Source organism: Myxocyprinus asiaticus, chromosome 22, assembly GCF_019703515.2.
Source record: "Myxocyprinus asiaticus isolate MX2 ecotype Aquarium Trade chromosome 22, UBuf_Myxa_2, whole genome shotgun sequence".
Taxonomy (NCBI): domain Eukaryota; kingdom Metazoa; phylum Chordata; class Actinopteri; order Cypriniformes; family Catostomidae; genus Myxocyprinus; species Myxocyprinus asiaticus.
The window spans coordinates 1,578,418-1,640,413 of NC_059365.1; the positions used below are offsets into that span (position 1 = coordinate 1,578,418).

General features: G+C 40.0%; 1 protein-coding gene across 10 annotated transcripts; it reads left to right on the forward strand.

Annotated features, from left to right (window-relative positions):
- The first annotated feature begins 560 nt into the window (after positions 1–560).
- On the forward strand, positions 561–58,364 carry LOC127412760 (hepatocyte cell adhesion molecule-like). Of its 10 annotated transcripts, none has more exons than XM_051649386.1 (9): positions 561–799; positions 2,214–2,309; positions 2,894–2,930; positions 12,199–12,537; positions 51,743–51,976; positions 52,164–52,235; positions 52,452–52,559; positions 52,687–52,770; positions 57,393–58,364. In XM_051649386.1, exons 2-9 carry the CDS (start codon positions 2,220–2,222, stop codon positions 57,467–57,469), a joined length of 1,041 nt encoding a protein of 346 aa, XP_051505346.1. In that variant the 5' UTR covers positions 561–799; positions 2,214–2,219; the 3' UTR covers positions 57,470–58,364. The 10 variants fall into 10 exon arrangements, with proteins under 10 accessions (XP_051505346.1, XP_051505347.1, XP_051505342.1 ...); XM_051649387.1 differs by having other exon boundaries at positions 52,690–52,770; positions 57,393–58,363; XM_051649382.1 differs by lacking the exons at positions 51,743–51,976; positions 52,164–52,235; positions 52,452–52,559; positions 52,687–52,770; positions 57,393–58,364 and adding exons at positions 12,746–12,979; positions 13,170–13,325; positions 27,637–27,747; positions 27,832–28,429.
- Positions 58,365–61,996: the final 3,632 nt, after the last annotated feature.

Consider the following 61,996-nt stretch of genomic DNA (forward strand, 5'->3'; position numbering starts at 1 on the left):
CCCTTCCCACTCAACAACTTTTGGGCATGAAAACCAAAAACCAAACACCCCTCCCATCTGTTACACATTTGCATAGGTGTGGTTTTCAAAGGTTTTTATAGCAATGCACAATTTAGGTTACTATACGTAAATTGTAAAATGGTTAACACTTTACAATGCCAATTTTGTGCATACATACGCAGCATTTTAATATCCTACATCAGGCCCCTGAAGTTTCTTCGTAAGACTTGTTCTCTTGCATCTCGTTTAGGGTTTTGTGGTTTTACATGTCTATTAGCACAAGCACTTTTTAGATGAATGTGGTTAGTGACACTGTTCTTCGCTTCTGCTTATGTACTGTAATACATTTGGCTTTTACAATGAACAAAATACATCTACAAATCATTTATTTATTAATGATTTAATAAATCAACAAAGAAGATATACAGTTTTAGTACAGATACAGACTTTGACTAAGAATATTTTATGAACATTGAAAACAAACATTTGTTACTTCTTCTTTACTTTCTAGAATAATGCAGAGGAAACTGTTAAGTCCCATTGTCTTTCCCGAAATGAGGAAACTTCCTCTTTGCAGAGTGAAACTGTGAGATATTTGCTGATGTGTGAGTCCAGTTTATCAGAGTGAAGACGCTACATGAGACTCAGAACACAGACTGACTGAACTCCACACACTCATTTCACAATCTGAAGCAGCATTCACACTCTTCTGCTGGGATTTGACTCTTCTGGAAACTGGACGTCAGAGAAATGCTGTTCATCTTTGGACTGCTGCTGCTGCTGATACCAACTGATACATGTGAGTCCACTTTCAGATCAAACTTATGATGATTTCTGTTGTAGTTGCAAGTGAGCTAGTAAAAGTGTTTTCTGGTCTTATCTATGTACTGTTTATCAGTGGTGTACTTCAGTAAAATGTGGAAAGGAGAGTTGAGCAACTGTGAATCTTGAACAGGAGATCTGATGTTTCATAATCATCAGATAAAGTGTGATATGTAAAACTTAATTCTGTGAATTGTGTAATACATGACAGAACTGCATGCACATACAGGAAGGGTCCGTCACATAAAATGGCAAAGCACAATAACAGACAACAGGAAATACCCAAGTAGCGTTCTTCTCAAGAAGGGACATTTTTTTAGTAAATTTCACACTACAATCGTCCACTTGAGAAGATACCTGAAGTAAAATGTTTGGCTGTCTGGCTGCACTAAAAATAGACAAACTGTTGACCAAATGCAAAAAAGCTTTGAATGTAATGAGATGTTTTGCAGGGTGTGAGTAGGGTGCAGATTGTAACATTACGCATCTCCCTGTTGAAAATACAACAACCGTGAGCTGGTTTAAGTGGTCTCCCACTGTGCCAAGATGGTCTAGTTTATTTCGTAGTCTGACCCATTGAAACACCCTTCTAAAACAAGCCAACAGACCGGCTAAGACCTAGCCAATCGATGATGGTTTTGTTAACAGGGTTATGAAATCAGCCCTAGAAAATTACTGCATTTTCATCCGCCCATGAGTCACTATTGAAGAAAATAGACATGGGACAAGCATATGCAGTCGGGCTTTCAGAACTTGGCTGCATTTCAAGTTCAAAATCCTTTAAAGGTGTGGCATCCGCAATTGGTCATGGTTTGTTAGAACTGGGATAGACAGTCAGTGTATGCGTACATAATATAGGAATTATCGACATGTGTAGATTTGCCCCAAGTTCCACCATGGCTGTTTCCAATGACAAAGATTGATCTTCTGGCATTGGAATGAAGCTACACAATATAACTATCTACCAGCTAAGGTTAATGCTAAGCAGTACATCCAACAGAATTGCTGCAATACAGCACAACAATGACTGCCCACTTTTTCAGCCGCCTAGGTTCCGGAAGTACTTTCCCCATTCATTTCTTCATAAAAGAGTTGTAAGCCATGAACCAAACCAACCAGCTCCGAGGTGAATCACAACATCACAAACTTTGTTATGAGGCAAAAAAGTATTTGAAAATTTTACATAAAGACAAAGACATACCGTCTTTCATGAGGGCACAAACCACTATCCCATGAAGCATTGCAAATTATGTAATTGAATAAAAAATGATGAGAATATATAAAACTATTGATTTTAGGTTGTTGATATGTTTCTTGCAAAATATCACGATATGTACAAATATATAAGTAGTTTAAGAGTGACGAGACTGACTCGATTACGTCATTCACAGTGCGTCATGGGAGCGTGCGGTCGCTCCAAGGCACGTTTCGCGAGTTTCGTTGGCTGCGGTTCTCTGATTGGTGGATCTTTCTCTGCTGTACCATGGGTAATGTAGTTGTATACGATTTATAAAGGTTTTAGAAGTTATTGTTGAAAATCAATTTGTCTATGGGATAAATGCATGCGATTTTTACTTCCGGAAACAGACTGTTGCGCTCCATGTAGTAGCCAGCTGGGAAAGGGCCCCTGAAAATGTTATTGTTTACTGTTTTAGTAGCTTTACGGAGTAAGGTGGTGTTTCACCCACTTGTCTAAAATCCGACAAAATCAGCATAAAATAATCCATCAGACTCCAATGGTTTAATCAATGTCTTCTGAAGCGACCCAGTTGGTTTTGGGTGAGAACAGACCAAACTCCTTTTTGCAGTCTCTAGGCACGATCATGATTTCAAGCTTAATTACACTTCCTATAGCGCCATCTAGCACTCTGCGCACTAGGAAGTGTAATCGAGCTTGAAATCATGATCGTGCCTAGAGACTGCAGTTAAACCATTGGAGTCTAATGGATTATGTTTATGCTGACTTTGTCTGATTTTTGGAGATTCAAAGGCCTGATCACCATTCACTTGCATTGTAAGGACCTACAGAGAATGAGATATTCTTCTAAAAATCTTCGTTTGTGTTCAACAGAGGAAATATAGTCATACACATCTGGGATGGCATGAGGGTGAGTAAATGATGGGAGAATTTTCATTTTTTGGGTGAACTAACCCTTCAAACAATTTTAAAGCTCAAATAATACACAAGTTATAACAGAAGAATTAATATAAGTGCTTTTATAATATTATAAGCTTTACATATCTGCCTTTAAACCCTCCAAAAATTGGCCCCATTCACTTCCATTGTAAGTGCCTCACTGTAACCTCGAGAAAAAGAGGGATGAGTCGAAATGAATTTGTTGAGGTACTTAGTATTTACAAATGCTGTCGATTGAGCTTAAACTTGTATTGAACCTGGAATATTCCTTTCATTGTTAGAAATGTCATTAGAATTTAAGATCTGCATGTTTATATTGTATATCTTCTCCACGGATGCCCTGAAAACCCTGGATTTAGAGAGGGAGATACTTTGACTCTCTGGCAGCATTGAAAAGCCTTCAGACTTGGTCTTTGACATGTAGCGTGTATGTGTTTGTGTTCTTCAGGTGTGGAGATGTTCTGCAGGTTTAATCAGACAGATCCCTGTTACACAGCTCTGGGACACAAACTCTATCTGCAGATGGTGCTGGACACTCATAATGTTGTACTGGAGTTTAAAAAGGGGACGGACAGTGCGGCAGATCCAGTTTTTACAGTAAAGAAAGACAAGTTGAGGGAAGGAATTAAATATGAATCCTTTAGAAGCAGATCTGAGTTTATCTTTAATAATGGGACTCTGATTATAAACAGTGTGATCAGATCAGATTCAGGGACATACAGATTACAGATTTATAACTCTGTTGGAGCACAAACACATGGAGTAAATCTTCAAGTGATTGTTGAAGGTACAGTAACTCTCTAATCATACCAATTCTTTATTGACTAAAATCATTGTGTAATTTAGTTGCGGTGGTTACTATTCACATTGCTGTTGTACTCTAGTTGTTATGATTGAACTTTTAATGGCAGTTTTTTTGTTCTATAGTTTCAACAGCTGAAATAAATCTGATTGTGTTGGGTTCTCTTGCTGTTATCCTGATTCTTCTGGTCATCATAGCATATCACTTTTACAAGAAAAAGAAACAGCTCAAGCCGACAGCAGGTCAGTTCCTGTTGAGTTCATAAATCTATCTATGTACTATTCTGGTTTAGACTTCACATTCAGTATTGCAGCACTACTACTAATATTGTCTGTTCCTTTATACTGGAATGAATCACTTGTGTTTTACTCATTGTAAGTTAGTGGATAAAAGAGGCTACTAAATTAATACACATTAATGTACACTGAAAACAATACCGTTCTTCATTGTTTTGTTTTCCAGGAAAAGATCTGAATATGCCTAAAACAAACATTGTACAAAATATTAAGACTTGTTTCGAGAATGCATGTTTGTATGTCAATAATATAAGTGTAGGGGAGATCGAGTGAGTTACCTTCATCTCTGCTGACCCGCCATCGTGTCCAAAATGGGGTGCTATGTTGAGAAAAATGTGTACGCTTAAAACGTTAAAGTTTCCGTATACATACATAAGTCAGGCATATGAGGTATCATTTGAAAGCTTAAAATCTGAACTCTTCATAGATAACCATCACTTCTTCATTTATGTTACATAAAATAACAAAATAAGGCCTGAAAATATTCACGTCGCGAATCAGCGCCACCTAGAGGTCATGTGATAGAAAAAATGTAAATTAATATAAAAGTCTTTAAAATAGCACTTCAATAGACAAATCATACTGTATATCAAATGAAAGCTCTCACTCTCAGGAATGTAACTGTACAGTTTATTTTGTTGCCCTAATACCACAGTTTAAAAGATTTTCAAAATAATCACAAAGTAAAATATGATATCTGTAAGATATATAAACGTATCTTTTATGCACTGATCACTGCTGCTGTAAGCCCCACATAGCTAAAAACTTTATATCTGTTTTTACATTAGACAGTTCTCTAAAAAATTAGCCATTGATTACTTGTCTGTGAGCTTTAATTCAACGTTATATCTTGGATGTCCAGAACAAAATATGTAGTCCAGCAGGAAAAGCATGCTAAATATATTTTATTGACAATTGGTGATAAAATGTTTTCTAATGTGTGTTTTCTAATGACACCTAGATTGAGCTTGTAGTCCACTCAGAGGCCGAGATATTCAATGAAATAATGAGGGTGGTGCTTGAACTGAACATTAGACTGAATGTCTATGGACGAGCACATCTGTGAGGGATAAAATGTGTTAGAGCGTCACCTACATTTCAGATTGGCATTTTGTGAGGGAAGGTGATAGAGGAAAAATTATTTTTTTCTAGTATTTACTTCCATTTAGTGGAGTATTTGGAGGGAGACGGGGTGAAAAGGACCAGAATAACATGGTTACAAATTTAAGACAACAAAACAAAAAAATCTGTTCATTATAAGATTGTAAACATATACAATATTATTTATGAATAATTGGAGTCTTTTTTATTTTATTTGGGGGGTTTCTGAAAAAAATAAGACCAATTTTTAGCAATTAGTCCACAGTTTGTGTAAATGGTGAGATTTTAATGTTGAGTGTGAAAAATTCCAGGCGGTATCCCAAAAATACTCCAGATTTGAAGACGGTAACCAATTAGAAATTAGCTACATGGGTGAAATCACCATCGTACATGACCACCACCCTCCTGGGGTTACAATAGCTGTGTAAAAACCTTTAAAGGATTTACACAGGACAAAAACTATTTTATAATTTCATGTCTGGTTTATTATTTGATTTGCGATCATGTTAATGAGTGTTAAATGACAAAACATGTATTGTCTGAATAAGGTTTTGTTGATTAATTTGACATATTACATCCACACAAGCTTTTCATCTACAGTACATGTAAAAAATATACAGTGGCTACCCAAACAGAGATGGCTGTAACACTACTTTCCAATGCACTTCTAATGGAGCCACAAAGAATTTGTCATTAATTTACACAGTTTTGGGATAAGAAGTAGACCTAACTACTTCAATTTGAAGCAGACAAATATGGGAATAGTATATCAATGTGTGAGACACAGCACTAGAAATCTCAGAGTTATAGATGTTGACACAAAATGTTTAATTTAAATGTGGTGGTGGTACAGAACCTGTGGATTCAAAAGTCACTGATAAGAAACTCAACAAAGAGGACGAACAGAAGGGCTTAGGTTAAAAAATGATGCTTGCATCATGAGAACAGTCTAGACCAAAGGATCATAGTCAGGGTCAAACTACTCTAAGTTCGTAATGTGGTAGTAAAAGTAAACTTATCAGTAAAAACTGGCTTCTGGCAGTTTTTGTTTCAGTAACCGAGCATAATGCATTTTTTATTTGTAATCTGTCATGTGTCTTCTTACAACAATAATAATATGAGGAATCATGATGGGTCTTGATATCTTTGTCAGAGGTGATATTTGATTGACAGAATGACTTTATGTAATGCTGGTGTTATAATGACCTGTGCTGACTGTAAATATGCAAAATAATTATATTTAATTTAATTAAATTAAATAGTACAGTTTCATGGCTAGTACAAAAAAACAAACAAAACAAAAAAACATTCTCAATGCATCCGCAGTTTGCAGTTGAGGCAAAATGTACTCTCTGTATCTGTAAACACTAGACATTTACAACATTTTCTCAACTTTAACTTGACCATCTTCTCTCATCCTGTGTGTTTTCTAGTCTAATCTTTTTATCTATTGTTCTTCCTGTAGAGTCGCCCCTAGCTGCGCATGTGGAGTATGATGTGGTCTGTTCTCACTTGATAACGAAGAAGGAGAAGAATGAAGAGGTTCAGTATGGAGAGGTGATGTTCACACCGACCGTCTCAAACAATCAACATCAGTGTAAAAAGAAGGAAGAGTGTGTGTACTCTCAAGTACTGACACACTAGAAAGAAAAGTTGAATAGGTGCTAGTGTAAGATCACACTTGTGTCCACTGAGAACACAACAGCCCAGAATATTCAGCAAGAACACGTCCAGTTGCTAATGATTAACATTTAACGATGGCCTGGATGAATGAAAATATTCATAGAATTAACCCATAGGTTATCAGACACATCTGCTGTTGCATGTTATCATCTGTCTCTTGTTCTGTACATTGCACATGAATCCAGTTTTTAAACTCTGTATGTCACTGTCACATTGCATGTTTTTAAAGTCAGCTTGAAATGCCGTTCACAACTTCCATAATGTGATGCATTTTTGAGTGAAACGGGATATTAAACGAGAAAAAATGTAGACCGTTGGTTAACATTATCCAAGAGTCCGTCAGACCAAGTTACGTCAGTGGTCAAGGAAACTTTTTGAAAGATTACAAAGACATCGTATTTTTTCTTAAAAATAATTCACTAAAGACCAGGAAATTAAAAAGAGTCAATTTTGATTTCACAGTGACTTTAATCCAGTTCTAACGCCCTGGTCGTGTAAAGATTTTGCATGCTTCACTTTAGCTGTGACGCTATAGTGCAAATATACTGTACAAGGAATTGGAGTTCGAAGTTTAATTGCTTTTTTGTGACTTGTTTAATTATCACTACTTGTGTACTTTGTATGCCATTATATACTGTGTGTGTGTGTGTGTGTGTGTGAGAGAGAGAGAGAGAGAGAGAGAGAGATGAATTATAAATACATTTATTTTACACTGGATTGTCTGTGATGTGTCATTTACTGTACATTTTTTCCCCAAGCTGCAATTTTATCCAAAGTGACTTAAAATCTGATTGATGCTGATTTATTTTTCTTTTTTTCCTCCTGCTTGGTAAGTCTGAAAAAGGCCAGAAAACAGTTAAGCGGCAATTAGTATCATCATGGTGCCGCCCAGTGCTTGTTCAGGAAAAATTTAATATCAACTGGCCAGCTGGGGCCAATAGCCTCGGACCTCTAACCGTGAGATCAAAATCGATCCGTGTTCCCACCATCGGGCCAATAGCCCCGAAGTGTTGTCTTAAAACCCGCCCTTAATACACCACCCTATTGCCAACGTCACACACCCTGCCCATTTCACAAGCAAGACTGAAGCTCAAGCTGAGGTATCATGTTATCTAGTTATCTAGAATATTGAGTTTATATCGTATGTAAACATTAGCTAGCTAGCAAGATAAGTTAGGATTGGCAACTCACCGACTGTAACTGCCATGGTGTCCCAAATGGTCTCTCCACTAACAACGGGACGATGACCCAGCACATCGTCTATGATCTCAAAACATGGAAAGTTCTTTCTTTGAGTGCCGCTTTGTGCATTGTGCGTTTTAACAGATTCGTAATGTACCGATGTGCACTGGATACACAACCTGGCAAGCTCGGCAAAACTCCGCCTTTGACATTGACCCCACCTCAATCACCAGTTGGCCTTGTTTGGCGCAAGGGTAATCAGTGGCGAGAAAACCCTGAGGAGGCACAATGAAGCCCTGGAAGTGACAGTGGGAATGCTACTGGCCCTGGCACGCACAAGCATGCCCTCATTTGGCCCGATAGTGGAAATGTGGAAACAAGCGATACTTCTCTAGTTAAAGAATGATGTACTGCAATTGCATGAGCTGAAGAAAACCATATGGTATGAAGCAAAGATGTGGCTACTTGTATGTTTGCCGGTGGCTGTGTTTAGATAACTTGGGTGGCAGAACAATTTGGAATAAGACTTTTAAACTAATAACTGAACAGAGGTTATGTTATATCCAATTATTAAGCAGTAGATTTGCATAAACTATGGCGACAGATTCTTAGGACTGGTGAATGGCGACTTCGTGTGGTCAACTTGAGGACTGACAGTAACAGTTCTCTGAGAAGTGCTGGTTTTAAATAAACTGCCTGTAATGATGTCATTGTAGTAAGTTTCAGTACAATCTAACAGATGCTGGGTTATTTTTTTTTAACCCAACCATTTTTAGAGTGTAATGACACATAAATCAAAGGTTACTTTCAGTACAAGTTAAAATAGAAGTGAACCCCATAGGGTGACCAGATTCCTGCTTGTGGAAAAGGGACAGCCCTCTCCCAGCAAAAATGAGATTGACGTATCCTTACCTAGTTGCAGATCAATGCAAAGTAGAGGGTGCAGCCGCATCTGTAACTGTTGTCACCTTGTACTCATCAAAGAGGGTGGTTTCGTCAATCAAACTGAGAGCGGGGATTCTGGGTGGAAGTGTTTGAGGCTGCTCTGAATGTCTTTCCACTCAGGGATGCCCACTCAAGTTTATCTGTGTTCTCCAATGAATGGCTCCAATTTTGGAGGTAATCCACCAATGCTGAATAAAAGTTTCTCACTGCACAAAAGAAATCATCCACTCACATGTCACCAGCTTCAACCAGGGCATCCAACTGCTTTTTAATGTCAGAGGGTATGAATGATTCCTCCAGCCTGGCCTGCAAGACTTTTCTCAGGTCACGAATGTGCAAAGCTATGGCCGTGCACAAGAGAGTGATAAGCAAAAAGTCCTTCACTTGCATGCACCTTGTCAGATTCTGAAATTTGCTTCACAAAAAAATCGCTAACACTTGTTGTGGCACACTTAATTTTAGCAGCATCCACATGCTTTTTTGTATGAACATGCTGCGCGATGTCGGTGCGGCCTCCATGGGCGATGGAATAGCGAGCTCCACAAATCTCACACCTCACTTTACTCGGCTCTGTCTGCGACTCCTTTTTTAGAAATGTAAACTCTTTTTGAAGATCCTCATTAAATGTGCATGCACACTTCCTTGCCATTTTTCCAGTCACAATTTCATCTGTGCTCTTTCAAACTGAATGAATGAACAAACATTACATTTATATCGTGCTTTTCTGACACTACACTCAAAGTGCTTTACACAGTGAACAGGGGACTCTCCACAAACACCACCTGGGTGACGCAACAGCAGCCATAGTGCACCAGTACGCTCACCACACACCAGCAAAGAGTAGAGAGCCAATTAATGGATGGGGATTATTAGGAGGCCATGATTGATAAGGGCTAATGGGGGGAATTTGGCCAGGACACCAGGGTTACACCCCTACTCTTTTCAAGGGGTGTCTTGGGATTTTTAATGACCACAGAGAGTCAGGACCTCAGTTTAACATCTCATCCAAAGGACAATCCTTCCCCCCCCTTTAACAATATAGTGTCCCCATCACTATACTGGGGCATTAGGGCCTACACAGTCCACAGGGTGGGCACCCCCTGCTGGCCTCCCTAATACCACTTCCAGCAGCAACCTTAGTTCCCAACTCCCTAATACCACTTCCAGGAGCAACCTTAGTTCCCAACTCCCTAATACCACTTCCAGCAGCAACCTTAGTTCCCAACTCCCTAATACCACTTCCAACAGCAACCTTAGTTCCCAACTCCCTAATACCACTTCCAGCAGCAACCTTAGTTCCCAACTCCCTAATACCACTTCCAGCAGCAACCTTCCCAGGAGGTCTCCCATCCAGGTACTGACCAGGCTCAGCCCTGCTTAGCTTCAGTGGGCAACCAGTCTTGAGCTACAGGGTGATATGGCTGCTGGCCATGACTTTTCAATCAGTTCAGTAACTGGACATCTATTGATAGGGTATTGTGATTGGATAGTTTAATCCAGTCATGCACTTCAAATAACATGGTGTGATTTTATTGGTTTTACAAGCCGTGTCCTTGGCAACCTTTGATTAGAATACTCACGTGACTAAGAAAGCCACATATGCGATAGAGACATTTTAGGAGAGGGGAAATATGGGACAAAACACGATTTTTTCAGAATAAGTCGGGTCACTACAAATAGTGCTTAAATACGGGACTGTCCCTGGAAAAACGGGATGTCTAGCCACCCTACCCCAACATCGTTCCAAACTTCATTGCTGTTGAAGTTCTTACCATACAATGGCCGCTCCGTGTCAGGGTTTATTTTGCAATAACCGACTGACTGAACAATTGAACCCTAATAGCACATGGACATGTCTATTTGATGTGTGTGTTTACATATGGAAGATGTATTTCTTAGGTTGTTTACTCATCTGCATTACGTCCATTAGACGTTTCCTCTCGGATGTCAATAAGAAATTCAACAGATATATTTGAGAAATTGAAGATGTAGAATGTTTGTAAACCTGATCTTTTTAAGATGTTGAGCAGATGTTTTCCAGATAAAAATATCTAAAACAGATATCTCTGAGATGTATGTCTGGAGGCGCTTCAGTTTGGTTAGTCGATACACCATTTTTTAAATCTGAACATGAATATAGAATAGACATGAGTACGTGTTTAGTTCGTGACGTTCAGCTTCTTTCACGGTTCACACCTTCCCTTTGCATACATAGTGTGTTTCCTCTTTTCTAACGGAAATATTCAAACAGATATTTATTTTTAAGCTCAGATGACAGTAGTACCCATCTCTCAGATTCAATCTGAAGCAGCATTCACACTCTTCTGTTGGGATTTGACTCTTCTGGAAACTGGATGTCAGAGAAATGCTGTTTATATTTGGACTGCTGCTGCTGCTGATACCAACTGATACATGTGAGTCCACTTTCAGATCAAACTTATGTAATGTTGCCATGTGACAGATGAATTTCTGTATTACAAACATTAGCGCTATGATATTTGTTTTACATAGTTAATAGATTAAACGTTTCATGGATTTCTAAGTCAAGGATAAACAGAGGAGAGCTTTATTCAGTATGATTGCAGCAGGTTGGTTTCAGGTTTGGTTTAAATAGTTTCTTTAAAAATGATGAAATCGTATAAATGTCCATAGAATTAAAATCATATAATAAAAGTCCACAAACACTAAAAGCCACTTGATGTTGATGAGCATCAGTAAGTTTAGGCACTTACAGTACGTTGAGGGATCCCATATGGCAATTTTTTTTTTTTTTTTACAATATACAAAATGGCCAAAAATACTGTATATTAGGAACATATGTTGCTAATATGTAATTACAAATATTTAATCAAAATATATTTTTTTATTTCTGTTGCTTGTGACGTACAGTTGAAGTATGTTTCAAATATATTTTGACCAGAATTTTTTTTTTTTTTTTTCGTTATATGGGATGGGAATATGTACCTGCCTCTCCAACTCATTTGAATACATTAAGATGTGTCCTCACTGGAATTAAGGGGCTTAAGCAAATTAGTTAATTAAAAGGGAGTGGCCATATACTTTTGGCCAGTGCTTTTTACAGTAACTGGACCATGAGAATTTATGTAATGTATTTGACAGTTCAGAGTGACTTTTAAAGTTTGGTGGGGAATCTGACATCTTTATAGCAGATACTATCGACAACATGCAGAAGATGTTGTCATATATGATTGTGTGTTTGTGTTCTTCAGGTGTGGAGATGTTCTGCAGGTTTAATCAGACAGATCCCTGTTACACAGCTCTGGGACACAAACTCTATCTGCAGATGGTGCTGGACACTCATAATGTTGTACTGGAGTTTAAAAAGGGGACGGACAGTGAGGCAGATCCAGTTTTTACAGTAAAGAAAGACAAGTTGAGGGAAGGAATTAAATATGAATCCTTTAGAAGCAGATCTGAGTTTATCTTTAATAATGGGACTCTGATTATAAACAGTGTGATCAGATCAGATTCAGGGACATACAGATTAGAGATTTATAACTCTGTTGGAGAACAAACATACACAAACAATCTTCAAGTGATTGTTGAAGGTACAGTAACTCTCTCATCATCAGACTAATTACAATCTCACTGTTGACCACATAAAATAGTTGCCTGTCTGTGAAAGTTTTTTTGTAGGTCATTGTGGAATGTTTAAGTATTTAGTCATTGTTCAAAATAATGTACTGTGTACTGTATACTGCACAGTGTTCACTATATAACAAAATATAGTATGTGAAACTTTATCCCTCCCTCCAGCTCCTATTGGCTCAGTGAAAGTGTCAATCAATTGCTCGTCCAGTGGGGAGAAGCGAGTGTCCTGCTCCTCTGAGGGGGATCAGCTCATCTTCAACTGGACTCTGAATGGACAAAAACTGGAGGATGGAAATAACACCATTCATCTGGATGAGGAAACTTCTGGAAACATCACCTGCACTGTGAAGAACCATGTCAGTCATGGACAGAACACCACTAGTGTAAACCGATGTCCTGGTGAGATTATAATCTATGAATGTCTACTGATTTATTAAAACACCAACAGAAACAATAATGATGCAAGTTGTTTGTCTTAAGTTTACTACAGTGGATAACATGATGTCAGCAGTAAATTGTGTTGATGTGTTTTGTGTAAATGGGTTCAGAGAGAGAATGCAGCTGATTCTACAGTGATGTGTTATTACAGGAACAACTACTGCAACTGTGACCTCACATCTGACCTCTACAGTGACCAGTAGCACACAGACGTCAGGACATGGTATGAGTTTTACAGATCATACTACAGCTGGTAACACAACAGGGATTCATTCAGACATTCAGAGTGCTGGAGCGTTTCCTCAAGGCATATGTGATTGTTGAACTGAAAAACAGCAAATTACAAAAGTACATGCAATTACTGTTGTATTTTATTTGAATGGACTTTTCAAAGCAGATTTTGCGCTGTGTTGTGTTTCTCTCTTGTGTAGTTTCACCAGTCACTCTGATTATCTTTGGCTCAACTACTTTAATCTTTATTCTGCTGATCATCACAGTGTGTAATATATACAAGAAGAAGAAACAACTCAAACCGACAGCAGGTCAGTTCATTTTGAGTTCATAAATCTGCAGTCAATAATCAGAGTTTATTCTAATATTTCATCATCCGTTCTTCCTGTCTGTAGAGTCAGATGTGGAGTATGCTGTGGTCAGTTGTCACATGACAAAGAGGAAGAAGATGAATGAGGAAGAGGTTCAGTATGGAGAGGTGACGTTCACTCCGACTGTATCAAACAGTCAACAAGAGGATAAAGAGCAGGAAGACTATGTGTACTCTGAAGTACTGATACACTAGTAAGAAAATATTTTGCAAGGTCCCTACGCAGTGTTGACTGTTCCCTACTCACCAAGCACTGCATATCTGTTGAAGCTCATTTGACCAAATTCGTTCTTACGGAATACCCTGAATTGTCTTTGAACACAGACAACGCTTGAATCGTGCAGATTACGGATTTCAATATGATGACATAATATAATCATGTAAATGCATTTAACTGTTATTTAAATTACCTTACCTCCATATACATTTGTATAATACAACCATGTGTATTTTTATAATATATATATTTTTTAGATTTATATATTCCTCTAGAAAAGTAAATGACTGTTGCTTAAAATAAATTTTGTTTGGTTATTTTATAAAATGTGTGTCTTCTTAACTCACTTAATTGTCATGATAATGGCTGTAACAGCATCTGTCTGATGAGTTCATCACAAGTAAAATAAATATTTGACGAAGTTTTAAAGTTGGACAAAAAGGTACAAGATTGTTTCATTGATGCTGATTTATTGTAATGTACCCCTACATTTGTTAGAGCAAAAGTAAAATAGATAGTCATGTATTCAGAACAGAACATATAAAAGATCTTCTTAAAACAAATATTGAATGTCATGACTTGTGCTTTTAAATAACTAAATAGTTTCTTCTTTTAAAAAAGTCTGTTGTTTATTCATAAACTATATATAATATATACAGTACATTATATATATATATATATATATATATATATATATATATATATATATATATATATAAATGGGAACACAGTAAAAAAAAATGTAAATTGGTTAACGAGTAGTTACTGTAAAATATACCTTAAAATGTTTTAATATATTTAATACTGTAATTTTATGGTAAAATTTAAAAAAAAAAAAAAAAAAATTTTTAGATGTAAAAAATATGGTTTTCCTGTATAATTAACAGTAAAAATTTATATTATGTTAAACAAGAGAGTACATGTACCTTTTACGGTAAATTCTTGTTAAAATTACGGTAAAAAAACGGGCGGTCCCAGAATTCCCTACGTGACCCATTACATTTCATTATATTTTATGGGAATAGTTCTGTTTGTTCTTATTTTTAATATCAGTTACATACATTGGGGTGTTCTGTGTTATATTTGATGTCGTTTAGTTCATGTTTATTGCATTATTTTAATTTCACATGTGTTACCCTGATGGTGTTTAGTGTTTGTGTGAGTGATTATTGGTCATTGCTCCACTATTGATGAACTTCATGCCATCATGTGCCCTGCTGTAATTACTACGGTGATTAACGATTAACAAAAAGCAGATTTTTACAGTTTCAGAAGGTTAATATAGTACGTTTATCATTTAATAATAGAAACGACAGTACTGCACTGTAAAATATACAGATTGTTCTGTAAAGTTGTTTACAGTTTTACTGTATTTTTTACATAATTATTCTGGCAACCACAGCTGCCAGGATTTTATTTATTTTTTTGCTGTGAACATGCGCTGAATTCAATGTGCAGTTTAATTATTTAGTATTAGTGGCTGCCAGTGGCAGAAGTAGAGGAAGTAGATTTTTCCATTTAATAAACCTCAGTGATGTTTGCTCTGATTGCCAGGCATTGATATGCGGTTACTTCATGTGTTCAGTAGCATGTTGCTGTATGGTTGGTTTTATACATGTGTATTGCTTCAGAATTTGATCTATTGACTATTTCTGTGGTCAGGTCAAAAGTTGCTGGTCATAAATGAATTAAAGACCATCAGTAGTCTTATTATGAAACTAACTGGACATTTATTTATTGCCTCACTTGTATTGCATATCTTATACATTTTTCTGTCTGATCTGCATGAACTCGCAGTGTATTTCATTGTCTCATCTTTTCATCCATGTTAAAACTCTCGTCAGATGGATTTCTTTGTATCAGGTCTGTGAATTTATTCTACACATATGAAGCAGTTTTACATTAGAGTCTTGATCCTTTTGTTGTAGTCTGTCTGTTGGTTCATATCTGAAGACTTTGTTTTTATTTCCAATCTGTTTTGATGCTTTCTCAGTTTAAACTGCTCTTGTTCTGTGTGTGTCAGTTTTGAAGGGTCTGTTTCCCTGTATGTTCTGTGGTTTTAAACTTAACTTTAGCACAAGAAGTTCTTTCTATATGACTCATGATGTGTAGTTTCTCATATTCTCTTCACCACAAGATCTGTGGTTGATGCTCTTAAACATCTATTTATATGTCTTTGTTTAAACCTCTGTGTGACTTTTTGCTCAGCATAGTGGCTGAACTTTTAATTTAATAGGTTTGCAGAACATTAATAAAACAATTATTATAAATAATGTCTGCCACTTTGTGTTCAAACTGATCTTTGTGTTCAAAATGCTAATAAATAATCTTGTTTTTAATTGTGTCAGATTTGCAAGATTTTTGCCAATAAAACTGATAATCTGCATCTCCAGTTGAACTCTCAAATTAGGACTTTAATTTTACGTTATCTTGAACAAACACTTACAAATAATCCACTTTGTAAGCCTTTGTAAAGGTTCTACGGGTTCGGGTATGGAGAAGGAGGGGACGGGGAGCAGTGACACACTTCAGGTAGCTTTTATTTTCTCTTTCAGTCTCTTTGAGTGCAGCCTTCTCAGGGCTTTTCTTATTTCAGTCAGTTCAGTGTCACAAAACTCTCAGTTAACCAAAACTTCTCAAAAACTTCAGCTTCACAGTAAAACAATAAAATACACAATAAGGCACGCCATCTTCTGCACTCTCATGTCGTTCTCTCTCTCCCTTCCTCTGTTGTTCGGCTGTTTTAAAGCGTCTCTCCGCTATCACTGTAATGAGAAACAGCTGTTAGAAATTATGTCAACCAGCTTGACGAGCCACATGACAGACAGACGCACGACCACACCCACATCACCACATACCCCCACCGCCCGACTCAGGCCAGGGCAACATCTGACCTGCCAACTCTCCCCACCCATTTCTGGAGAGAAAGTCAGCCACAGCCATCTGCGCCCCCGGTCTGTGGATCACCTTGTGGCTAAAGTGCCAGGTACCAACGTGTGATCCACGCATTGGTATCCTTCATGCAGTTGAGCCACTGGAGTGGTGCGTGATCTGAACAGAGGGTGAAGGCCCGCCCCAGCAGGTAGAAGCGGAGAATAATGGCTCCTACACCTGTGGGAACGGACTCGCCAATCTGGGAGGGATAGCGGAGAGAGGCAGAGTTAGCAGGGGAGACAGGCGGGGGGAAGAAGACCTCCCTAAGCGGGGAGGAAGCCTGGACATTGGACCGCCCAGCATCCTGGGGGCAGGAATGGGATGGAAAGAGGAGGGGCAGAAGCGGGGTTTGGGGATAGGAGAGAGAGAGAGAGAAAGAGAGAGAAGAAGACAGAGAGAGAGACTCTGGATCACTGCTTCCCGGAAACACCACCATGTAGTCCTCGGCCAGCTGGATCGCTTCCTCCAGTGATGCTGGACTGTGGCACTGAATACACTCGGCCATCCCACGGGGCAACTGGATGACAAAATGCTCCAGCACCACCTTGTCCACGATGTCCTGGGTGCTGCGGGCTCCCCCTCCAGCAACCATTTCCGGCAGGCATCCTGGAGCTGCTGTGTGAAGGCGAACGGGCACCGTGTTTGCCCAGCTTCAGGGCACAGAAGTGCTGTCGGCTCTGTTCGGGAGTCTGGCCAACCCGTTGCAGAATGGCTTTCTTAAAGTCCACGTAAACGAGGAGGTTGGCTGCAGGGAGCTGTTGGGCCACAAGCTGTGCTTCCTTGGAGAGTGGTGGCAACAGACGGGCTGCCCACTTGTCAGGCGGCCATTTCCACACCTTGGTTGTCTTCTCGAAGAGGTCGAGGTATGCTTCAGGATCATCAGCCAGCCCCATTTTTACATGGGTGAAAGGTTGGACAGCCAGGGTGGGCTCCGGGGCTGCAGCAGCAACCCCCTCGTGTCTGACCAGGCTCCGGAATGCCTCTGCTTGGGCCTGGAGCAGGAGTTGAAAACACTGCTCCTGCTCCAGCCGCAGCTCGATGAAGGCCAGATGTTGGGTCTGCTGGATGCCGGCGAGGATCTTGATCACCTCGCCCATTGGTGAGGACTCCATGACAACTTGTCTCCTCGGTTCCCAGGTTTCGGCACCAGTGTAAAGGTTCTACGGGTTCGTATATGGAGAAGGAGCTGACAGGGAACAGTGACATGCTTCAGGTAGCTTTTATTTTCTCTTTCATTCTCTTTGAGTGCAGCCTTCTCAGGGCTTTTCTTATTTCAGTCAGTTCAATGTCACAAAACTCTCAGTTAACCAAAACTTCTCCAAAACTTCAGCTTCACAGTAAAACAATAAAACACACAATAAGGCACGGCACTCGCTGCACTCTCGTGTCGTTCTCTCTCTCCCTTCCTCTGGCATTTGGCTGTTTTAAAGCGTCTCTCCGCTATCACTGTAATGAGAAACAGCTGTTAGAAATGATGTCAAACAGCTTGACGAGCCACACCACTCCCTTTCTCCCGCAGACACACACACGACCACGCCCCCATCACCACAGCCTTCATTAACGGTCAGTATTTTATCTGCATAACTGTGTTAAGAGCTGCATCTTTAAGATCTGGACACAAAACTAACTCTAATAGCTACATTTGGTATAGTAATAAATTATTTATAAACATGATCACACTGGAACTAGACATCTTGCACAGGACAATAGTAGGAGGTTGTCTGGAAATGGACACGCTTTCTTTTGTTACCCTGATAGCACACATACATCACCCAGACGTCTATTTGATGTGTGTGTTTACATCTGGAAAACATGTTTTTTACGTTGTTACTCATCTGCAGTACGTCTAAAATGCTTCCTCTCGGATGCCTATAAGACATTCAGCTGATGTCTTTGAGACGTTTATGATTTAGAATGTTTGTAACTCTGATCTTTTTAAGATGTTTATCAGATGTTAATTAGATTGTGATGCTTTCCAGATGAAAAGATCTAAAACAGACATCTCGGAGATGTACGTGTGCTATCTGGGAACTGAGCTATCATGTAATATTCTGATCTACACAAATCATTCTGTTTAAAAGTTTAAATCCCCTTGGATCTTAATATAGTGTGTTGCCTTCTTTGAATGTTTGCACCTTTTGTAATAGTGTTTGAGTCCATCATTTGTCACAAGCTGAATCTCAAGATCATATATCCACTGTTGTGAAGAACTCAAATGTGCTGAAAATGCTGGAAAACCAAAGAACGTGCAGAACCTGGATAATTTTACAGTGGACATTGGGCAGCTTCCATGCATTGACTCATGCACTGTCACGCATTCCCTGTTTTTGTGCTTAGACTTTTATTTTGAAATTCTTGTTTAGTTTCCTGTTCCTGTTTCCTGTTAGTTTTATAGTCCTTGGTAGTTTCCTTTCATGATTGGTTTTCCCCTGATTGTTTTCCCCAGGTGTTCCTCGTTCCTGTCATGATTCTCTGTTGTCTGCCCTGTGTTTTGCCCTGTCATCTGTTCCCCCTGGACTACACTTCCCATAATCCCCTGCCCTGATCACTTCCAGCTGTTCCCTATTGTTTTCACCTGTGTTTCATTTAGTCATTAGTCTTTGTGTATATATATGCCCAGTTGTTTGCTTGTGGTTTGTCAGTTGTTGTAGATGTATATGTGTTTTGACCTCCTGTTGACTGACCAGTTCCAATCGTTGATTCTTTGTTCCTGTGTTTTCCCCTCATGGTTGTTTTCTTTGTTCCTGTGTTTACCCCTTTATTTTGTAATTTGTTTATTTATTTATTAGTAAAGTTTTACGCACCTAGATCCAGCCTCCTGTGACCTCCTTCCTATGTTACAGAACAACTGACTGAACTAAAATGGATCTAGCGGCGTACTTTATTTAGTTAAGCCGAGCAAACTTACCCATCAACGAATACTCACATCATTTCAGCATCGTTGCCAGACACACTGGTTTTGCTTATTCCCACCTGAAGTCAAGCCAAGCCTCTCACGACCCCTGTCTCCAAGTTGAATGATCCGCCATTGATATCGGTGTGTTGGGCCACAAGAACCCTTCCTCACAAATTATCAGCACCCACGCCTGCCTCAGCCAACGCCCCCGCCTGCCACGGGCAACGAGCCAATGCCCCCACCTGCCACGGGCAACGAGCCAACGGCCACGCCTGCCACGGGCAACGAGCCAATGGCCACGCCTGCCACAGGCAATGAGCCAATGGCCATGCCTGCCACGGCCAATGAGCCAGAAGTCTCGACAGTCCCAGAGCCAGCGTTATCAGTCTCGACCGTCCCAGAGCCAGCATTGCCTACGTTGGCCGTCCGGAGGAAGAGGAGGAGGAAGAGGAGGAGGAGGAAAGAAGAAGAAGAAAGGCTTCCGTTTCCGAGTCCCTGCCCATGTACATGACCACGGAGGAAGTTTCCGAGTCCCTGCCCATGTACATGACCACGGAGGCCGTTTCCGAGTCCCTGCCCATGCCCGTGACCACAGAGGTCTTTCCCAAGTCTCTGTCCATGCTTATGACCACAGAAGTAGCTCTCGAGTCCCTGCCCATGTTCACGACCACTGAGGTCGTTTCCGAGTCCCTGCCCATGTACATGACCACGGAGGTTGTTTCCGAGTCCCTGCCCATGTACATGACCACGGAGGTCGTTTCCGAATCCCTGCCCATGAACACGACCACGGAGGTCGTTTCCAAGTGCCTGCCCATGCCCACGACCACAGAAGTCTTTCCCAAGTCTCTGTCCATGCTCATGACCACAGAAGTAGCTCTTGAGTCCCTGCCCATGTTCACGACCACTGAGGTCATTTCCGAGTCCCTGCCCATGTTCACGACCACGGAGGTCGTTTCCGAGTCCCTGCCCATGTACACGACCATGGAGGTCGTTTCCGAGTCCCTGCCCATGTACACGACCACTGAGGTCACCTCCCAGTCATCCTGGATTCTTAGCGTCGAGCCTGCCACGGCTCCGCCTTCCACGGCTTCGTCCCTCGAGCCTCTTATGGCTCCGCCTTCCACGGCTTCATTCCCCGAGCCTCCTATGGCTCCGCCATCCACGGCTTCATCCCTTGAGCCTCCTATGGCTCCACCTTCCATGGCTTCACCCCTCGAGCCTCCCTCGGCTCCACCTTCTACGGCTCCGTCCCTCGAGCCTCCTATGTCTCCGCCATCCACGGCTTCATCCCTTGAGCCTCCTACGGCTCCACCTTCCATGGCTTCGCCCCTCGAGCCTGCCATGGCTCCACCTTCTACGGCTTCGTCCCTCGAGCCTCCTATGGCTCCGCCTTCCATGGCTTTGCCCCTCAAGCTTCCTACGGCTCCGCCTGCCACGGCTCTGCCTTCCATGGCTCCACCCCTCGAGCCTCCCACGGCTCCGCCAACCAGGCCTCCTGATCCAGTACCTACTCTGAGGTGATTTCTTGGCCATCCACCTGATCTGCTCTGGTCTCCCTGGTCTCCTGGCCATCCCCCTGATCTGCTCTGGTCTTCTGAGTCTCCTAGCTGTCCTCCTGATCTGCTCTGGTCTCCCTGGTCTTCTGGTCATCCACATGATCTACACTGGTCTTCTGAGTCTCCTGGTCGTCCGCCTGATCTGCTCTGGTCTCATGGCTGCCCGCCTGATCTACCCTGGTCACCTTGGTCTCCTGGCCATCTGCCTGATCTGCCCTGGTCTCCTTGGTCTCTCAGCCGTCTGTCTGATCTGCCCTGGTGTCCTTGGTCTCTCGGCCGTCCGCTTGATCTGCTCTGATCTCCTTGGTCTCTCAGCCATCCGCCTGATCTGCTCTGGTCTCCCTGGTCTTCCGGCCCTTCACCTGGTCTGCTCTGGTCTCTTTGGTCCCCAGCTTCATCTTGGCCCTGCCTCCCTTACCAGCCTTCCTTGGGCATCAGGTGCCGCCCATTAGAAGGGGGGGCTGCTATGTCACGATTCTCTGTCTGCCCTGTGTTTTGCCCTGTCATCTGTTCCTCCTGGACTACACTTCCCATAATCCCCTGCCCTGATCACTTCCAGCTGTTCCCTATTGTTCTCACCTGTGTTTCATTTAGTCATTAGTCTTTTGTGTATATATATGCCCTGTTGTTTGCCTGTGGTTTGTCAGTTGTTGTAGATGTATATGTGTTTTGACCTCCTGTTGATCGACCAGTTCCAATTGTTGATGTTTCCTTTGTTCCTGTGTTTTCCCCTCATGGTTTTTTCTTTGTACCTGTGTTTACCCCGTTATTTTGTACTTTATTTATTAGTAAAGTTAGTCGCACCTAGATGCAGCCTCCCGTGACCTCCTTCCTATGTTACAGTTCCCTTGTTTGCCCTTGTGTATTTAAGCCCTTGTTTCTTTGTCAGTCTTCACATGTTTCCTTTTATCCTGAGTTACCTTGTTTATCTTTTGTTTCATTAAAAGCTGCATTTAGATCCTCTTTCCTTGTCTGCCTCATCACATGCACAACTATCACAAAACATAAGCAGTCATCGGTGAAGCACGATGGTTAAGAACCACGTGGGATACAAACTTATGCACTAAACTGTATATTATACAATTGTATTATGTAATAACGAGATGCAAACATCTCCATCTTCATTTCCCTGCTGAAAAGACCAGCATTGCTGGTCACAAGCTTATGTTGTGATTCGGGTGCATGGTGTGCTGGTGTCCCCACCATGCTTTTAAACTAGCTTAACCAGCTTCACCAGAGAGACCATGCTGGTAAATAAGCTAAACCAGCACTAACCAGCCTAGACCAGCATGGCAATTGCATGCTGGCTAAGATGGTCTTGTCAGCAGTGTTATCATGTGATGGCTTCAACTGGCAACATCCATTAACACTTTTTGTCCAGACATGCACATTTTGAGAAATATTGAGAGATTTTCATATGTTTACTTCACATATAACCATTAAATTCATGTACATTTTCACTTATAATTAATCACTTAATTTTCTGTCTGCTGCAGCTCTCAAACCGACGCAAAAGGTATGAAAGCTCTTATAGCACATCTGCCTTTGAAGTCATGTAGCAGAACTGTTCACACACACACAGAGGGTTTGCACATTTACCATTATAGTTCTATCATCGCTGTCTGAAGGACTGGGCAATTCACAGCTTTTGTAGACATGCAAACCCCCAAAACTACACCAGTGCTCAAAATAAATAAAATGCACTCCTTTCTACAGTACCCTGATAAAAAATACACTGAAATAAAACAAAATAAACAATCAGCCAAAAATTTACAATCAAGGACAAATACAATTGGTGCATGTTAATTTATTGTCTAAATATAAATTTATTTTATATCTGGCTTCTCACTGCTGTGACCTTCACAATAAAGTGTTGAAGAGCTGAAGTTCAAACACAATCACCAGAAATGATTATTTATCTTGTTTTTAGATGAAACTTAGTAGGAAACTGTATGTCAAAAACAAATATTGAATTACCCCAAATAATAGGAAACAAAAATAGTTTGACTGAATATCCAACAAGCACATGAAGCGATGTTTTAATCATGAATATATATCCAAAATAACAACACAAAGAACAGTCTGTGAAAGCAGTACGATTGTGAACTTAAATGAAAATGTGCACGTGTGATTTCAATTTTAAATCGCTAATTTGTCAAGAATAACATTATTATGAAAAGTATTTATTTTTCTTGGAACTGAGGCCCACAGCTACAGTAGGCTACTTGTAAGCTCACCACACCACATGTTTTGTACTTCCTCTCACGGAAACATAGAAATGTGTGACCCAGAAGAACATGTGCAGTATGACAGGTTTTTGTCCTACAGGTTGAGAGCTTGATAGAGTCTGATCTATTCATATTTACATTAACATTTACTCTTAGATGCTCTCATCTATAGAGACTTATAAATGATTAGTCATATATTGATTGCATTGTACATTCAACAACGTTAGAAGTGCTTTAAAACAAAGTTTCATTCCCTGAAAGATACACCAGCATTCATACTCTTCTGCTGGGATTTGACTCTTCTGGAAACTGGATGTCAGAGAAATGCTGTTCATCTTTGGACTGCTGCTGCTGCTGATACCAACTGATACATGTGAGTCCACTTTCAGATCAAACTTATGATATTTTATCTGATTTCAATTGGGCTGTGAGATTGCTGAATACAAGATGCTTTTAATTAAGGCTGGGCGATTTGGCTACAAAAATATATCTTTCAATTATATATATTTTCAGCCTATTCGCGATATTCGATATATATATGTCATGGTTTTTATATGATATGATCATTATGTTTTTGCTGTGAAATGGCTCTAAAGTTATAAAAAAAAAATTTAAAGTGAGGAAGAATTATTTCATCCAAACATACATTATAGCCAAGTTGATTCAATATTTTAAAGGCATTAAATAAAAATATGTATTTGAAAATAATGAAGGCACGTTTTTCAATAAATGAACACAAGGGAGAATGAGATTTAATCATTTTCAATGATATGCACTTTTAGATATATATGTTTTTATTCCATATAAAATTATTATGGAGGATGAAACCTGCAAAAAATAATAAATAAATAAATAAACACATCTGCATATGATGAACCACAAAAAAAATAAATAAATAATAATAATAAAATAAAACATTTTATTTTAATTTTACATTTCCTTTACAATTTTTGCATTTCCTCAATGGATTTATATTGTATTATTTTGCATTAAAGAGTGCATTTATTAATTTATTATGTATTTATTTAATTCTTTGTATATCTCCTCGCACATTTAATTATTTCAATGTTTATTTATGCACATGTATATGGATTTATTTACTTATTTATATATGTATTTGTATATTTATTTATTTATTATTTTTGCAGGTTTTGTCCTCCATAAATGATACATAGCAGCTTGATAAAAAGCAATATTTGCCCTGCCTTCATATATTTTTACTAAAATATTTGTGAATTAACAAGGTGCGCAAAAACTACTTCACTTACTTATTTTTTCAAACCCAGCTGAATATTTCATAAATGATGTGGGAAGCAGTAAAGTTAATTATTATAATATAATACTGAATTATCATTATAATTTTGAGAATTAGATTTGTTTTATACATAAGTAATATATTTCTGATTTACTTCACCGTCATCTTTGTTTTTTCTCAATGTTTCATATCTGGTGAAACACTTTCATTTACTTTTGTGTTATACTATATGCAGTATTTATAGGTTTGTATAATAACTTGTAGCGGTTACTAATGTTTGGAATTGTGCGAATGCTTGAACATGCAGTAGGGTACAACGGGGCTATCGGCTCCTTTGATTTGATTTTCTCCCAAAACACTAAATAGCAACAAAAACTACCGCTGCACTTTCCTAAACACCTGTTTGTCGCTAAATACAGCAAAAGTTTCCTAAACCATGAGATCTTTGCGTGTGATGTCTAAAGGTTGATTTTGAGGCAATTTGATCTAATTTTTTATATTTATATTTTTTAATTTTCAAATGTATGTAGCTAATTAACATTTATTTTGAGGCAAAATAATTATTTATCATTTTCAGTTTTGTTCAAGGTCATTAAATCAAAAGTTTTTTTTTAATAACTGTCTTTCAGGTGAAAGGATATTTGGGGTAAAAAGCCCCCCTGTTACAGGGGCTAAAGGCCACTATAAAACACATTGTTTTTCTAAAGTGAGGCAAATAGATTTGTTCTGAAAAATGTTCATAGTGGGCTCACACTGACTGATCTCCAATCACATTAGAGATTAATTTGTTCATAGAATAGCCTACTTGAGATTCTATAAAATGCCAAATGTGTTTGAAATTAACAGGAAATCATGCACCCTTTTCTGAAGTGGTTATTTTGATTAAACATATCTTAATTTGTTACTCAAAAAAGCATCTTGCTGTCTCAAAATTATTTACATTCGTTTAAAAATGTTGCACTATTACTATTGGCCCCTATATCTACACGATATCAATTTAAACCCCCTAATGGCCTTTTACCCCAAGTATGGGGTAAAAGGCTCCCTCACCACCTTTTATTTAAAACTAAATTTGAATCAAAACAACCTTCCGTTATTATTTCTTTTCACACAAATGATGTTGCTCCATCAGTATTCAATAAAAATAAATCAATATCAATTATTTAAATCTTGATACATTTTCTGAGCAGAAAAAAAGCTAATTCTCCTTAAGGTGTGCCTTTAGCCCTGTTGTACCCTACTTTTTTCACAACGCAAGTAAACTGCTGTAAAGTCTTTCTAGCAAGTCAGTCCACTGTCAGGCATCTTTGGGACGCTCTCAGGAGGTTATTTCCAGTCATGACAGTGCAGCTTCTATCTACATGAATGGGGAATAAAATGGAAAAAAATAGTCTATTGATGCACTTTATGATACTTAATGGCCAAATAAAAAGCGCATTAAAATCATCGCGATATTCACGATATTATCAGCAAAATCATCACGATTATATTGTGAATATTCGATACATCATCCAGCCTTACTCTCAATCTCAATCCGTTTTTAGAATGTCATTGAGAATTGACATTTTGGAAGTTTGTAAAATGTTTTTACTCAAGTGAAGATTTACAGATAAAATGACATTATTTTTGAGTTTCTGTTGGTAGATCTGAGAGCGTGTATGTGTTTGTGTTCTTCAGGTGTGGAGATGTTCTGCAGGTTTAATCAGACAGATCCCTGTTACACAGCTCTGGGACACAAACTCTATCTGCAGATGGTGCTGGATGCTCGAGATCAAGATCTGGTGTTATATAAGGAGATCAACAGCAACAATGAAACAAGAGTTTTTAGAGTAAAGAACAAGAAATATAAACCCATTAAAAACAGATTTGAGTTTATCTTTAATAATGGGACTTTGATTATAAACAGTGTGATCAGATCAGATTCAGGGACATACAGATTAGTGCTCTATGACCCAGATGGCAGAAAAACACATGAAGTAGATCTTCAAGTGAATATCAAAGGTAAAGTTACTGCCTCTCACAATCTTACTTTCTCCAAAAATCTTATCCAAATGTAAAAATGTTGTGTGTTTTATATAGAAAAAAAGTGTCTGAAAAATGATTAATAAAAATGTCAGACATGCAGGTCACTCATCTTTCTTTATTACTCTTTCTCTCAGTGTTATATGTCTAAATATTTGTTACTGCATCTGGGTGGACTACAGTAAGTCAACATAGTTTCTGATATCTGACAAGCATTAGCTGCAATTACGAGTCAGCGAGCACTCTTCTTGCATGCACGCACATACTCATGAACCAGGTTTGAATGCTGACGTTGCATGTGTACTGAAATGTGGCATTATCAATACAGTAGAAAGACCTATCATTAATGTATATGCTGTATAACTTAATATTAAAATCTCTATATTTTAGTATCAACTTGATGCTGAACGCTGGTACTTTTGACATCACTACAAGAAGATAAAAACATTCGGGGCTTTTGGGGTGGGGTGGGGTGGGGTGGGGGGGGTGGGGGTGGGGGGGATGTGGGGGGGGGGGGGTTGGTGTGCTTGATAAATTTACAGTATGCCCTCCTCTTCAGTCCCCACTACACCACTGAATGTCTGGTTTAATTTAGTCTAACTCAAATGCACTTAAAGCAAGATGTGTTTGTGTTATTACAGAAAGAACTACTGCAACTATGTCCTCTACAGTGACCAGTAGCACACAGACGTCAGGACATGGTATGAGTTTTACAGATCATACTACAGCTGGTAACACAACAGGGATTCATTCAGACATTCAGATTGCTGGAGCGTTTCCTCAAGGCAAGTGTGATTGTTGAACTGAAAAACAGCAAATTACAAAAGTACATGCAATTACTGTTGCATTTTATTTGAATGGACTTTTCAAAGCAGATTTTGTGCTGTGTTGTGTTTCTCTCTTGTGTAGTTTCACCAGTCACTCTGATTATCTTTGGCTCAACTACTTTAATCTTTATTCTGCTGATCATCACAGTGTGTAATATATACAACAAGAAGAAACAACTCAAACCGACAGCAGGTCAGTTCATTTTGAGTTCATAAATCTGCAGTCAATAATCAGAGTTTATTCTAATATTTCATCATCCGTTCTTCCTGTCTGTAGAGTCAGATGTGGAGTATGCTGTGGTCAGTTGTCACATGACAAAGAGGAAGAAGATGAATGAGGAAGAGGTTCAGTATGGAGAGGTGACGTTCACTCCGACTGTATCAAACAGTCAACAAGAGGATAAAGAGCAGGAAGACTATATGTACTCTGAAGTACTGAAAAGATAGAAAGACAACAACCTTTAAAAAAAATCCAAGTTATGAACTTAATTTACGTGCAAAATCGTAATACCACAAAAACAATCTGCAAACAAAGAAGCAAGAATCATCTATCAACAAAACCTCTGGACTATCAGACAGGACTGAAGAGTGTGGACTCATTTTCTAATGTTTTTAAACAGCTTCAAGGACTCAGACCGGCTTCAAAGACACCATAACAATATGTGTAATGATCTAGAACAAATTCAAGTGAGCTTCACAGGTAACCAAGCAAATTTTAGTGACTACAATGCTTATTTCTTGGTTAGAATGGATGCATTGAAAAAATAGACAATGGCTATATTAATTCATTTACATGTGTCTACCGCTCCTTCAGATGGAATTTATATTTTTTCCCCATGAAAACTGAATTGCATACACATACAATAAAAAAAACTCTATGTATAAATTGTTTACAAATTAAATAAATGTACTCAATTATTTTTATAACTATTTTCAGAATGTAATTTTGAATATACATTTCGAAATTCAAACCCAAATGTATGGAGGACAAAACCTGCCAAAAAATAAATACATAAATACACCAATAAATAAATTAATAAATCTGCATATTAATGCATAAATAAATATATAAATAATTAAATGTGCGAGGAGATATACAAATAATTAAATGCACCAATCAATGCAAAAATAATATATACATAAAGATAATACAATAAAAATAATACAATATAAAAAATAAATAAATGTATTTATTTTTCCTTTGCGTAACATGCTGATGAGAGGATGTCAACAGCTGTTCAGACATCACAGTCAAACTACAAATACTGTTATGAATCCAGCCTCTGTTGTTCCTCCCACTCACCACCAGAGGGCTCCATCACCTGGAGATTGACTTTAACTCTCTGGACTCCATTTCCCATAATCCCCATACCTGTCAATGATTATCTGTTCACCCAACAATTTAAGTCTCACTCTCACTCATTGTCATTGCGAAGTCTTGTCTTGCCCTGGCTGACATCTCTGAGTGTTCACTGTATTTACTGCCTTTTCTGTGTATGATTCTAGACTGTTTACCCTGTTTTGACCTGTGTATATTACTATTGCTGGTGATTGATCCCTGCCTGTCTACATTACTACGTTTATTGTAAATACAGCTGCACTTGGATCTCTACTCCGATGACTCCTCATTACAGAAGACTTCGCCACAAACCGATCCAGTGGCTTTCTTCAACTAACTACCAAGCTCTCTGATCCTTCATCAAACCCAGCAGCACACCTGGCCTCATCAAGAACAACTGACCGAAAAAAAAAAATGGATCTAGCGACATACAGCTGAGCCAAGCAGACTTATCCATAAGGGAGTACTCTCATTTCTTCTCCACCGTTGCCGTCCACACAGGATTTGATGATGAAAACCTGAAATCCATTTACAGAATCGGACTCCCAACATGCCGGTGGAGGGAATTGCCGGAGACTACACTTGGGAGGAATATGTAATGTTAATCTTAGAGACACTCGCTTCAGAGGATCCTCCTCTCTCAATCCCGGTTCCAGTTTCCGAGTCTTCCACGCCTGAGTCCGCTCCACTCCATGTCACAGCAACGCCTGAGTCTGCTCCATACCATGTCACAGCCATGCCTGAGTCTGCTTCATGCCATGTCACAGTCAATCTTGAATCTACTCCATGCCAGGTCACAGCCAAGCCTCCCACAGCCCCTGTCTCCAAGTTGAATGATCCGCCATTGATATCGGTGCATTGGGCCACAAGAACCCTTCCTCACAAATTGTCAGCACCCATGCCTGCCACAGCCAACGAGCCAATGCCCATGCCTGCCACAGCCAATGAGCCAATGCCCACGCCTGCCACGGCCAACAAGCCAATGCCCACGCCTGCCACGGCCAACAAGCCAATGCCCACGCCTGCCACGGCAAACGAGCCAGAAGTCTCGTACATCCCAGTGCCAGCGTTACCGGTCTCGTCCGTCCCAGAGCCAGCGTTACCAGTCTCGTCCGTCCCAGAGCCAGCATTACCAGTCTTGTCTGTCCCAGAGCCAGCGTTACCAGTCTCATCCATCCCAGAGCCAGAGTTACCAATCTCGTCCATCCTAGAGCCAGAGTTACCAGTCTCATCCGTCCCAGAGCCAGAGTTACCAGTCTCATCCGTCCCAGAGCCAGAGTTACCAGTCTCGTCCGTCTCAGAGCCAGAGTTACCAGTCTTGTCCATCCCAGAGCCAGAGTTACCAGTCTCGTCCGTCCCAGTGCCAGCGTTACCAGTCTCGTCCATCCCAGAGCCAGCGTTAACCAGTCTCGTCTGTTCCAGAGCCAGCGTTGCTGATGTCCTGAGGAGGAGGAGGAGAAGAAAGGCTTCCATTTCCAAGTCCCTGCCCATGTTCTCACCACAGAGGTCATTTCCCAGTCTGCCAGTGTTCTCGACCATAGAGGTCATTTCCCAGTCTCTGCCAGTGTTCACGACCACAGAGGTTGTTTCCCAGTCTCTGCCAGTGTTCACGACCACAGAGGTTGTTTCCCAGTCTCTGCCAGTGTTAATGACCACAGAGGTCATTTCCCAGTCTGCCAGTGTTCTCGACCATAGAGGTCATTTCCCAGTCTCTGCCAGTGTTCACGACCACAGAGGTCATTTCCCAGTCTCGGCCAGTGTTCTCGACCACAGAGGTTGTTTCCCAGTCTCTGCCAGTGTTAATGACCACAGAGGTCATTTCCCAGTCTGCCAGTGTTCTCGACCACAGAGGTCATTTCCCAATCTCTGCCAGTGTTAACGACCACAGAGGTTGTTTCCCAGTCTCTGCCAGTGTTCACGACCACAGAGGTCGTTTCCCAGTCTGCCAGTGTTCTCGACCATAGAGGTCATTTCCCAGTCTCTGCCAGTGTTAACGACCACAGAGGTCGTTTCCCAGTCTCTGCCAGTGTTCACGACCACAGAGGTTGTTTCCCAGTCTCTGCCAGTGTTAACGACCACAGAGGTCATTTCCCAGTCTCTGCCAGTGTTCACGAGCACAGAGGTCATTCCCGAGACTATGTCCATACCTACGGCCACGGCCACTTCGGTTATTCCTGAGTCTCTGTCTATGTCCACGACCACAGAGGTCATACCCGAGTTTCTGTGTATGCCCACAACCACAGAGGTCGTTCCCGAGCCTTCCATGGCTTCATCTCTCGGACCTCCTACAGCTCCGTCTACCACAGCTCCACCCTCAGAGTCTTCCATGGCTCCAGTCTCCAAACTGGGGTCACCACCCAGGCCTCTTGACCCTGTTTCAGCTCTGTGGTTGTCAACCAGGTCTTCTGATCCAGTCCCTACTCTGAGATGGCCTCCTGGGTCTCCTGACCATCTGCCTGATCCACTCTGGTCTTCTGGGTCTCCTGGTCATCCACCCAATCTGCTCTGGTCTTCTGGGTCTCCTGACCATCTGCCTGATCTGCTCTGGTCTTCTGGGTCTCCTGGTTGTCCTCCTGATCTGCTCTGGTCTTCTGGGTTGCCCAACCATCTGCCTGATCTGCTCTGGTCTCCTGGGACTCCTGGTCATCCACCTGACCTGCTCTGGTATCCCTGGTCATCTACCTGATCTGCCTAGTCTGCTCTGGCTCCCTTGGTCTCCTGGCTATCCACCTGACCTACTCTGGTTTCCCTGGTCTCATGGACATCTGCCTGGTCTGCTCTGGCTCCCTTGGTTCCCTGGTCATCTACCTGATCTGCCCTGGTTTCTTTGGACCCTGGTGTCGCCTGCCTCCTCACTTCAGGAGCCGCTCGAGGGGGGTCTCTGTTATGAATCCAGCCTCTGTTGTTCCTCCCACTCACCACCAGAGGGCTCCATCACCTGGAGATTGACTTTAACTCTCTGGACTCCATTTCTCATAATCCCCATACCTGTCAATGATTATCTGTTCACCTGTTTCCAATTCACCCAACTATTTAAGTCTCACTCTCACTCATTGTCATTGCAAAGTCTTGTTTTGCCCTGGCTGATATCTCTGAGCATTTTCTGTATTTACTGCCTTTTCTGTGTATGATTCTGGGCTGTTTACCCTGTTTTGACCCATTGCTGCCTGCCTGCTGTTACTACCCTGTTTTCCCGGATATGACCTGTGATTGCCTGCCGCCTGCCCTGACCTCTTGCCTGTTTAATAACTATCTCTCTGGTTTGCCTTGTATATTACTATTGCTGATGATTGATCCCTGTCTGTCTAATTACTATGTTTATTGTAAATAAAGCCGCACTTGGATCTTTACTCCGATGACTCCTCGTTACAGATACCAAGTGCAACAGTTTTTGGCGGGAGATTGCAGTTTCACCATGGTGAAGAGAATGTTGATAGCAGAGTTGCTCCACGAGGCAATATAGTTTGGGGAATCGTAAAAGCGAGATCCTTTGCTAAACTTTTTTTTATTGATTGATTGTGACAATTTGGTAATGTCCTTATTAATGCCATGTCAAATGAAATACTTTTACAATGATCATCCAATACTGATGTTTGATTGACATCCTCTCATTAGCATGTGTCAGGGAGCAGAAATAAATACGGAACTACATACAGAAATAAATGAATGATTAAGAAATACAGAATTTAAAATCAGCTTTCAATTTTACATTTCCTTTAACATTTTTGTATTTCCCCAACTGTTTTATGTGGTATTATTTTACATTAATGGGTGCATTTATTTATTTATTCACATATTTATTTAATCATTTGTATATCTCCTCGCACATTTAATGTTTTATATATTGATGCATGCACAAATATATGAATTTATTTATGTATTTGTGTTTTTATTTATTTATTATTTTTGCAGGTTTCATCCTCCATAAAGTCCGAAACACACTTGCAAGTATGCAAATGCAGATGCAAGTGCTTGGCCAACGAATAGTCCTGTTGTACATACATTATGTGTGCTCTTGCGTTGCTCTGGTGGTTATAAACCTCAGACCACAAGAGGGCAATAGATTTTTTAGGCGTGACCACGAAACCGGATGGGTCGATAGTTGAAGAGTGGGGAGAGACACGGAGCAAAAAACAAATTCGTTTGAATGGACAGGGGAATAAAAAGTTGTATATATTTTTTGGAAAGACTCAAATTGCTGCTTAAGAATGCCGTTATATATGTGCCACAATTCTGCAAGCGCAAAATTATATACTGCGTGCAAATTAATGTTCTGCACACGTAAGAGATGATATTCTGAGCTCACAAAATTTTTTCTACATGCAATATATTTTGAGTGAACAGAAAATGTTCTGCATGCCAAGATATTTTGAGCACACAAAAAATTATTTGACACGTGCAAGATGATATTTTGAGTGCGCAAAAAATTTTCTGCACGCACAAGATGATATTTTAAGCACACAAAAATGTATTTTGCATGTGCTTGAACTCAGTTTTGTAAAGCAATGTATCTTCTTGCAAAGATGAATTCATTTTGAGCAAATGAAAATCAATTTTGTGCTTGAATAAATTTTATTTGAATGTGAATTTTGCTTTCTCCTCCTACCCACTCTACATGCAAAATACCTTTATAATTTTGTGCACGCAGAATTGTGGCACAGATATAACACCATACTTCAGTCCGCCATGACAGTTTTGATTGACAGAAGAAAATCCGCTCTAGCGTCCCTTGTGTCAATGCTGAGAATGCAGCTCATACTTGCGTTGTGTTATGAATTGAGCACTGACACATTTCACAACACATCCTTGCATAGAGTATGTTTGGGCCTTAACTGTTTGGGTCATACACATAATTTTAATAAGCATGAAGAAAAAAAATAGACTGAAAACTAATAACTGAAAGAAGGTTATATAATATAAATATATCATCTCTGAGGGGTTCGTATGGCAGGCACTGCTCTTTGTAAAACAACTTTTATTGTGAAAAGCTGTATACAAATAAACTGAATTGAGGATCCTTTTAACCAGAGTGTGGAACAGATGAGCTGTAACTGACAGTGTACTTTAGTCACTATGTTTGTAAGAATACTGTAGAGGCCACGTCTTTTATTTAGGTAAAACTTTAATTACTGAATTGAAATGGTAATTATTCAGTAATAATGTAAATTATTATTATTATATATTAAAGAAATGAAAAATCTAAGTGATTCATCAAAAGGAGACAGTTAAATGAGAAGTGCTGCTACACAAATGTTTTAATTTAATGGAAAGGTTAGTGTAAGCTAGTCATAAATTAAATAAGGGTTGATTTTTTCCCATGATTTAAAAATGCATTATCACTTGTTGCTTCTTCCTCTATTTTTTAAAATGTATATAAATGGAAATTGATCACCCAGAGTGTCTGTCTTCACCATATGAGGAAACTTCCTCTTTGCATTGTGAAACTTTGAGATATTTGCTGATGTTCGAGTCCAGTTTATCAGAGTGAAGACGCTACATGAGACTCAGAACACAGACTGACAGAACTCCACACACTCATTTCACAATCTGAAGCAGCATTCACACTCTTCTGCTGGGATTTGACTCTTCTGGAAACTGGACGTCAGAGAAATGCTGTTCATCTTTGGACTGCTGCTGCTGCTGATACCAACTGATACATGTGAGTCCACTTTCAGATCAAACTTATATTAATAGTGATTTTAGACAAAGAAACATTTTATATTTGCAGTGATGTATATACAGTGTATATTGTGGAGTATTTTAGTAATATGTGAGATCATTTAAGTCACAGTGAGAGAGTTGTGTGTTTATGTTGAAGATTATTTGACAGTGTTGAACTGAGATCACATGTTTCAGTGTCATCAGATAAACTGTCTGATACCTTTATTCTGTAGAACTTTAATTCTGTGTATGTTTGTGTAATTTGTGATTGTTTATATGCAGAAAATGTGATTTATTCATTTAAAGGTTTATGAGAGCTATTTATACCAGCAAAGGACATACAAATTGCTCTTACAGTACTTTTAATGTTGAAATAATGTTCAAATGTTGTTATATATGATTGTGTGTTTGTGTTCTTCAGGTGTGGAGATGTTCTGCAGGTTTAATCAGACAGATCCCTGTTACACAGCTCTGGGACACAAACTCTATCTGCAGATGGTGCTGGACACTCATAATGTTGTACTGGTGTTTAAAAAGGGGACGGACAGTGCGGCAGATCCAGTTTTTATAGTAAAGAAAGACAAGTTGAGGGAAGGAATTAAATATGAATCCTTTAGAAGCAGATCTGAGTTTATCTTTAACAATGGGACTCTGATTATAAACAGTGTGATCAGATCAGATTCAGGGACATACAGATTACAGATTTATAACTCTGTTGGAGAACAAACACATGGAGTAAATCTTCAAGTGATTGTTGAAGGTACAGTAACTCTCTCATCATCAGACTGATTACACTCTCTCACTGTTGACCACATAAAATAGTTGCCTGTCTGTGAAAGTTTTCATTCATGTAGGTCATTGTGGAATGTTTAAGTATTTAGTGTAAGAAAAAGTGTTAGATCCAGTCACTTTACTGGATTTCTCTCTGTCAGAAGACATCCAAATATCACGGTTTGTCTGATATCTAAAATAAGTCAAAACCTCATGTTAACTCTTCTACAAGCACAAGAGGCAGTCCACAAAGTGCTGGTAAAATGAGCTATAAACTTGTGATGACAATACAGCACACAACATTAAACATGCAGCAATAGCAAAGCATAGAAAGACAAAGAATCATCATAAAATGAAAATAAATAATAATAATAATAATAATAATAATAATATATATATATATATTTTACTCAATTGGCACTTTAGAGACCCCTTAGATAGGTACGTGATTGATTAGTTGATTGTGTATCTTGTGTTTGTGTAGTTGAGCGTTCAGTATCTGTGGTGTTTGTGGTGGTGTGGAGTTTGGAGATGATGCTTCTGTTGACTCTGTTAGGAGGTTTTCACATCTACATCACATACTGCAGCTCACACGCATCAGGTGAGACACATTTATCATCATCATCATCATGCATATGACAAGTAAATATTAAGAGTGTGAAGATGATGATAATGTGATGTTTTTAGGAAGGAAACAGGAAGAGGAAATCGCTCTATAGATCAAAACTGAGAATGACAAGATTTAGACGATGACATCAATGCACAACAGAAGATTCATGAGAGCAGCAGCAGATTTCATCACAGATATGCAGAGAAAATGTTTGTGTTGATACAACAAAGCAATCAAAAGTTACAGCATTACAAACATAATTTATCCTAGCGTCCAAAAACGTCTCCAAAGAAATAAAACATAATAATTGTACATAAGAACTAATTATACATGCAAACACAACAATGACTAAAGGTTTGCATAGCATGCAGACATGATTTTAGTAATGAGAGTTCACAGAATGAGTTTCATTCTGTGCCATTTGAGTCATCACTGAGTCTATGTCATGTATTTGGCGCCATCTCCTGGTGACCATATGTAACATTGTGCTTTGTGTGTATTATTTAATGATCTATGCATAGATTACTTTGTGTGTGGGCTCATTTGATAATCACCTCCTCTACGCAATGATATTTTATGTTCTGTTTATATTTTGTGACGTTATAAGCGAAAATGCAGCATATAATCAACACCTGTTCACATGAAACATACATGTCAAAGACATATTCTTAGCTATTACTCACTATATTTTTGTCTGTGAGTAAAACAAATAAGCTGGTTGTATTCTACTCTTTGAGAACTTTCCAGCAACATATGACACATGACTATTTGATCAGTTTGATGTTTTTACTGATTGCAATAAGATTTACATTGCAAATTTGTTTCAAAGGGGGGGCGTAACAAAAAATAAAAAAGAAAAAAATAAATAAAAAAAAGAAAGAAGAAGAAAGAAGAAGAAGAAAAAAGAAAACCACTGAGGTACAGACTCTATTTTGATTGTTTCATCTGTCTAAACTGCTCTTGTTGTGTGTGTCAGTTTTAGAGGGTCTTGTGGTTTACTGTCTTTTTTCTGTGGTTTTATACTTCCGCTAAAATGACAAGCTCTTGAGAAATTATTTGTGATATGGTTAATCTCACTCTCATGACAGACTGTTAATTTAACATTTGTTGCATGTGTTCCAATCAGTTTACAAAACAATAATAAGCAAACAATTACTTTTTACTGCTAAATACAGCCCGTTAAAAACATATCTCAAGTAATCTACTTTACTGTTAAAGATTTTTTGGCAATCAAAATTTTCAGATGACTTCGACCAAATTATAAGGATTTTTTGATACATTTATGGTCTTTGACCACAAGGTGTCGCTATTTTACACCCAGGGCACAGTGGCAATAGCAAATTACAGTTTTTTCCCCCAATGTTCCAAAACATTATTATGAGAGAGCCTCACTTCCAACCCCCCTGGTGATTGTTACAACTAAGGTTGTGTTGTCTTCAATATATGTATGTTGTGTTATATGTTTGTTAATGACTCTTTCAATAAAAAAGACAGTTTCACTTCCTGTTTCCTCTTTTGTCACCAACTTCATCAGGGTGCATCCTTCCAAAAAAATGTTTGGTAGGTTTGGTCTAAATGTGGCCTCCAGGAGTCGCTATGCACACACCCTCCCTGTGATTAAGAAAGTAAGTAATATCACATCTAATCTTTAAAACCTAGAGATACAAACAAGGGTCTAGCACAAGCTATCCTAATCAAAGGAAACAGGTGGTGGCTGATGTATCAAAAAAAAGCATTTTATTTATAGTACACTTTTAAAAAAAATACTCCTATATTAAAAGGCATGAAGGAGCCTTTTAAGAAGATGAACACTCAACCTCAAGTGTTACAGATATTTCAGTTCACACCAAATATTTAAATTATCACATAGTAAGATAGTGATCACATCACACAGTTACCCAAGACGAACATGACACACTGCAACCAAAACCAGCCCCACAACACACATAAACACTTGGTTGTCTTGATATAAATTATTGCACTTTGCCCAATAAATATCCTAAAAAATTGACTTGGTTCAGTGAACTCAACATACAGGTATGTGCTGAATTCAGTGTGCTAAATCTGACATTTCACAACTTTAACTGTATGGTAGTAGGGGGTGCCAAAGGCAGTAGAAGGGGAACAAGATTTTAAAAGTTCCTGTGGTTGTGCAAAACTCACTGCCATGTGGGTGGTTGTTGCCAGACCTTTCCATGCAGTTGCTAAGGTGTTAAAGAGTCATAAAACCCCCTTTTTCAGCTCACAAGTTCTCACCTCATTTTTAAAAAAGGCCAGTCAAAGTGGGTGTGATCAGCGGCATAGTGGAGGGGAGAAGGGGGAATGAACACAACAACTGTCTGGTCCAAAACACTCAGCTTTATTTCACTAATGCAGTTAACAGAATTAAAGATTTTCACAATTGCTCATAACAAAACACAAAAATAAATTACAGTATGTTGTAAGCTCACAATACATTATGCAAAATCTCACTGGTCATTTTAAACCTGTAATTTACTGCACAAATCATTACCAAGCCATGTACTCTGTATTCAGGGGCGTAGATTCCGGGGGGAAATGGGGAGAGGTCACCCCCAGTAATCAAAACAAGCAAGAACAACCCCCCCATTATTTATGCCATGATCAATGGAAACATGGGTAAATGCTTCACGCTGCGAACAAAAACAAAAGAAATGTAATTCGTTGATTCAAAAGTATTTAATAAATTAATGTAGCATTAAAAAGTCTCCTAAATGTGAACATGTTGAAATTTAGGTAGGCTACATATTATTTATTATACATGTTGCCTGTACTACAGTGAGCAAATAAATGAGAAAAATACTGTATGCTTGCTCTTGAGTTACTTAGATCAGTGGCGGATTTAGGCATGGGTGATATGGGCAGCTGCCCGGGATGGCATCTTCTCGGGGGTGGCACGGGGCGCTTTCCGGGGGCGGCAAGGGGAGGGGGGTCGCCCAGGGCGCCGCCACTGGCTTAGATAATAATAAATAAATATTTTGCCATACTTTTGATGTTCCATGCTGAAAAAGAAATTAACAAAATCGCTTGGCGAACACTAAATGGGTGTCGTTTTAAAGACTTTACAATGCATATAAGCAATATAACCAACTCTTACCAGGTGCTTTTTAATTTGCTGACAAATTAGAAGTGACAAAAAGAAGTTATAAGTCCATAATGAAATATGGTTACTGTACACAATACTGTCAAATCATAACATATGGTCAAATCATTGTATAGATTGGAAAGTTCATGAGTAGAGTAGAACACACATTATTTAACTCGCATATCAAATTAATATCAAGTAAAAGCCCTGAGAAAAAAGCTTTTATATTTTATAAGCTGTAAACAGATATATTTTGTCGTGTTTCACAGATGCTAACGATTGAGATAATTGCTTTATTGGTCCTCAGTCCAAATAGAATGTGATATAAAGCATAGATATTAAAATAATCTATGATAAAAATGTGACTCTACCTCAGATATCATTGTTATTATCCTGGTGGGTGGTCTCTGGTTACAAAGTGCACCAATCACAGCTGTTGTGGTCTGCGTCGACACGCAGTTACATTTGTGAAGAGATGCACGTCAGCCTATGGGGTTGGTTCAACGCAGAAGTATATAATAGGCATTAAAGGTGCTGTAAGCGATTTTAGCCATTCTACTTCCACGAAACTGAAAGGGCGGTCACACTAGGCTTTGAGAAAGCTGATGTTTGGAGCGCGAAGTGTAGTGAGACCGGTTAGAGTGCCCATGCTGACCCCTGTCCACCGCCGAAAGCGCCTACAATGGGCACGTGAGTGTCAGAACTGGACCATGGAGCAATGGAAGAAGGTGGCCTGGTCTGATGAATCATTTCTTTTAGTTCATGTGGACGGCCGGGTGCATGTGCGTTGTTTACCTGGGGAAGAGATGGCAGCAGGATGCACTATGGGAAGAAGGCAGGCTGGCGGAGGCAGTGTGATGCTCTGGGCAATGATCTACTGGGAAACCTTGGGTTCTGGCATTCATGTGGATGTTACTTTGACATGTACCACCTACCTAAAGATGGTTGCAGACCACGTACACCCCTTCATGGCAATGGTATTCCTTTATATCAGTGGCCTCTTTCAGTGGGACAATGTGCAATGCCACACTGCAAAAAGAATTTCAGGAATGGTTTGAGGAACATGACAAAGAGTTCAATATGTTGACTTGGACTTCAAATTCTCCAGATCTCAATCCGATTGAGCATCAATGGGATGTGCTGGACCAACAAGTCTGATCCATGGAGGCCCCACCTCGCATCTTACAGGACTTAAAGGATCTGCTGCTAACGTCTTGGTGTCAGATACCACAGGACACCTTCAGAGGTCTTGTGGAGTCCATGCCTCGATGGGTCAGAGCTGTTTTGGCAGCACGAGGGGGACACGATATTAGGCAGGTGGTTTTGTGGCTGATCGGTGTATATTATATATAATATATAGGTGGATAGGACTCTTCAGCTGGAGGCATATCAAAAGATGTGTTGATGATGGTGGTAAATGGCCTATGATGCCATTTAATCTTCTCCTTTTCGGTAAGTCTGACATTAACCAGTTCCTCATGCTCCTGTGTCTCCTCAGTCTCTACACTGGCTTCTACCTCAACCTCATCTTCTGTTGTGCAAGGAACCTCTCCACTGTCTCTGTCCCTCTCTAAACCAATGAAAAATAAGTACACCTTACTCACTTTAAAACAATTCTTAATTTTAATATTAACATTAGATATTTACTGCTAACTTCTAAACTTACCATCTATCTCACTCCTTGTCTCATCATCTGCCTCATCTTCTGAATCCAAGCAGACATTATCGGATAGTTCACCATTTACCAGAAGTTCGAGGAAGTCTACCACTGTATGTATACTCTAAAAGTACATTAATAATAATATTATAAATTTTAAATTGATGACTAAAAACATATTGTCAAATCACATTTTAGCTATGAAATATGTCCACAAATGTCCCAACCTTGGCATACTGATACTAAATAATGAGGTTCCTTCTGACGTCTCTTAAGACCTGATGTCCAATGGGATGGACATTAATCTTTTAAAAAAAATCCTGTACTCAAAAACTTTGAATTATCTTCAAATTGACTTTAGTGTTATCACTTGATAGTGTTAATGTTATAACCTGTGCAAATTGATGAAGCTACCACGGACATAAAATAATATTTAAAAGGTGAAAAAGGTGCTTACTCCTCCTCTTGTCTAGTCGGTGAGCCATGGCTGTGTTTTGTGATTCCTGAAGCTCTCTCAGATTAAGTTAGAGGTGATAACTTCATTTTGATTGGTTGATTAGGGACCAATCAGTGACCTGACATTGTTCAAATTATGAAAGCATACATTTTTATTGGTTTACAGAGAAAAACATGTCATGGCCATTCCAATGGACGCAGGGTCTGAAGGGGTTAAGATGTTGGATTAGCCACGCCCCCTCTTTCCAAAACCCTGCACTCAAAAGATACCAAATTAGCTTTATTGAGATCAAAATAGAGCACAAACTGTTGTTAAAAAAAAAAAACATCAGCAAAATAGCACCCTCAAATGACAACTGTTATGAACAACATGACTTAAAAATGGCATCGAGTCTCAATAATTCGCTTCAACTACAACACTATGAGAATGTGAAAAATGATTGACAGGTCAGAAGCGTCATTGACCGTGGTCTGCTGACATATTTTTGTTTGCTGTTTACAGAGTCTAGAGCTGTCACGAGACAGGTGAGATATCTTACAACACTTATTTCAGTAATATCTTTCAGGGAGTAGGAACATTTTTGTATACCTTTCCATGAAAATACAGCACCTTTAAAGCACTTGTCAAATAAGAATGTCACATGGTGTCATGAATAATCATGAGATAGTGCCTTCTCATAGGATAAGGCAGCACAGTCTCATTAACAATTATGAGACACTGAAGATGCAATGATGCACTATAGTGCATGGAAAAGTAACATCGTGAGACGCTGATTTTAAACCTGGAATACGAAAATAACCCCAAAATTCCCTAAATAAACAACTTTTTCCTCAAATTTAAATTAACGGGTGCTTATATTGTCTTCGATCATGTGCAACACATACAAATGTGTTAACATCTCAGAAAATGTAGTTTAGTGTTTCAGTAGTGTCTAGGTGGTTAATTCTTTAAGTGTATGTATTGCTTTATAATTTGATCTATTGACAGTTTCTGCAGTCAGAATGCTGGTCATGAACTGGTAGAATTACAGACCTGTGACAGTTTTATTTGTGTTTTATTAGTTTAAACTGTCTGTGTTCTGTGGTTTTACATGTATATTTAGCACATGAAGTTATTTCCATATGACTCATAATGTTTAGAGTCGTGCCATCTCTTCACCACAAGATCTGTGGTTGATGCTTTCAAGTGTCTTTTTATGTCTTTGTTAAATCTTTGTGTGACTTTTGGCTCTGCATGGTTGCACTTTGTATTCAACAGGTTTGCAGAACATTAATAAAACAACCAGTGAAAAAACTGGCAAATGTTCAAAATGTTCTTAGTGTTCAAATTATTAAGATGAAATTTGATCTTGGGGTTAATGCTAATAAATAATTTTGTTTTTCATTGTCATTTACACAAAACAAAAACTGTTAACCTGCATCTGCAATTTAACTCTGGATTATTATGTTTAGAAAGTAGTTTAGTGTGTAGAAACATCAGCGATAAAAAATACATCAGAATGTTCACTACTTGGAAAAAAGTATATTATTTTATTATTATATATTATTTACTAATATTATAGTATTATTATTAGCCTTTTAAATAAAAGAATTGTACTTTTGTTGCATTTTTTTACTGATCCATAACACATGATATTGTAAATTATGCATTTTTCATAATTATTTGATATTCTGATTTCTTTTGAAGTTCCATCTAACATGCAGATCATACTGTACATTCCTTTAATCACAATTCACTTGATAAAGTCATCTTTAACTAACAGAGAATACAGATTAATATAGGATATACAATATATACTGTACATACCGGTATTATGTAATAACAAGTTATAAACATGCTCCAATTTGAATGGATTTTCATATGTTTGCTGAACATGTCCTAAGAGAGAATTATCATTCATGTACATTTTTTCACTAAATTCAGAATCAGAATCAGAAATGATTTCTCCACTGTCATCTCCACTGTTTTGAACATGTTCAGCTCAAGGTTGTTGTGACTGCACCAGACAGCCAGCTGATCAACCTCCCGTCTGTATGCAGACTCGTCACCATCGCGGATGAGGCTGATGACCGTGGTGTCTTCTGCAAACTTCAGGAGCGTGACAGTGGGGTCTTGCAGGAGGGGAGGAGGGGAGTTGTTGGGAGATGTTGGTGTGCGTGTGAAGTGAAGATCAGAGCAGTGGAGGGGTGTGAGACTGGGCTTTTCAAACATGTAGTACAACACATTCAGTTCATCAGTCATTAGTTGACTCTCTACAGAGCGAGGGGGAGGTGCTATATACTTGATAATGGTTTTTAGGCCTTTCCACACAGATGCAGGATCATTGGCAGAAAACTGTTTTTTCAGCTTTTCAGAGTAGCTTCTTTTAGCCACTCTGATTTCCTTAGTCAGTGTGTTCCAGACCTGGTTGTACAATATTTTATCCCCACTTCTGTAAGCATCCTCCTCTGAGTTTTGCTGTAAACCATGGTTTATCGTTTTTGAATGATAAAAATGTCCTAGTAGTGATGCACATATCCTCACAGAAACTGATATATGATGTCACAGTATCTGTGAGCTCATCCAGATCTGTGGCTGCAGCTTCAGAAACACTCCAATCAGTGCAGTCAAAGCAGGCTTGTAGTTCCAGCACTGCTTCATTGGTCCATCTCTTTACAGTCCTTACTACAGGCTTAGCTGATTTTAGTTTCTGCTTGTGGGTCAGGAGAAGATGAACCAGACAGTGATCAGAGAGTCCTAAAGCTGCATGTGGGACAGAGTGATATGCATCCTTTACAGTGGTGTAACAGTGGTCCAGAATATATCTTTCTCTGGTGGGGCATGTGATGTGTTGTTTGTATTTTGGCAGTTCACATGTGAGGATAGCTTTATTCAAATCTCCCAGAATAATAAGTGAGTCCGGGTGTTGTTGCTCCATGTCTGTGATGTGATCAGCCATCTGTTGCAACGCTGCGTTCACGCACGCTTATGGTGGGATATAAAAACTCACCAGAATGAACGAGGAAAAGTCCCACGGTGAGTAAAAAGGCTACAGTTGATGAAGAACGCTTCTAAATTAGGAAAACACATCTTCTTCAATGCTGTTACATCTGCACACCAACTTTCACTGATGCAAAAGCATGTTTCCCCGCCTCTTGTTTTCCCAACACGATCCATTCTGAGCAGCTGGAAGCCCGGCAGATGTAACGCACTGTCCAGGATGGCTTCACTCAGCCAGGTTTCTGTGAAACACAGAGCAGCGAAGTTAGAAAAGTCCTTATTTGTTTGAGTGAGTAGAAGCAGTTTGTCCATTTTGTTGGCAAAGGAGCGGACATTCACCAGATGAACAATTGGCAGCAGGGTCCTAAAGCCACGTTGACGAAGATTCACAAGCACACCGTCTCTCTTTCCTCACTTGCGTCTTTTGGATCGCTTGTAGAGCACCGCAGTGCCTCCAACTATGATGTCTATTAAAATGTTCAAATAATCAAACACTGGCAAGAAATTATCAGGTATGCCTGCCGAATACTCAGCAGTTCATCTCTGTGAAACTGATCGGGAAAGAGTGACAAAAAACATGACAAACAAACAAAAGTGACAAAAATGCTAGAGAGCTCCACACCGAAGCAGCCATCTTAGAGTTAATCTAAATTGATGAGAATTCAATAATCAAACTGGAAAAGGTAAGACCAGTAATAAGACCAGTGTCATATATTTTTCATAAAAATACTGTATGCAAATAAATTGCTAATCATTTTCCAATACATTTTAGCTTTTCTAACTATTTTTCTTCATGACTATCATTAAAGACTTTTAGATGACAAACTATCAATTTCAAAAGTGTCCACAGTTGAGTCTGTAGTAAAAAGGATTAACGAAAAGGCAACCATTTATTTTATTTTAATGTTTTTTCATGCTTGTCTTTAAAAAAGGAGGCTGAGTTTTAACAGTTAACGTCTTTTTTTTAAACTGATGTTTTCAGCTTCCTTTAGATTTCACACTGGTCATCAGCACATTTCCTGTTTACTGAAGCTGTGAAACGGTGTAAAAAATTATTCAAAGCTAGGTGTGTGAAAGCAATGCTTCTGTCAGAGTGAATATCATATCTGTAAATGGAAACCAGGATTCAGTCCTGAAGATCCAAAGACTCATTTCACAATCTGAAGCAGCATTCACACTCTTCTGCTGGGATTTGACTCTTCTGGAAACTGGACGTCAGAGAAATGCTGTTCATCTTTGGACTGCTGCTGCTGCTGATACCAACTGATACATGTGAGTCCACTTTCAGATCAAACTTATGTTAGGATGCCATGTGTTTAAAACTAAATGTTTTTGAGTTTCTGTTGGTAGATCTGAGAGTGTGTTTGTGTTTGTTTTCTTCAGGTGTGGAGATGTTCTGCAGGTTTAATCAGACAGATCCCTGTTACACAGCTCTGGGACACAAACTCAATCTGCAGATGCTGCTGGACGCTCGAGATCAACAGCTGGAGTTTAGAAAATGGGAACAAAAAGCAGATGCTCTTTTTACAGTAAAGAATAACAAGATAAAGGAACATGGGCGATATGAATTAATTAGAAACAGATCTGAGTTTATCTTTAATAATGGGACTCTGATTATAAACAGTGTGAACAGATCAGATAATGGGACATACAGATTACAGATTTATAACTCTGTTGGAGCACAAACACATGAAGTAGATCTTCAAATGAATGTTGAAGGTACAGTAACAATTTCTTAATATATATATATATATATATAAAGCCACTTTCAGCTCTCTTGGCTGATCAGATATTTTAATTTTGCATATCAAACATTTCCTAAAAAATATATCATGTGCATCAACTGAGTGTAATTCCAGATATTTTTATGGTTTAATGTTTTGCTTGTGCTTGGTTGTCAACAAGTTTTTAATGAAATAACCAAAGTTTATTTTATTCCACAGAAAGTACACTGAAAAAGTGTTCCCCTGTAAATATTTCCTTGATGTGGTAGCATCTAAATGGTTTTATTTAAGTAACAATAGCAGGTTACAACTTGTTACAGTTCGATGTGTGTGAGTGACTGTTTCAGGTTTGTCAGTGTTGCTGAAGCTTCGTATTTTTAAACAGAAGCTTGTTGAGCAACTTATAATCAAAAGTAGTTAAACTACTGAACCACTCTTGAAAAAGTGGCTACTACAATCTACACTGAAGCTATATTTATGAAGCAATATTTAAAATATATATAGAACAATCCTTTCAAATTAATTTATTGCATTAGAGACAACATTTTCTTGCACAAAAAACAATGAGCGTTTTCAAATGAACTCAGTGAAGATGACATCAAACATGAACAGATTAAATACAGTCAAAACAAAACGGTACACCCTTATTTAAATAACGGAGTCAAAATCTCATAATGAACAGCAGCATTTAACTAATTATTATAACATACAAAGAAGACCTTAAATGCCATGAAAAAAAAATCGGGGAATAATTGTTTTAGTCTGTTCATTTACACTAACCATCCGAATGAACCAGTTCACTATAATCAGACTTTCCAATGCAACATATGAGAGGGAGAGAACCGTTTAAGACAAACCAATTCACTAGAAGAGTTAACTCGACAGTTAACTATTTAACTGTTAAATGTATACCTCGGGTCTTTAGTAACCTGGGACCTCATTCGACCTCCTGTCCCTCATTCCATTTGTGGAGTTATTCCCACACCTCTTTAGTATTCCTCAACCGTTCCTTATGAACAGTGTGGAAAAATGATAATTTCTAAATTGCAAAAAAAAAACATATTTTTAGAATTGTTTAATTACCAAATGTGTATTTGTCATTAGTGACCCGAGATATGTTGTTGTGTCATATTCTTATGCACTTCCATAAATCATATTTTTATGATTATTTCAACTATCACATGATAGAAATCTTTGTTTATTACAAGATATATTAGTTCTATATTCATACAAATAAATACTATATCACATTGATTTTCTGCAAAATGGTGAATTTTCAGTATATGTCATGTGTTAATGCATTCATATTATACATGCTATTTGTTACTCAAGGTGGCACAGATGTTTCAGTGATTGGTTTGATTTACATTTGACATTGCTATTTGAAGAAGCAACATTGAAGTAAACTATAGCAAGTGTGACACATGAACAATATGATTTGTTTAGTTTTAATAACAGAATAAATAGTAAAACAAAGTAACAAAACAGAGAAAAAAGGCAGGCAGTGGTTTGGTACACAGGCAGACAGTCCAGGAAGGCTAACCAAGTAAATCCAATAGGCAGAAGGGTAATCCAGTAAACAGGCAATAAATCCACAAAACTCACAAGCAGGCTGGGAAATACAAGAAACAGGCAGGAGTCAAAAAACAGGGAAAACAGGATGGGTAAATAACGCTCAGAAATGTTGACAAGGCAAAACAAGCCTTCGCACTGAATGCAAGAAAACAGGGAACTTAACCAGAGTTAATATGAACCAGATGTGAGAGTAATCAGTCTGAGTGGAGGATTATAGGAAATGTAGTTCGTGAGAAGTTAGTACTCTGGGGATGGCGACCTCTGGTGGCGTACAGGAGAGACAGCAGGTGCTGCAGGTGTAACAGAGCCCCCCCCCACCCCCACGAATGGCTCCTGATGTGAGGAGGTTGTCTACGTCGGGGTCTACCTTGACCTCTGGGAGCGGGACGATTAGGAAAATTGTGGTGGAATTCTGTGATAAGAGCAGGATCTCAAATGTCCTCTGAGTTCGTCCAGGAACGCTCCTCAGGGCCGTAGACCTCCCAGTCCACCAAGTATTGAAGCGTCCGACCCCGGCACCGAGAGTCCAGGAGCTTGTGTACCCGAAAGGCTTCCTCTCCATCAATGAGGAATGGAAGGGGTCTCTGGGGTCTTGAGGGTCCTCCTCTCTCGGAGGTGCCGCGGGTTTGAGCACAGAAACATGAAAGGTGAGGGAAACACGGTAATTAGCAGGGAGCTGAAGTTTAAATGATACTGGATTGATTTGACGAAGAATCTTGAAAGGACCCACATACCTGGGACTTAGTTTCTTGCACGTGAGTCGCAGATGAAGATCTCGGGTAGATAGCCAAACTCATTGTCCAGGAGCATAGTTAGGGCCAGTGCGCCGATGGAGATTGGCCTGTTCACTGTCGGCGAATGGCATGCTTTAAGTGGACGTGAGCTTGATCCCAGATAGCCTCACTGCGCTCGAATAGATTTAGAGGTAGCACACACGTTGCAGTTCTTTACATAGTCAGCGACCTCAGTCGCTAAGTTCTCCCACCAAAACCGGTTTTGCACTAACCTGCAATTAGCTTGGGCGCCTGGATGTCCTAAGCAGGCCGAGTCATGAACCCACTGTAGAACTCTGTTTCATAAGGAGCTGGGAACAAAGATCTTATCTGGAGGGCAGTCAGCGGGAGTGGGTTCTTGTTTCTGAGCTTGGGTGATGTCTGCCATTATGTCTCATTGAGCGACGGGAGTGACAATAAGAGTCACAGGGTTGTTGCCAGTAGTGGACCCATGAATGCGGGACAGGGCGTCAGCTTTGGTTTTCTTGGAGCCAGGTTGAAAGGTGATGGTGAAATCAAACCTGGAGAAGAGAGACCATCGAGATGGATGAGGATTTAAACGTTTGGCAGATTGAATGTACTCTAGGTTACGATGATTTGTGATCACCAGAAAAGGATGACGAGCTCCCTCTAGCCAATGTCTCCACTCCTCCGAAAGCCACCTTAATGGCTAAGAATTCTTGATTGCCGACATCGTAGTTTCTCTCAGCCGCAGATAACTTGCGTTAGTAGAAGGCACAGGGATGGAGTTTGGTGAGAGATCCTTGTCGTTGGGAGAGTACCGCACCAACACCTGAATCAGAGGCATCAACTTCCAATATGATGGGTTGATTAGGGTCTGGATGATGAAGAATGGGGCAGTAGTGAAGTGCCATTTAAGGTCATCAAAGGCTTGACGAGCAGGAGGTGTCCAATTTAGTTTCTGGGCTTTACCTCGGAGCAATGAGGTGAATGGGGCTGCCACCGAGCTAAAACCTTGGATGAATCGTCTGTAGAAGTTGGCAAAACCAAGGAAGCACTGTAGTTCTTTGACTGACACAGGTAGTGGCCACTGCAGTACGGCTTGTACCTTGGAAGAGTCCATGGTGACCCCCTCGGAGGAGATGACATACCCCTGGAAAGAGATGGTAGACTGGTGAAACTCACATTTCTCCATCTTGGCATAAAGTTGATGTTGGATGAGGCGGTTGAGCACCACTCGGACGTGTTGAACATGCTCATCAAGGGAAGAAGCGTATATCAAAATGTCATCAATGTAGACTATAACCCATTTACCAACGATATCATGAGAAATTTCATTTATAAAGGCTTGGAAGACAGATGGACTGTTGGAAAGTCCGAAAGGCATTACCTAGTGTTCATAGTGGCCGGTGTGTGTAGAAAAGGCTGTCTTCCATTCATCCCCCTCCCGGATGGGGATTAAATTGTAGGCGTTACCAAGATCCAATTTAGTATAGATTTTGGCGTTTCGTAACTGCTCAAATGCTGCTGGTACCAGGGGAAGGGAATAGCGATACTTGATGGTAACAGTCTTCAGGCCTCGGTAGCCAATACATGGACGAAGACCCCGTCCTTTTTTCCTACGAAAAAGGCAGCAGAAGCAGGAGAAGTGGATGGTCGAATGAAACCTTTTTCAAGGGACTCCAAAATTTACTCCTCCATAGATTTAGTCTCAGGTTCGGATAAGGGGTATATCTGTCCACGTGGAGGAGAGGAGCCTGGCAGAAGGTCAGTGGCACAATCACAGGAACGGTGAGAAGGAAGCTGTGTAGCCTTTGATTTGCTGAAACCCTCCTGGAGATCAGAATAACAATGTGGTAGGATCGAAATCTCCTTTTCAGGAAGAATTGTCATGGTGCTTACAGGATGGAGAGAGATGGGTTCAGGAAGGTTGAGGCAAGACTGGAAACAGGAAGTACTCCAACAAGAGTACTCCAGGAGATCTCTGGGTTGTGAAGTCTCAGCCATGGCAGGCCAAGAACAATCGGATTCTTAGGAGAGTGAATGACAAGGAACTGAATCTCCTCACTTGAAGATGAATGGGTTTGAGTGATTTGTAGAATCTTGCCAGAGCCCAGGGGTCCTCCGTCTAGCGCTGATACATGTAGAGGAGGGACACAAGGGGCAAAAGACAAATTAAGATTTGTGGCAAGACCCAGGTCAATAAAGTTACCTGAAGCCCCTGAATCTAAGATGGCAGATAATTGATGTTCACTATTTTGAAGATGCAATGTAACAAAAAGTTCAAACTGTTCAATAAGAATTGTGTTTGAAATTTCTAAACTCACTGCCGCGTCCCCCTTCCTAGGGGGACGAGTAGGGCAGGCAGCCAGTAAATGTCCCGACTGTCCGCAGTAAATACACAATCTCTCTCGAAGATGGCGTCACCGTTCCCCGGAGTAGAGAGGAGTGACCCATTTGCATGGGCTTGTGATGACTGGTTACAGTGATATCAGAGTGAAGTGTCTGAAGGGGACTGACTGGACGATGGGCTTTGATTAGATTATCCAGGCGAATGGCTAGTTTGATGAATTCATCAAGAGATCTCCCCTCATCATGACATGCTAGCTCAGTTTGAAGATCAGGATTTAACCCTTGATGGAACAACAGCTTCAATGTGTACTCCACCCACACAGTTTGTGCTGCTAGCTAGCGGAAGGATAAGGCAAATTCAGCAGCAGACCTATTCCCCTGTTTTAAACTCAATAGAAGTTCTCCCGGGTCCATCCCACCCTCAGAGTGCTCAAAAACCTCCCGAAAATGAGCAAGAAAGTGAGACAGGGACCCCTTTAGAATGTTCTCATGACTCCAAACTGTCGTAGCCCAGTCTAATGCTTTTCCTGACAGCAGTGATATGATGAAGGAAACACGAGCTTCATCATTAGGATACATGAGAGGTAGTTGAGACAGAAAAAGCTCACATTGTAAGAGAAATCCTCGACACTTACTGGGTGATCCATCAAACTTCTCTGGAAGTGAGAGTCGAGGACTGACAACAGTTAGTGGAAAAACCCTTCAAAGATACTTGTGGGTTTGGTTGCACGGATTTAAAAAGTTCTTCCGTGATTGAGGTGAGCTTGCACAGCTGATGGTGGTGACTGGTAAGTATGGCTGCTTGCGCTGAAACAAGCTTGTGTAATTGTTGGAAAGCTGCTGGATCTAAGTTTGGTGAAGTCTTCTGTAGCAAGGATGCCGAGGCAGGAGTGTTAAGATCCATATGCAGTTTTAAAAACAGAATAAAGTTTATGCTTAGGGCTCCCATATGCTCAGAAATGGCCATGCACTTAAGGATTAAACAAGAGTTAACTCGCCTCAGTTAACTCATAAGAAAAACTCTTTGTGCATGATGTTGCATTTAGTCGCACTGCACAGATGCTCATCGGAAAAAGTAGCTGGTTACTGAATAAGCTTTATTGCTGTGAAAAAAGGCTCCACTACTGTCACGCAACTGAAAAACAAAGTTAAGTTAGTAGTGTCACTAGTGTTAGGTATTTACTCCTCAACATTGTTCTTGGACTGTACTGTGTCCCTCTCTCCAGCTCCTATTGGCTCAGTGGAAGTGTCAATCAATTGCTCGTCCAGTGGGGAGAAGCGAGTGTCCTGCTCCTCTGAGGGGGATCAGCTCATCTTCAACTGGACTCTGAATGGACAAAAACTGGAGGATGGAAATAACACCATTCATCTGGATGAGGAAACTTCTGGAAACATCACCTGCACTGTGAAGAATCACGTCAGTCATGGACAGAACACCACTAGCGTAAACCGATGTCCTGGTGAGATTATAATCTATGAATGTCTACTGATTTATTAAAACACCAACAGAAACAATAATGATGCAAGTTGTTTGTCTTAAGTTTACTACAGTAGATAACATGATGTCAGCAGTAAATTGTGTTGATGTGTTTTGTGTAAATGGGTTCAGAGAGAGAATGCTGGATATTCTACAATGTGTTATTACAGGAACAACTACTGCAACTGTGATCTCACATCTGACCTCTACAATGAACGACAGCATACAGACGTCAGGACATGGTACGAGTTTAACAGATCATACTCTGTGTGAAAGACTCCTTGGTCTGAAACATTTTATCCATGGATATGAGAGTATTTTGCTGAAAAACAAAATACTGTGAATTACAGACATACATACTGTTAATGTTGTAGTTGTTATAAACAAACCTTTAAATACATTTTTTTTTCTGCTTGTTTAACATAAAAGCTCTTGTGTGTGTTTTTTTTCTTTTATAGTTGTATCAGTCATTGCAGCTCTGGGATCTGGTACTGTAATCCTTATTCTGCTGGTCATCACAGTATATCACATTTACAAGAAGGGAAAACATCTTAAACTGACTGCAGGTCAGTTCATTGAGTTCATAAATCTGCAGTCAATATACTAACGGTTGCGGTACAGTTGCAAAGTTACAATGACAGATAATTGGTCTTTCAAAAATAACAAATGCTAAAAATAATGTTTTCTCATTAGCAGCGGTTAGTGATGATACAGATCTTGTGTACGCTCGCATCACTCATAAGAAACTCAACAGAAAGGATGAACACAAGAGATCAGGTGAGAAAGTGATATTTAGAAAACTGAATGAAGCTCAAAGGGTTGTTAACTTTCAGCAAGCACCAATACAACAAAAACTAACTAGTACATTTGGCTTTGGAAATTAAATAACAAAATGCATGGTTAAAACAGCGATGTAAGAACAATAATTGTACTCTTACTGGTCTGCCGAACGGTTTGTAAGATATATTTACATCATTGAATATTTTCAATTTATCCACCACTGGCAGTTGAATATATTCAGTGGTGCCTGCAGCTGTTTAGTGATGCCCGATTCATGAATGAATCTTCACCTGCATTTCTTTGAGTCTCTTCTTTTCAGTGAATTGGCTAAACAGGCTTGCAAAATGGTCTGAATCGATTTGCAATTCAGTCTGATTTGTTTGGGCTGCTTACTGAATCATTTGGAGTGGTTTTTCACTCAGTAATGGCATTGGGATACTCAAGAGCTCAGAGAACAAACAGTGCTGGATGAAGTGGATATTTACTTACAATCATCTGAAACAAAATCTTTTATCTATCTTCTATCTTTTAGAGAGGTAACTTTGAGAAACTTCAACGAGTACTGTGTCATGTGAATAAGGGGTCGTTCACACTGATCGTGTTTTTGCATCCGTCCGTGCTGTTTTTCAATTGATTTCCATGTAAACATTCGCTAAATGGATGTCTTTGACCACTGCGTCACGTTTCACTGTGTTTTAGCATCTCTCACAGGAGCACTTTATTTTTAGACGCCGTGTCAAGTTAAAAAGATCTTTAACTGTTAAAAATCAATCTCGAGACACCTGCATTCTGCTTTATTGGTTGCGCTGCATCTTGCTTTTTTAACATGAGAATGTGTTTGTTCTGAACGGTTACTGTCTTTTAGAAATGCTTTAGCCAGTAGTTACATGAATGCTACATATACTCAATAAAATAATATTTATTAAAAAAAAAATGCTTCTCTCAAAGTCACCAGAATTGAACGCTTTGGTGTTTTGTTTTGTTTTTTCAACCATGGGGAACAATCCCCCCAGACCCCTCTAGAAAGTAAAGGCCCCGGTATACTTCTGGAGAAGTTCTTCTTCATTCTTTGTTCAGGAGTAAAAAGAAGTTGTAAATAATAGAGCAAAGATATACTGTTTGCAAACATTCAGACATTCGTCACACCATTGTGGTGGGCGTATAGAGGAGCATGTAAATATGAGGACACTCAACAAAACCTTACCTATTGTGACATTAAAATGTGTTATCAATGACTTTATGCCTCATTCTATGAGTAGAATTCACATGAGGTCAGTAAAAGAAGCTGTTTTAACCACTCGTTGATAATTTAATGTAATATAAATGCAGTAGAAAATGTTCAGTTTGTCTTGTTTACATTATGAATTCATGATGCTATTGAGCTAATATGTTATATGTGGCCATAATATGCACTGATTTATAATGACACTGATACTACTGCAAAGATGGGTGTATAAAAGAGTGTTTGTTTTGCAGACTACAGACAAAACAATAATGATGATATCTTACTATGGGCAGATGTGTGAATGACTTTCTCTGCAGCTAGCACATGAATGAATGGGCACTTCAGAGTATTTGAGTAGATTTTATTCCTTTTTTAGACTAATTAAACAAACAAAAATCACACAACATTGTCTTGGAAAATGTCTCTATACATTTAGATAAATTTGCACCAACTCAAAACATCACCGGCAACAACGTCGCCTATGGGCACAAATCCACTTTTGCCGGTCCAGACAGGACTGGCAAAAAGTGCTCTTCACTGACGAGTCGCAGTATTGTCTCACCAGGCGTGATGGTCAGACTTGTGTTTATCGTCTAAGGAATGAGTGTTACATCAAGGCCTGTACTCTGGAGCGGGATCGATTTGGAAGTGGAGGGTCCGTCATGGTCTGGGACGGTGTGTCACAGCATCATCGGACTGAGCTCGTTGTCATTGCAGGCAATCTCAATGCTGGGCATTACAGGGAAGACATCCTCCTCCCTCATGTGGTACCCTTCCTGCAGGTTCATCCTGACATGACTCTCCAGCATGACAATGCCACCAGCCATACTGCTCGTTCTGTGCATGATTTCCTGCAAGACAGGAATGTCAGTGTTATGCCATGGCCAGCAAAGAGCCCGGATCTCAATCCCACTGAGCACATCTGGGACCTGTTGGATCGGAGGGTGAGGGCTAGGGCCATTCCCCCCAGAAATGTCTGGGAACTTGCAGGTGCCTTGGTGGAAGAGTGGGGTAACATCTCACAGCAAGAACTGGCAAATCTGGTGCAGTCCATGAGGAGGAGATGCACTGCAGTACTTAATGCAGCTGGTGGCCACACAAGATACTGACTGTTACTTTTGATTTTGACCCCTCCTTTGTTCAAGGACACATTATTCCATTTCTGTTAGTCACATGTCTGTGAAATTTGTTCAGTTTATGTCTTAGTTGTTGAATCTTTTTATGTTCATACAAATATTTACACGTTAAGTTTTCTGAAAATAAAAGCAGTTGAAAGTGAGAGGACGTTTCTTTTTTTGTTGAGTTTATGTACACACACATATGTACAAATATAAATCTGTTTTATACAGATAGTGCAAGGGAATGTAATGTGCAGAAGAGGTAGGATATGTTAAATAAATATAAATAGACTAAGCTGTGTATTGCACATAATTATTGCTCAGTGGGGCAGTTTTTACTGTTCATGAGATGGATAGCCTGAAGGAAAAATCTGTTCTTGTGCCTGACGGTTCTGGTGCTCAGTGCTTTGTAGCGCCGGCCAGAAAGCAACAGTTTAAAAAGGTAGTGGGCTGGGTGAGTGGGGTCCAGATTTATTTTACCAGCCCTTTTCCTCACTCAAGTGTGTCAAGTAGTGTACAGTTCTTGAAGGGAGGGCAGAGGGCAACCGATAATCCGCTCAGCAGTCCGAACTGTCCTTTGTAGTCTTCTGATATCCGATTTTGTAGCTGAACCAAATCAGACAGATAATGAAGTGCAGGGGACAGACTCAATGACTGCTGAGCAAAACTGTATCAGCAGTGCCTGTGGCAGGTTGAACTTCCTCAACTGGTGAAGGAAGTACAACCTCTGCTGGGCCTTTTTCACAGTGGAGTCAATGTGGGTCTCCCACTTCAGGTCCTGTGAGATGGAAGAGCCCAGGAACCTGAATGACTCCACTGCTGCCACAGTGCTGTTGAGAATGGTGAGCGGGGTCTATGTTGGGGTGTTCCTCCTAAAGTCCGCAATCATCTCCACTGTTTTGAGCGTGTTCAGCTCCAGGTTGTTTTGACTGCACCAGACAGCCAGCTGTTCAACCCCCTTTCTGTGTGCAGACTCACCGTCATCCTTTATGAGGCGATGACATTAGTGTTGTCTGCAAACTTCAGGAACTTGACAAAGGGGTCCTTGGTGGTGCAGTCATTTGTGCACAGGGAGAAGGATAGTGGGGAGAGCACACATCCCTTGGGGGCACCAGTGCCATTGGACAGGTGCTGGAAGTGAATTTCCCCTGTCTCACAAGCTGCTGCCTGTCTATCAGAAAGTTGGTGATCCTCTGACAGATAGAGGTGGGAACAAAGAGTTAATTTAGTCTGGAGAATAGCTGGGATGATGGTGTTGACAGTCAAACTGAAGTCAACAAAAAGAATCCTTGGATATGTCCCTGGTCTGTCCAGATATTGCAGGATATGTTGCATTCCCATGTTGACTGCATCATCCACAGACCTGTTTGATCAATAAGCAAATTGAAGGGGATCAAGAAAGGGTCCAGTGATGTCCTTCAGGTGGGCCAACACCAGTCTCTCAATGACTTCATGACAACAGACGTCAGAGCGACTGGTCTGTAGTCATTAAGTCCTGTGATTTTGGGTTTCTTTGGGACAGGGATGACGGTGAAGCGTTTGAAGCAGCAGGGAACTTCACACTGCTCCAGTGATCTGTGTGAAGATGGGGGCCAGCTGGTCAGCACAGGATTTTAGACAAGTGGGTGAAACACCGTCTGGGTCCTGTGCTGTGCTGTGTCTTTTGTTTCCGGAAGACCTGGCACACATCCTCTTCACAGATCTTAAGTGCAGATTGAGTAGCAGGAGGGGGGAGGAGGGGGGTTGCAGGAGGTGTTGATGTTTGTGTGAAGTGAATGTCAGAGCAGCTGTGGAGTGTGAGACTGGGCTTTCAAATCTACAGTAAAAAACATTCAGGTCATCAGCCAGTTGTTGATTCCCTACAGTGTTGGGAGATGGTGTCTTGTAGTTAGTAATGTCTTTCAGGCCTCTCCACACTGATGCAGGGTCGTTAGCTGAAAGCTTGTTTTCAGTGGCAGTAAGAAGGTGTTTAGCAGCCAGTTCAAAATTTCCCCAGGCGAGCTGTTACCAACCAAATAAAATGAATGCAAAAACACCTTCTTTTTGGCTATATTTTTTTTCTAAATGACGTCACACCCGTTCATTCTTCGATTTAGTATGAAGTATACCAGGGCCTTAAGGGTACACTCAGTCATATTTCTGTACGTACCCTCAGATGAAATCTCCATGTGCCCATTAATATATTCTATCTGAATATGTAAACACAACACATTCATCATCATTTATCTCATCCCATTGTTTACCATTTGTTCATTATCTGTTCATACTGTCTGTAGAGATGACTCTGACTGCAGAGGTAGAATATGCTGCAGTAAATCTTCGGACAAAGATGAAGATGAAGGAAGAGGTTTAGTATGATGTTCATCCCTACTAGAAAAGTGATGAAGACACATGGATGAGTGAAGAAACATTTATAAAGTAAACCTCTAGACTATCAGACAGGACTGAAGAGAGTGGACCCACAAACCCTACAGTAAGATAGATCTCCAGGAGCAGTATTGCTTACTCTGGTTTAACACCAAATAACTCCAGTAAATATTTCTCACTGCTAATATAAAAGTAGTCTATACAGAGGCATAAAGAACACCATTTTTATGGATTCAGTGTATTTGTATTTTAAAGTTTTACTGCTGTTCATGTAAATTGTTTCGTAATATTTATTTTTATTTTTTATTTTTTTATTAATATTTTTTGAGTGCTGTGTTTGTTTTGTTTGTCTCTCCATGGCTGAAGTGGAGCATCTATTCATTATTCCTTAATAAATATTTAAAAGAAATCTGGTAATATTAGATCTGTTAGCTTTCCTGATATAAAGTAAATAATAAAGTATTGTCTGTGTAGTATTTTTATGTATATTAAAAAGGTAACAGATTCTTAACTGGGTAGATGATGATCTTGTTTGATTTTAACCCAGCCGCTGTTCAAATATGGGACAGAACACACGTTGGGCTTAACTAACCCAGCAAGTTGGGTTGTTCATTTTAACCCAGCAAATGGGTTATTTATTCAACCCAAATGCTGGTTCATTTTTACAGGAATGCTGGGTTAATTTAATCTCACATGTGGGTTAATATTTTCAGATTGTTTTATCCTTAAAAAATATTGAAAAATAAACCACACCATAAAAAAATGTGTAAACATGGTAGCTCCTTTATTTTGGATGAATATAAATAAATAATTTATGTAATAAATACATTTAAACAAATGTTACAAACATTTTAATAAACAGCATGTAGAACAATAAAGTAACATTTATAGTTAATGTTAAATACATTAGGCATTAAAAACAATAAACACCCATTGTTTTATTAAAAGGATAGTTCAACCAAAAATGAAAAAGTGAGCGCGTTTACAGGCATCTTCTTACACCGATGATGCTTAACAAGCCGACAAAGGTATTTTGCAGAGTGGGTAGGAGGAGAAAGCTAAATTTAAGAATTCTGAGCAAATTCACATTCAAATAAACTTCATTCAAGTGCAAAATTGATTTTCGTTTGCTCAAAATGAATTGATCTTTGCAAGAAGATACATTGCTTTACAAAACTGAGTTTAAGCACATGCAAAATAATTTATATATATATATATATATATATATATATATATATATATATATATATATATGTGCATTAAAAATATCATCTTGCACGTGCAAAATAACTTTTTGTGCGCTAAAAATTTCATCTTGCACGCGTGGATAATTTGTGTGTGCTCAAAATGTAATTTTGCACGGGCAGAATTGTGGCACATATATAACTCCACCTTAGTGTTCTAACCGGCTCATCCAATGTGCGCACATGTTGAGTGCATGCCTCTTCACGGTTTGATGTCAAAAGTAAAGAATAACGCGATTATTTCAAATGTCATGTTAATGCTGATTTCTTGCCTTGTCAGATTTTTAAAATAAGCTGGTTTTAGAGAGGAATCAGTGTATTAGTGTGCATGTAAACGGGATCATTACTCACCCTCATCCCAGATGTGTATGACTTTCTTCTGCTTTTGAAATTGTTTGTTTTTGTTCAGAATATCTCAGCTCTTTTGGTCCATTTAATGCAAGTGAATAGTGGACAGAATATCAATATTTAGGTGCTTTCTTACTCTAAATATCCACTTTTACATCTGGAAGAAAAATTAAACATGTGACACGTGTGACTTTTAGAAAGGTTAAGTGAAGATTTATAGTAGTTCAATATTTTGAACTTTTTTTTTCTTCACTTTTTTCACTTTTACAATCATTTAACCACTGGAATCATATGGAATACTTTTATGATTCATTTACAGTATATGCTGTTTGGAGCTTCAAATTTTGGTCACCATTCATTTACATTGAATGGACCAACAAAGCTAAGATATTCTTCTAAATTACTAGAAAACGATTTATGTAAGGAATGAATAAAATCTATAGATGAAGTTACTAGGTGCATCCCACACCTCACACTTCTGCACTATTCTATGTCATTTTGTAGTGTAAGTAGTGCGAGTAGTATGTGGAATGTTGGAGACTTCATGGATAGCGGAAGGGGTGAGTTACTGGCAGCAATGGTGATCTGGCAAAACAATTGTAAATAATGTAGAATATGACAACTAGCGAAACTTCTGTGATGACAGCACCTTACAAAAGTGAGTTAAACATTTTACTATTGTACCATTCTGTGTGAATATGCAGCCTGATCTCACATAAAAATCGGCAAGTGTGTGCAATTTTTCTCTAGCCGAAATCGGTATACGTTGACCAAATTTGAAAACAATGCCTCCAGAGGCTAAAGAGGTAAGTGTTTTAGAGCATATAAACAAGTGTGACATCCATTTACTCTTTTAGAGTGGCCTCAAGATGATACTTTTGGGAAAATTCTGAAAGGGAACATAACTGGTCATGGTCTATCAATGAGAATATTATTTCAAAACCAATTCTTGTAGAAAAGTGATTTATTCCTAAAACGAAGCTTTAGTTAAATCAGAGATTTTTTTTTTTTTTTTAAAGTTAACAAGTGAATAGTCAATCCATACCACATAAATGTATCAGAGTAGGTCTTTTACTTCCATACCATGTAAACAAACAAATATTAGTAATTTCTTTCTTTGCTTCTTTCTTATTGTTCTTTATTTTAGTCAGATCAAGCATCAATGGGGTCTGCATTCAGAAGGAAGCTCATTGGTAGTTCCCTATCTGTCACTCACTCGACGTTGTGTCGATGTAGTGACACTAAGGGTCACTCTTGGGAGCCCCAAACACCTCTGCTTTTTTGAAAAAAGGCCAATGAGAATTGGCGAGTGGAATTTGCATGCCACTCCCCCGGACATACAGGTATAAAAGGAGCTGGTATGCAACCACTCATTCAGATTTTCTCTTCGGAGCTGAATGGTTGTATTCAGTGCACTGAATTCAATTCCCTCCAAAGACGCACTTCAAAACTGCTGGATTTACGGCGCATTTCAGCGGCTTCTCCCCCTCTGCACCTGTGGAGTGCAGAGAATGCCCCTGGGCACTTCGGCAGAGCAAAAAAAGAGAGGATATTCTAAAAGAGTATATTTTCATTCACAAAAAGAGCGGCACACACGGAACATCTTTTTAAAGATGACTTTCCGTTTTTGTGTTATTCCTGGTTGTGGTCGTTATCTCTCCGCTTCTAACGGCCACGATCACTGTCTTACGTGTCTGGGCACTGCCCACGTGGAGACATCGTTCATGGATGAGTCATGTCCTCATTGCGAGAACATGACCATGGCAACGTTGCGGTCGCGGCTTTCTTATGAAAGAAAATGCAAGCCACCCCAGTGGCTCCCCGCAACGGTCCTTCTACCTATGGGTTTGAGGCCACGTCGGTTAGCACTGAGGGTGATTTGGGGACATCAATGGGACCACCTCCGCCAGGTATCCCCCCATGGACCTCCCATTCCCCAGCATGCTCGCTTGCCCCGATCGGGCTCTCACACAAGACCGCCGGCTCGTCTCAGCGCAAATTTGACTTCTCATTCGGAGCTCGGGTAGACGAGTTATCGAGCACAGCATCGGAGAGCGGGCTCGTCCAGTCTGACGCAGAGGCTTCGGCTGGGCTTCCTCCTATGGGAACGGTTGCCCAGTCTCACGCCGACGCGGAAACGATGGACATGCTTTCCCGGGAGGCCTCGAGCGTCGGGCTACAGTGGAACCCTCCACTCTCCCCTGAACCCTCGTGGCTCAACGATTGGTTCCTGGGCTTGGGGCGCCGCCCACGGCCACGCCCTGCCCCCATTCCTTTTTTCCCGAAAGTACATGAGGAGCTGACAAGATCATTGGAGGCACCTTTTACTGCCCAGTCCCGGCCTTTCAGATTCTCCGTTCTCACTAATCTCGATGGTGGAGCAGCCAGGGGGTATTCTGTGATCCCCCAGGTGGATAAGGCACTCATGGTGCACTTGTGTCCGCAGAGCACCACCACCTGGCACGGGCGCCCAAAAATCCCATCTAGTGCCTGTAGGTTTACGTCATCCCTGACGACCGTGGCCTGCGGTGCCCCTGGACAAGCCGCCACCGCCCTGCACGCCATGGCGCTAAAAGAACTGCATGAGGGTAGTTTTGACCCGGGATTGATGCAGGAACTGCGCTCTGCGACCGACCTCGCTCTCCGGGTGATGAGGGTCACGGCACGGTCTCTCGGGCAGGCGATGTTGGCCCCCGCCCCTGTGCGCCCAGCTGTGGCACAAACACGCCCACATGGGATTGGTTCCAGTGGACTGTGGGGACGAGATTCCTCCTTCCCCCTTTCTCGACCAATCTTATGGTGGGCGGCAGGAGCCAGGTAAGTGCTTCGATGTCCCTGGACTCAGCACGGCCACGGGGCTCGAGTCCCCTCGACGTGGCACCTCGAGCTCCACCCCGCCTTGAGGCCCCACCCGCCGGTAC

Bases quoted from the DNA above. Each gene is read 5' to 3' on its own strand.
- LOC127412760 (XM_051649382.1), top strand. From the start codon at position 2,220: ATGGGAGCGTGCGGTCGCTCCAAGGCACGTTTCGCGAGTTTCGTTGGC. The intron at 2,931-12,198 runs GTGAGTAAATGA...TGTGTTCTTCAG, and splicing joins ACATCTGGGATGGCATGAGG to GTGTGGAGATGTTCTGCAGG. The intron at 13,326-27,636 runs GCATATGTGATT...TCTCTTGTGTAG, and splicing joins TGCTGGAGCGTTTCCTCAAG to TTTCACCAGTCACTCTGATT.